Genomic DNA, 70788 nt, shown 5'->3' on the forward strand with positions numbered 1-70788 from the left:
CTTTCTCGTTCAGGGATGTTCCTCTCCTCAACTGCATTCCCAATAAATACACTCACATGAGCAACGCCTGTGTTTAACACTTCGTTTCAAATGCTTTAGGAAAGCTCGTGCCTTCCCTGCTGAGACTCTTCTGCTTTGCATATGCCCTGGTAGGTACTTTGTGATTTGTTGTCTCCCCTGTTAGACTGAACTCCTTGAAGGCAGGAAGCCTGTTTTTGTCTCTCTCTGCTTAACCCCGTGCCTGGCATAGAGTAAGGACTTAATATATGCTCGTTGACTTGTTGATGTGATGTGACAGACTTCCTTGGGCTTCCATGAGGGAATCATTTATTATAGCACAATCATTTTCATTTGCATTCACATACCATAATTTGTTTAGCCATTGCCCAAGTGATGGAATCTGCTGTGCGGTTCTGTGCTGCCAAAAAAGCTGATATAAATATTTTGGGGGTATGTGGAGACTTATCAATGGTCCCCTTGGGGTGTATGCCTTTATGGAGGTATCTCTGGATTAAAGGGAACAGGCATTTTAAATCACCTTATTTGGAAAATTCTAAATTGCTTTCCAGATTGGTAGTATGGACTTGCAGCTCCACCAATAATGCACCAATACACCTATTTTCCTAAAAACCCCTCCAGCACTGACCATCTTTGCCAATTTGTTGGGTGTGAAGTGAAACATTAGTTGTCTTGATTTGCCTTTCTCTTATTATTAGTGATTTAGAGCATTCTTTCATGTAATTATTAATAGTTGGCAGTTCTTTTGAGAATTCCTATCATTTTATCACTTTTCTATCAGGGAGTGGTCTATACAGGCTGTCCCACAAATCTTAGTGCAGTTTTAAGTTTTAATATCTCAGTATTTAGGGTTAGAAGCTTTAACAGCTTAATGTGTATGTGTATTGTCTAAATATCTTAGATACTGACAATCCTTTCAGATTATTTGAATCCCAATAAGATCCAAAGCCTGAATTAATCATCTGAATTGCTTTGCTCTGCTCTAAAAATGCCCTTTCCTGTGTCAGCAACTTCAAAGACTAGATAAGATTAAGGGGTATCTTTCCTGTTGGTGATCGGATGTCTGCAACCAGAACAGTGGAATTTCTCTTATCTTGATATTCTAGGGACATTAGCATCTTGGGATCGCAATCTCTAAGTGACACTACCTTGTCAATTGTCTTGTCTTACTGTATTTATAGACTCATTCAACTAAGAAACTTCCTCTCTTATGATATGGAGACCATAAACTGGAGTTGGAACTGTTCTAAAGTGTACTTAAATCTTGTCATTTTTTTTGTCATTCAATCAGAATTTTGCTTCTATTCCATGATCATGTATTTGCTAGCTTTAAGGGAATAAACTATATGAATTTATGTATCACCTAGCCTGTTTGCCTCCTTTAACCAAACTTTCAGGTTGACAATACAGAACCCTTATATGAGAAATTTTATATATATATTTTTTCATTTGGCCACTTCTTTATTGGTTTTTTTGACTGCTTCTCTTAGATGTATTATTTTGTTTGTGCAGAAGTTTTTCAATTTCATGTTGTATTAATGTTTTTAATTCCTTCTGTCCCTCGATTGAGAAAACATTTATCCATAGCTGGAAAAGGTATATGATCTGCTTTCCTTCTAATTTCTTTCTGATATGATCTTTAATATTAAAGTCACACTTCCACTTTGAATTTATGAAATATGGTATGCTGGTCTAAGTTTATGCTCAATGGTTTTACAGTTTTTGTCAGATAGAGAATTTTTTCCTAAGTAATTAATATTTTCCAGTTTATTGAACTCTGTGTTCTTGAGTTCTATTGTTTCTGATTGTCCTTTGTCTAGAGACTGTTCCATTATCTTTCTATTTTTTCATCAATACCAGATGGTTTTGATGACTGTTGCTTTATAAAATAGTTTGGCCCTTCATCCTTAACTCTTTTATTTACTTCCTTTGATATTATAGATTGTTATTTTCATCAGGTTCTGTAAAATAACCTTTTGATAATTCGATTATCATTAAAGGTATAAAATAATTTTGGTGGTATTGTTATTTTTATCATATTGACACGGTCCAGCCATGAACATTGAATATTCCTCTAGCTATTTAAGTTTTTATTTCTTTAAGGAGCACTTTGTAATTGAAGCTAGCTATACCAAGTCTTTTGTGTGCTTTGGCAAAGTGATGCCTAAATATGCTGTGCATTTCGCAGCCTTCTGTGGTTGTCATGGAACTGGAGTTCCCCTTCTATTGATAGACTGTGTGTGTGTGTGTGTGTGTGTGTAAAGAGCTAGATGGTGCAGTAGATAGCGAACCAGCCCTGAAATCAGGACCTGAGTTCAAACTTGGCCTCAGACACTTGACATTAGCTGTGTGACCCTGAGCAAGTCACTTAACCCTGATTGCTTCAAAGAAAAAAAAAAGACTTAATGAGGCTAGCTGATAAACCCGTGAGGTGTATTTAGTCACCTTTATGGCCTTGAACTTTTTTGCAAGAGGAAGGGTCCTTTACCTAGCTGTATTATTTTATTCAGTCAGGCTGGAACGTGGGTCCCTCTGAATGGGGCTAGAAGATATGGCTCCAGAGTCAGGGAATGCCTCCAGTTGGGGTCACCGAAGGAGATGCCCACTGTCGCTCCATCACCCCACCTGGCAGAGGCAGGTTTTAGAGTTTAGTCGTGATGCCAGGCATCAAAAGGGAGAGCTACAACTTTCCAAATTAAAAGAGAACCACCATCACGGCATTTGTACTGCCCTTTTAAGTAAGAAGGGAGGACAGAAGGCAGGCCCGGAAGCCGGTGCAAAGGCATCGAGGTGGGAGACACGTTCCTTCTGCGAGAGAAACAGCCAGGAGGCCACTTCCAGCTCTGAACCCTGTGACTCAGGATGCGGGCGGTGGGAAGGCTCGTTTTTATGAGTGAGGCCGGGGGCAAGCGACTTGTTCAAGGTCACAAGGCAGGGCAGCGGCGGGCCCCAGGGCAGTTTCAGGGCTTGGGTCAGCAACAGCACTACCCGGAGGTGCAGAGCACAGGCTAGCCCCGGGCTAGAGCCCGCTGGACCCGGATGCTCCCGCCCCAGACAGGTCGGGGCAGCGGACCAGCAAACTGCAATCTATTCCTACGCAGCTGACCGCCGGGGCGCGCACGCGTGTCAGAGGAGCAGCCCGGCCTCGGGCGCCAGGATACACCTGCCGCAGCACGCGCCCTGCGCAGACATAGGGACCACTAGGTAAACCGCCCTTGTCCTTCCCAAGATGGCGCCAGACTCGGCACGGCCCGCCCCCTGCGGCGTCTTGACCTCCTCTATGGCCCCCACTTCCGGTCCAGAGGACCCTGGAAGCCTGCCCCTCATCGCGCCTGCACAGACGCAGCTAGCAGGGGTCCGTCCTCGCCCGAGAAGAGGCTGGCTGAGAGGAGAGCCTCCTAAGGCCGCACGGCGCCCCCGCAGCCTTCCCGCCACCGACACGCCCCCGGCAGCTTCACAGGCCGGCGCGGCAGGATTGTGATCCGGCGCGGCCCGGGCAGCCTCGGCCTCAGCGCTGACGTCACAGCGGCGTCGGCGTCGGGCTCGCGGGGAAGAGACGCGGGCGGCGCAAGATGGCGGCGGCAGCAGCAGCGGCGGCCGCTTCTGGGCCCCGGGCGAAGGCGCCGGCGGCGGAGGAGACGGAGGACGAGGAGACGGCGGGGGCCCTGGCCGTGACGGCGGCGCGCGGGCGCCCCGAGCTCGAGGTGCAGTCGGAGGACTCGGGCGGGGGCGGCGACGGCGGCGACGAGGACGAAGATGAGGACGAGGACCTCGGCTGCTCCTCGGCGGAGGAAGACGACGACGACGACGAGGAGAAGGAGAACGAGGCGGAGATTCAGCGGTTGGAGGAGCAGGTGGGCCGCGGGGGAGGGGCGGGGGCCGGGGGAGGGGCGGGGGAGGGGGCGGTGCGGCGGCCGTTGCTGGGACCGTTGCCCCGGAGGCTCGCGCACGCGCAGTCAGCCCCGCGGAGTTGCGCGCTCTAGTCCCACGTGCGGCGGCGAAGCGAAGGACGTGGGGAGGGGCGGCCTGCCAGCAAGCGAGAGGGGCTCAAACCGGATACGCATAGGACCGGGGGCGTGGGGGGGGGGCGGCGCGGAGAAGGCCCCAGCGTGAAGGGCCTCGGGAGGGGGAATTTATCAGAGATGGGTTGGAAGAAGGCCGGGAGGCCTCGAGGAGGAGGGGGAGGGCGGGCCTGGCAGGGGGCACGGCCAGAGAAAACGCTCAGAGTCCCGATGAGGGTCTTGCTCGAGGAAGACCGGATAGGTAGGAAGGGGCCTAAGGGTCAGTAGAGTCTGAGGTTCAAATCCCGCCAGCCACCCGCTCTGGCTCATGGTGGATCTATAACTTCGGCTTAGCAGAGGTGTGGGAAGGTCCTCGAGGCTTGTTTCTTTTCAGCCAGTCCTGTCCGGGGGCTCCCTGGGTTCAGATCCCGCCCCCAGAAGCTGCCCCGGGGGACCTCTGCATTCACACCTGCCATCTGCAAGGGGGCGGGGCTGTTCTCTTCCTCCCTGCACCTGGACAGAGCCAGGGATCCCCTGGGCCAGGGTCTCCCCACGGGTTCCCAGGTCTGCATGGCCGGGCCTAGTGTCTGCTGAGCTGGACGCCCCCAATCCGAGCTGGCCGTCTTGCAGACCCCGTTTGCACCCTTGCCATCTCCCCGTTCTCTCGTGCCTCAGCCAGATCCCGTCAGCCCAGTCACCCCTGTGCCCTGCTCACACCCTTGAATCCTGCGGCTCCCGCACACCCCCGTGCCTAGAGACCTTGGGTCCTTACTCACCCCTGGAGAGGCCAGGGCGGCTGTTGGAGGTCTTTGAGTGTCTGTACTTGGGGGTGAACGCCCCTACCCCTTCTCATCCATTCCTTGGTGCCTTGTTCTCTGGTGAGAGGGGTCTCTGTGCTTAACTACTCTGTCACACAGTAAGCATTTATGAGGTGCCGATTGCATACCAGACAGTGCTCAATGCTGGGGATATGAAAAAAGCGGGGGCACCCCTCCCCCAGTCCATCATCTGAAGGCGCTTACCTTCTGATGGGGGAGACAACCTAGAAGTATTTCAGTATCTACAGGATGTGGGCCATGTAGATGAAGGTCTCCTGCTGGAAGGCCGGGAAAGGGTGCAGAAGGTGGGCTAGAGGTCAGAGGTCAGTGGGCGGATCAGTGAAGGCTTCTGGATGGCCCTTGAAGCCTTTCTGCCTCCACAGGACCTGCCACACCTAACGCTCCATTGGCATCTCCTTCCGGATCTGGGTGAACACAGGACAGAGTGGAGCGGAAGGGAGGCACTGGGCTGGGGTCAGAAGACCTCATTTAAAGACCATCGGGGGAGGCAAGCTGCTTTTATCCAAGCCGATGGTTTTGTTCCTCTGACGATTGTCTCTAAGACGTCTTCAGCTCCAGCGTTGTCTGAGGAGGCCTCGCATCGTTTGCTAAGAATATTTAGTCGTGATCTCTGAGCCTCCTTTTTTTCTTTTTAAAATACTTGTTCTCAAAATCGTTGCTAGGGAATTGCAAATCATGCTATTAAAAATATTTAAAAGACTGGGTCTCTGCCCTCAGGTAGCTTATGATATATATAGTAAGAGGCAGTTAGGAAAATGCTGAATACAGATTAAAATGGAAACAGTGTGAAGGGGCACTTGGAACAGAGTGGTGGTCTGAGAAAATCAAGAAGCAGGAAATAGCTTCCATTGAGAGAATCAGGGAGGGCTCCTTGTAGGGAATGGCACCTGAGCAGGGCCTTAGAGTGGGGGGCAGAGTTGCACCAGCAGAGATGGGCTGGAGACAAGGATCCTGGGAAACGGGATCAGTCTCATCTAGTCTGAGACATGTAGGGAGTGGGGTGGGGATGAAGGGTGAAGGTTATGAGAGAGAGCTTGGCTTGGAGTTAGATGATGGGAAGCTTTATGGCCAGCTTGTTCATCTTTGCTCCCGTTTTTGAAGGGTTTTGATTGAGGGAGTGGTGAGGTGGGAGCTGTATATTGTGGATTTCGGTGCTTCTAGCTTACCCCACCCCGTGAAGCCACAAGCCACTGGAAGGCATCTGCTACATATCCCCTTCAGCATCTGTCATTGGGTCTTTTGAAACATTTTTTGCTTGTTTGTTTTTTGGCTATTTTATCCCATTTGTTTCTGAACACATCCCTCCCCTCCGCTCAGTGAGCTGTCTCTCATAATGCAGACTAAAAAGTAATGAGGGAAGAAAGCAGCTCCGTGAAACCAGCGATACACGTTGGCAGTGTCTGGCAGCAGTGCCAGACGGCACCTCGCGAAGGGAGGGGTGGTGCACTTTCTTAGCTCTTTTCCAGGGCCAAGCTTGGTCATTATAATTACTTACAACCTTTGGATTACTGGTCTCGGACCAGTAGATTTACATTACAAATTTATTGGTTTGAATTGATTTAAGTTGATCAGTACTTGGCCCTGAATGGAAACTACTTCACATCAGAGGACAATGACCCATGGAGGGTTCTCCTGGTGTCCCAGGCCTGTCGGGCCTCTAGTTTCTGCCTGTTTGAACGGGGGCTTTGCCTCAGGGGAAGGCATTCCTTTATAGTTCCTTCCTCTTGTGGTTGTTTCCTAAAGATGCTGTGCTCTTTCTCATGAAAACTAGGCAGTGATGAGGAGCTTTCGGACAGGCTTTCTGACGGACTGATGGAGCTGGATTTTCAAGTTCCAGTTCTCATTGCAGAGTATACGTGATGAGACCTCATAATTCTCATTTGTTACATATTACAGAAGAAAGGATGATTTTGTACTTGAACACATACGTATTTGTGGACAGTGGCATCCCAGACACATGAGATTCCCAGCCGAGGTCACTTAGCATCCTTATTTCCTTTGGCTGTTGGGCCTCTCTGCCCTTTCCGTGAGGTGATTAGGCCAATGAAGCGTTTACTTCCTAGAGTCCCAGGGTACTGTCCCTCTCCTCTCAGGCTTGACATGATAGTCTCCTCCAGGTAATTGTGCCACAGTTTTGGGGTTGAGCAGGAACTAGCTTGGTCAGAATTCTCTCGGTTCATGAATTTAACCCATTTGGCTAATTCTTACCTTCCGATGGAGCTTTAGTTTGGCTGTTGACATTGCACAGGGAGGTCCAGGGAGAGTGCATGTGTGCTTACTAGTTAGACATTGATGTGTGTATGGTGCTAATAGTACCTCATTTTAATGAATTTCAAGATGTGACTCTCTCACATCACACAGCTTCCCAGATGTAGACCTGGCGGGAACTCCAAGGGAATGTGGGCCAACCAACCCTCTCATTTTACAGATGAAGGAACAGGTTCAGGGGAAGAGGGTCACAGGGAAGAAAGAGCAGAGCTGGGGTGTGGCCACTGAACCACACTGTTACTTGTCATGTCCATCTATGCTTGGGTACTTTTCTTATTCTAAAATAACCACAGATCTTGTACTTTAAAGACACTTGTAATTTTGGGGATGAGAAAAATTGAGTCCAGATTGGTGATGTTCCTAAGGCCATACGTATATACCTACTTCCATACATAGCGAAGTGGTGATAGATCCAGGGACCTCCCCAGTCATGCAGGAGTGGGCCTTATACACCGAAACAAAAATTAGTGTGGACTAGAAGACATTTAATTCTGGCTCAGCACTGAGCTGATGAGTCTTCTCTCTGTAGCACTTACCGCCGGAGTTTGCCATGATGCAAAATGGATCCTGCAGAAAATCAGAATTTTTGAGCCTGAACATCTGGACTCAGATCCCAGCTCTGCTCTGAGTATCTGTGCAGTCATGGCGAAGGCATTTGACTGCTCTGCAAAATGAGAAGATTGCGCTAAATGACCTGAGAGGACTCTGATTGTAACTGGCCCTGAAGTTTTATTTTAAATTTTATTTCTAATTTATGTATCACATCAGGAGAAAATTGAGTAGAGGTATGATAAAAAAAATTATTGCTCTATAAAAACACTTGCAGTTTTTTCCTTATCATTTATATTTGTATAGTACTTTTAAAAACCCTGTCGTACTTTTATCCCTCTAGAATGGAGGAGCCTTAAATACTGAGAGGTTCCGTAATCTGACACGTGGCGCAAAGTCAGGCCAAGATGGTCTTAACCCTCCTGCTGCAGCCTCCCTGACAGCCAGGCTGCTTTTTTAGGTTCAACCAGCTCAGGCTGGGTAAGGCTCATTCTTTGTTAATATTATCATATGGTCATTATAGTGGTACCATGATGTGTTGATTTTTTTCCCCCGGCTGCAAAGTGCTTTTTTATTATAATGATGACAATATGATTCTTAATTTGAAGTTAAAGGTTCTTCCCCAGCTGTTATCCCTGAAGCTTGTTACTCTGAAAACCTCTACTTTTATCCTTTGTAAGGGAAGTCTGGTTAGTTCTAGGCCAGTTCTTTTCACTGTTTTTTTTTTTAAGTTTTATTAATAGAACTTGTACTGTCACTTGTGGATGGAAATTGGTTGTTGAGATGGATTGGCAGATGGTAGAGGCCTTGATAACTTGGTCTTTGGGTCAGTGAATCTTGTGAGATAGGCACGGTCAGTGTGTGGATCAGAGACCACTACTCACGTTGAAAATAGAGACTGTTCTTGAGAAAAGGCAAAAAGGAATTTATTACTTTCTCATGTGAAAGGACACACTTACCACACTGAGGGGGCTTCACTATTTCAGTATTCCACTCATGTTTATAGACGGTATTTCCCCTGGCCTCCACGCCTTCCTTTTCCTTGAAGGACAGTGTTGAAAAATGTTGCATTCCCCCTTTTAAAATATCCTATTGATGCTTTTTATTTTTTAACATCTCTGTTATTGTCCAAAGCACCTGCTATCCGGTAGAACTGTCCCTCACAACGAGTAAGTGCAGTTCAGTAAAGCCTCAGCGTCCTGGTCACGTGGCCGTTGTGAGTCCTTGGAAGAGAGGGCGCCGCAGTGCTCAGAGGATGGATGCTTCTTAGGGCTGCTCTCCTTCGCATTATGTGCTTGTAGACATTGTTCTCCTGGTTCTTCCTCAGTTTATGCAAATCTGATTTATTTTGCTTGCACATAAAGAGGAGCTCTTTAAAATACAGTGGTGGAGGCCAGTTGGTTTCTAACTTTTTTTTCAGATTGCATTTAAATTAACTTTTAAAATCTCTTCCTGTTAAAGCTTTCCATCAATGCCTTTGACTACAATTGTCATGTGGACCTGATAAAGCTGCTTCGGCAAGAAGGTGAACTTATCAAGCTGAGACGGGCTCGCCAGAAGATGAGTGAACTTTTTCCTCTCACTGAAGGTAAAACTGGGACTGTTTCTACTGACACCTGTTCCTCACACAATTTAAACTGAGAATGTGTTTTAGGCCTCCAGAGTCCTTTTTCAGTTTCAGGGCAGATCAGCCAGAAAGTTAAGGAAGCTCTCAGTTCTGGCTCAAAGGGAACGTGTGCTGTGAGTGGTCAGTTAAGTGCTTTATTCTATGAAGAATTTGTCCGGTATAAAAGTTTAATGGTCAAATTTTTCAGCTTTTGGGCTGAGTGTCTTGTGAAAACAGATGTCTCCTTAATGGAGGGACCTTCCCTCTGCTGATTGTCTACAGGCTGTGTTTTGTTTGTCCCAAATTGTTTGCATGTCCCCCTTGTTAGACTGGGAGCTTCTTGAGAGCAGGGACTGCCTTTTGCTTCTCTTTGTATCCCCTGTGCTTGGCATGTAATAGGCCCTTAATAAGTGCTGGCATAGTAGTGATGATAATGCTCAGTAATAAGACACATTTAAAATACTAATTGCATTGGAAAAAAAAAAGAACCTCTTAATGTGTGTGCATGTCTTTGTACGCTACAAACAGCGATCACTACCAGCATCATTGTTCTATACAAAAGACATTAATGTCCGGATACCATCAGAAGTTGTGTAATGGTCCAGCTTCTGGTCTGCTAGCCTCTGAATCATTGGCAGTACTCTAATGTGGAATTCAGTAAAAATAAAAATGGTTCCTTGGAATAGCTTTAATGAAGTTTCCCATCTGTGTGAGGGATTATCCTGTGGACTTTGGTGACCCCTCCTAGGCTGCGGCACTAGTTTGGGGAGGCTCTTATTTGCAGATGCCTCTTTTCTTTTTCTCTTTTTGGTTTCCTTGAATTTTACATCAATCTGTATAAGTAATGGATCATTTTTCTCTTAAATTTTCCATTTATATTAAGCGTCCTGGGTATGGTCATTCTTATTTGTTTTTCCTCTCTAATCCCCCCTCCCCACCAGCCTTTCCATTCCCTGCCTCCTGTTCTATTTGCTGCTTGTTAAGCTGCTTTACCACTTTGATGAACTTCTTCTGAATAGTAGCTTGAAATATCTGAATTATCTTCTTATTTGAGCATTTTAGAGTATTACAGGGCTGGCAAGGGGTAGCCTGTGGGCTCTGTAACATGACATAAATTGCTGGTCTGTTTTTGATCATTAGTTTTAAATGTCCCTTATTCTTTGAGAGGGAGCGATCTTTAGGTATCGAGAGACCTGAACTAGACCCCACCCATCTCCACTTTAGTGACTGAGCCGTGGGGCTTGGGACAATGTAACTGGACCTCTCTAATCCATTATTTTAAAAATATTTTTTCCACAAAATTTCTGCATGAGAAGGTGTGCAAATGTGCTTCATCATAGGTTCCCTGGAGATAGGGTTGGTCGTTGCATTGATTGAAACTAAGCCTTTATTCTTTATCATTAAATGGAGAATTCTGATGGTTAGTCTGCCATGTTAGAATTAAGAGAAATGGATGCTAAAGTATTTACCAAAATATAAAAATGCTTTGTGTGTTTGAGGCATTATTATTTTTAAATGATTTGTTTTTCAGATGTATAAAGCTATAAATGGATTTAGCTTAGTAATTTAAAAAAAGTTTTAAATCCTATGAGATTGTTATAGATCAGAAATATTTTCTTTAGGTCCCATTGCAAAATTTTGCGGTGTTTGTTTAGCATCTTTACATTTTATCTTTGGTAGTGATCCCCCCATCCTGAAAAAAACTCTCACTTGATCTTTCCATCCCAGCTAACTGTCATCCTGTATCTGTTCTGGGCAGCTGGGTGGCACACTGGATGCAGCACGGGGCTTGGAAGACTTATCTTGCTGAGTTCAAATCCTGCCTCAAACACTTCCTAGCTGCGTGACCCTGGACAAGTCACTTCACCCTGTTTACCCCAGTTTCCTCATTTGTAAAATGAGCTGGAGAAGGAAATGGCAAAACAGTCCAGTGTCTCTGCCAAGAAAACCCTAAATGGGGTCACAGAGAGTTGGATATGACTGAAACAACTCAAAAACAACAAAATATCTCTTCTGCTCTTTAAGGCTAATTTTCTTTGAAAAGGCTGTCTACTGTAGGTGCCTCCATTTTCTCTTACTCTCTTCTTAATCCCTCACAACCTGACTTCTGACCTTACGTCACCAAAACTGCTCTCTCCAGTTATCAGTTCTCTCTTAATTGCCAGATCTAATGACCTTTTCTTAATCCATATTCTCCTTGACCTCTTTGCATCCTTTGACACTGTTGATTACTCTCTCCTCGATAGTCTCTTCTCTAGGTTTTCATGACACATCTCTCCCTCTCCCTCTCTCTCTGTCTCTCCTCCTCTATGTCTCCTTTACTGGATCCTTGTCCAGATCATGCTCTTTAACCCTCAGAGTTCTGTCCTGTACCCTCTTCTCTATACTGCTTCACTTTGGTGATCGTGTCCACTCCCATGGATTTAGTTACCATCTTCTATGCTGATGGTTCTCAAATCTACCTATCATGCTCTAACCACTTTGCTGATTTTCAGTCTTGCATCTTCAACTACCTTTCACACATCTTGAATTTGATGTCTAATAGACACATTAAACTCAACATATCCAAAAAAGAAATTCATTGTTTTCCCCCAACCCCTCCCTCCTTCCAAATTTCCCTATTCCATTTGAAGGCATCACCACCCTCCCAGTCTCTCAGGTGTACAACTTAGATGTCATCCTGGACTCCTCATTATCTCTCACCCCCTCCCCCCCCATGTCCCATCTTTTGCCAAGGTCTGTCAACCTCATCTCTGCAGCCTCTTTTGAAATGCACTCCCCTTTCTCCTCTGACGCTGCACCTACCCTGGTGCACCCCTCACCACCTCACACCTGGACTATCGCAGTAGCTACTGATGGAGCTGCCTGCTTCAGGTCTCTCCCCACTCCAGTCCATCCTTCATTCAGCCACTAAAGGGAACTTCTTAAAGCACAGCTCTGATCATGTCACACCACCCCCACACCCATTGCTTCCAGGATCAAATGCGCAGTTATCTGCTTGGTGTTCAAAGCCTCCTTCTGCCTCTCCAGTCTTTTTATAGCTCATTCCCTACCACATAATCTTTCATGTAGTGACACTGATCCTGGCCTCCTGTCTGTTCTATCTCCTCACTCTAGATATTCTCTCTGGCAGTCCTCCACATCTGGAATGATCTTTTTCCTTGTGGCTTTCCTGGCTTCCTTCAGGTCCCAACTAAAATCCTGTCTTCTACACGAAGCCTTCTGCCACCCCTCTTTATTCTAGTACCTAGCGCCTTCCCTTGTTTAATTATTTTTTATCCTTGTTTGTATATATTTATGTACTTGCCTCTTTAGATTATGAACTCCTCGAAAGCGTGGATTGTCTTTTGTTTCTTTTTTTATCCTCAGGGCTTAGCACAGTGCCTAGCATACAGTAGGTACTTAATAAATGTTGCTTGAAGATGATTCAAAGAGAGTCTTTTCTTTCAGAAATCTGGCTGGATTGGTTGAAGGATGAGATCAAGATTGCATCAGATGGCTCAGATCGGGAGAAAGTATATGAACTCTTTGAGCGAGCTGTAAAAGACTATATTTGTAAGTTTCTAAACCTTCTTTCTGTATACGTTTGAAAATCCTTGTAAGACAGTATAGTAAAACACTGTCTCTTTTCTTGAGCTTTACCTTTTTAGTCCTGTGAAAACAGCTACTGCAGTTGAGATACCAGATCAACAGTGTTAGACTTGAATTCAGTGTCTGGGTTTATACTATTGCTCTGGCCTTGACTGGAGAAGGAATTTTAAAATAAAAAGAGAGGAAACTAACATAGTAGGACTTGAAACTTTGTGTTTTGATCTTCATGTCATTTTTCAAGGAGTGAATTTTCCAGGTAATTAAGGCACATTTAAATGGCAGCCTTTTAAAAAAAGTTGCTTTAGATGAAGAACTTTCTGAAGTGTGCTTTCGTGTTTTCTTAGGGTGCACGGAATAGATCAGTAACTTTTTGTATGATTCTGTCTCATCATTTTGAGTAACAAGGCTTCCCTTCATGTTTTTGCTCTGCCCTGTGGTGGCGTGGCAATGGCCTGTGCTTGCTGAGCTGGGTAGTCCCCCAGGATGGGCCGGGCAACAGCTTGTCTCCCTTCTGAGCTCAGTTTGCAGAGGTCTGGTTGGTGAGACTTTTTGTTTTTTTGATTACTTCAACTCAGGAAGAGCTAAGGCACAGAGCAGCAGTGAAGAATTGATGCTGATGAAGAACTCTTAGCACTCTGGAATTATTCAGTTATTCAGTATGCTCCCTGTCCCTGGGTCCGTTAGGTGTGTGTAAGGAGGTTCTTTGCCTCCTGTGTTCAGTCCCCAGACTGATGCGCTTCTCCACTCAGATTGGTGATTGGCACTGCTTTCTTTTGTCATTGTGCATGTTCTTTCTTTTATTTGTTGTGTCTACTCTGCTGTTTGCTGGGGGATAGGGACCTCAGCTGTAAGCATGTTTAGAGGAGGGCTTGTCTCCTGAGATGCAGAGTGTGGGCCTTGACTACTCCTCTCCTAAATCCTTTTCCAGTGTCTGACTGTGGAAGCAATCCTGGGCCTTGAAGGCTGTTCCAGGGTAGAGCTTCTTTACCATTATGGTGTCACAGTCTCTGTCCGTCTAGTGTGACCTATGGAGACCCCTGCTTAGAATAATGTTTTTAAATACCTAAAAAGAATACATAGGATTACAAGGGAGCTTACTTTCTTGAAATAGTTATTTAAAATGCTTTTAAAAGCCCAGTTCATGAATTCAGGTGAAGAGAGTCTGTTCCAGGGCAGGCCCATTAAGCTGGAAAAGTTGGAAGGATGGGCCTAGGTGCCTCTCATCCAAGGACTTCTCACTTGGGGAGAGCCAGACTCCCATTCCACCCCTGCCAAGTAGACCAGGTAGCAGATGTTGATTTGGGGATGGAATAGCAGCCTTCGAATGATTTGGGCTAGGTGCCCTGAAATATATTTCCCAATTAAAACTTTGTTTCTTAAAATGTCTTTTCCTTTTTTAAATCAAATAAAAACTTTTGTTTTTGGATGAGGGAAGGCAAGGCAGTTGGGGTTAAGTGACTTTCCCAAGGTCAGCTAGTAAGTTGTCAAGTGGCTGAGGCTGGATTTGAACTCGGGACCAGTGCTCTGTTCACTGCACCACCTAGCTGCCCCATGTCTTTTCTTTTTCAAGGTTTAGTTACTAAGTTTTAGAAATTATTTTCCATGGCTGTAGGCAGAGAAAAGGGGAAGGGGAGGCCCAAGAGAGCCAAAGCAGAAACATTCTGAGGCAGTGGCATGTGCGTGGGCTGAGAAGGAAAGGAACAGTGTTTTGTCAAGACTTTCATCTCTTAACATTGCTACTGTGGAAGCAAAGGTAAAACGAATTTCACAGGAAAGGTGGGGAGAAAGACATCACAAGGAAAAAACAGATTTAAAAAGGACATGATTCTAAATTTTCAAAGAAGGTTCTGAGTGAGGGTGATGAAGGAAGTGGCCCTAAATTCAGCTCCAAGAAGTTTGAGAAAAGTAACGTAAAGCCTGGAAAACTGGGCTGAAACAGTTCAGGAATAAAGAAGAAGAGAATGTGTTAGAGATGAAAAGAAAGCTCCAGCCTGAGGGCAAGAGTGAAGAGACAGCAGCTGACAGACCCAAGGGATGACTCGGAAGAGAAAGAGCCAAGGCAGAGCAGACAGCTGAGTGATAAAAGCAACTGTGACACGTTCTCAAGGCAAAAGCAGATTTGAGAATACTTAACAAGAAAAAGTTGTGACCAAAAAAAGAGAACAAAGTAGATGAGTGAAGTACTGAAGTTGATTCGAGATAAGATTAAAGGTATTGCATTTGCCCATGATTCAACCCATATTACCCAGTGTTCCATTCAGTATGGTAATGAGGAACAGAGGGAAGATGCATTTAAAGAGTTAAAAGAGAAATGGATTGATGAATCGAGTAAGCCCAAATATTCCAGAAACATTGTTAAGAAATTTCTCACATGCAGTAAATAAATCACAAATTGTAGAAATGATAAAAAGTTTTAAAAGCCAGATGTGGAAGATGTTATGCCATGTGGAAGCATTGGCAGTGGTGGCATGTGTTTGCAAATGACAAAGTGATTTTGGAACAGCAGAACATGCTGATAGAATTGCTCTGTGGGAATACATTCCAGCTTTGTAAGCCTGCAGTTCACCCAGCTCTGGAAAAAGTGTTAGAGATAAAGCCTAATAAACAAGAGGCAATTACGGATGAAATGAAACAGATTCTTTACACCAATGGCTCAGAAAGAAACTGCAATTAATCATTCATTGGTATATTCTTGGACTTTTTCACCTACGTACCACCAAAACTAAGATCAGAAATGATTGAAGCAATCAGAGAAGCTGTAATATACCTTGCAATACACATGACAGATAGCATACTAAAGAAGAAAAATGTTATTATTAAAACAATGAAGACAGTGTTTAAAAAGTAGCCAATGGCAAACATTATCATTTAGTTTTGCTGGAAGCATTTGATTATATTGGTGATTGTTGTTCGTCTTTCGTTTCTAAGAGGACCAGTGACTTCACGGGGTGATGCCTCGACTTGTGGGTGAATTGGTTTTAAATGAGGAAGAGCTGCTTGAAGTCATCAGCTTCAATCTCTGTTCCAGAGTCTTCAGAATCCATTGTGTTGATGATACTAAGCTTGTGAAGCAAATACTCATGTTGGAGATCATCAGTTCCCTGCCCAATATAGTGAATGATAAAGTTCTTGTTGTATTTACTAAGCCCTAAAAATCCTGTACACCTTGTACCTGAACTCATTGAAGTTATGCAGAAGGGTGTTGGAAACGCACATGGTGAGAAAGACATATAATCCACCCTAGGAGCTTTTGGGAGTCTCTGGTAAGTAATATGCAGGAGCATGTCCAGAAATTGGTGACAGACAAGTTGACATGGAGATTTGTGGGTGATCCTATTCCCCAAATGATTTCTGGTGGCAAGGATGGAGAGCTCCATGTGGCAGATCATCCCACTGGACATCCAGTTCTGAAATAGTTATTAGAGCAAGATGAAAAGAAATGAAAGAAAGTAGAAAAGGAGTCTCCTCCAAAGCCCTGATACAGAAGTGGCAAAGTTAGCTTTGAACTGAAAAGCCTCACTCCCCATGTTGAAAAAAGAAGAAAACACCAGCAAAGGCATTGCTGCTTTACTTGAGGAACTAAGATCTGAGGTGGAAAATGATAATGGAGAGTGAGAGCAAATCACTTCTGGTGATTCTGGTGAAGGGGAGCTTCGAGGTGGTCTTTGGGGGGAGCCTTTTATATAATAAATAGATTGTACACACAAATATATAATCTATATATTATGTAATAAGTAATTATGTATGTAAATGTTTTGTGTAGAACTGGATTTCTAATATAGTTTCAAAAAAAGGATTGTTTTTCTACTTCTGTGGGATGACATTTCTATTCAGTCCCTTATGCTCTACCTCAGCCAGCAAAACCTTTTCACTGTGAGAGTCAGATTCCTGAAAGTAACTGTTCTTTCTTAAAATGTCTTATAACATTCATTAACCAGCTTATTCCATAGTTCACTTTGTTGCTGGAAGTGGGTAGGGGGAGTGCAAGGTGGGTACATTGAAGGTTAAAATGCTTGGTGAATAGTAGTAATGAGCCTCAAGCAGCTCTTTCTGGTAAGTCATTAAATCAGAAACTCTTGCTTTTAAAAGCCCTTTGTGACTGTTCAAAGAATTGTTAGGCTCTTTCTCCTCCTGTATTGCTCAGTGGATTCTCTTGTTCTAGCCTATCTTGAAATTAACTGTAGGATCAGCAGAATTCTTGAGATGAGTCAGCACTTTCCAAGGATGAAAATTGCCAGGCTTCTCTCATTCAGTGGTACATTTTTTTAAAAGTTGAACTTGAGAATTTTATGTGTTGACTTGGAAATTTTTCAGGCTCAGTGACCTTTAGTCTCAAATGAGATGGTGTGCGTGAAAGTGTTCTGAAAGCCATAAATGTTGCATTTATGACAGTCGGGTTAGTATTACATGTCTATAGCACTTGGATCAGGTTCTGGTCCTCCGCCTGCCATTACAATCAATGGTCTGTGTGGCTTTAGTCAGAAATCTTTCTATCAGGGTGATCATCATAAGAGTAATGTTTTATAGGTAGAAGAACACTTTCAAACACATCAGCTCAATCCTTGGAACAAATCTGTGAGCGCTTGTCACCTGTTGGACTGAATGACCTTTTAGAGTCCTTTGAAACAGTATGAATCTGTGTTTGTTCTGTAGTCCTAATACAATGTCTTATGCCTCAAGAATATTAGCTGATGGAAATTTTGTTCATTTTCCTTTAAAAGGTACACTTTCTAGATTGGGCTATCATGAAATGATTGAATTTGAGTGTTAGGAATGGATGGATGTGTTCTGATCTTTTTCTCAAGAACTGGTCTTGGTGATGTTGCTTCGGTTGTTCCCTACTTTGTGAATTAGGTGTTTTGTAGGGAGAAGGAAGAAGTGAATTTTTTTTTATTAGGATTAACATCATCTTTAACTTCTTTACTTTGAGCACTTTTTGTCCAGAACTAAGTAAAATTTTCTTTATTTTAGGTCCTGAAATTTGGCTGGAGTATGCTCAGTATTCAATTGGTGGGATTGGTCAGGAAGGTGGTATTGAGAAGGTTCGTTCCATATTTGAAAGAGCTCTTACCGCTGTTGGTTTGCATGTGACCAAAGGCGCAGCCATGTGGGAGGCATATCGGGAGTTTGAAAACGCGATTCTGAAAACAACCCAGGTGAGCACTGGTGTCCTCTGGCCTTCCCTGGCTCTCTTCAGGTGGAGGCAATCTTTTGGTTTTTCTTTCAGACAAACGACCTTAGTTTGGTCTTGTTGACCACACAGATCACAATGTTATATTTGTTCATGTGCAGCATAAGGAGATGCAGGGTCAGGTGAAGGCCTCCGAGTCGGGGCCACGGTGCGGATCTTCAGCCTCCTGCGCTGGCAGGCACCCACGGGCCCCACTATCACTAAATTGTTTGGAGCCTTGATTAGGTGAATAGTTTGAACTAGGTCACCCTTCAGCTCTTAAGTGTGTGACCCTGTCGTCTAGCATCTTTGTCAGCCTAGGAGAGGTGCTTGACTCAAGGCCTTGACACCATCTTCTCTAGGTTCCTGTAACACTTTCTGAAGCTCGAGAGTAATGCTGTTTGGGTAAGGTTTTCTTTTGAGAAGGAAGTAAATTCATCACCATTTCCTTGTATCTTTACATATTCCTTGTGTTGTGTTGTTATGTTATATTGTATTATATTATAGTCCACATATTCCTTGCTGTTAAAGAGTGTGTTGACTTGGGGTTTACAACAAAAGGGGATGGCAGTAATGGTTGATAATTGTATAGCTGCTTAAGATTTAGAAAACATTTACATCCATCATCTCATTTGAGCTTTACAATAGTCTTTTCCCCCATTTTGCTACCGAGAAAATTGAGGCCTTCAGGGGGGGACTGATGTGTTTGAGGTTGCCCCGCTCGTGAGGAGCAGAGCTGGAAGTGTCCTTGGGTTTCCGACTCCAAATCCAGTGCCTTCTCCACCCTTCTGACTAGGTGGTTGGGTTGAAGCTTGGTTTTCAGCATTTCTCTTCTTGGGTGGGGGAGGAGATAAAATTTGTGTGGAATTAGGTTGAGATGGACTCTGTGTGTAGGGGTGAAAACAGGAATCCCTGTTAGAAATAATGAGAGGAATTAAAGTATGTTGGTCCTGCTCTGCTCTTGCAGCCCCCTCCTGGCAGCATCCCAACACCCGAACAGCAGCAGGCCCTGGCTCTGCAGCTCGAGAGAATCCACACGCTCTTCCGCCGCCAGCTGGGGGTCCCACTTCTAGGTGAGGTGTCTGGGATTAACATAGTGCCCTGGCTTTCAGAAGCTCCTAGGTGTCCTGTGTTCTAGCAGTAAAGGTGTCCACTTTAGAGATGAGATACCTTGCCCCACTCGTGGCTAGTGAGTGTAAAAGCTGAGTCTTAGAATTCTACCCATGGTTTCTAAATGCCTGATTCATAGAAAGGGGGGCGGGGGCAAGCTCACCCGGAATGGGCGATGAGGTGAAAGGCAGGCATTTCCATGTCATAAATAACTAGAAAGAGTTTATTTGTGCTTTCACTAGGGGAGGGAGGAGAGGGAGGAGAAAGAGACTGAGCAATTTTTAATTGGATGTATTTTCGTTAGGGAGTATTGAAATTGATACTCTAGACTTGGGGTTGGGAGGGGAGGGTTGGGTTTTTTTTTTTTCATTTTGCAAAGTTATGGCAAGTAATAGATTATATGAAAGACAGAATCTGCAGTGGTGAAGGGAATTCTTAAAAAATAGCTCTTAGTTTGGGGAATTTGGACTCTTCTTTCTGCTTTTTTAAAAATAGAATTAGAGATCAGAGCTAGAAAGACCCTAGAGATTATCTAGTCAGCTTCAGTATTTTATAGATAGAGAAACTGAGGCTTGGAGGGATGAGGTTTGTTCTTTGGACCTGGGCTCATGTTGTCCCTCTCTGCCTTTGGTTCTTGTGCCTGGCCTTTATGGAAACTTTCCAGGGGCCCACAGTTCGAGGTGGAGAGTGCCCAGGGATGTGGAGAGCAAGATGTGGGAGAGGCCCTGCCATGTGGCAGTGAGAACACCAGCACTGGGACTGAGAGCTTTCCCACTGCCCCTCTCTGCCTTGGTTCTTCGTGGTCCTCTCCCAGAGCTCTGAACTCTCCTTGTTTTCTTGTCCCGAGTTGATTTCAATGCCATGCAGAGGCAGTGAGGTTCAGTGGAAGGAGCTTGGGATTTGGGAGGTGGGGATCCAGGTATGGATTCTGGCTTAACTGCTTTTTCTTGTGTAACTTTAGATAAGTGACCTTACTTCTCTGATGCCTCAGTTTCCTCATCGCTAAAATGAGGGAGTTGGTCTAGATGACCTCTCGATCCTTCTAGCTCTAATGCTTTGATCTCCGTGACTCACTTCTCAGTTTGTGATATGTACATAAGCACGATGAGTTCAGTTTTCAGTTAAGGCTGAGAGCGTAAGTGGAGTCCTTAGCAGGTTGGAAACTAGCAAGCAGAGTCTTGGAACTGAATTTATCCATCCTAGATATGGAAGCCACCTATGCCGAATATGAGGAGTGGTCAGAAGACCCCGTACCAGAGGCCGTCATCCAGAGCTATAAAAAAGCATTACAGCAGATGGAGAAGTGTAAACCCTACGAGGAGGCCCTGGTGAGTGCTCACCTCCTCTTGGCCCCAGAGGGGAAGGATGGTCCTGGAAGTTTTGTCCTCTCCCCATGATTGCTTGAGGAAGTTGGTGCTTGAAAGTATGAACCTGTCCTACAGAGGATGAGATTGAAGGTCAGAGGTCAAGGGGCTTGTCCCTATTTCCACAGTAGAACAAACTGAGGTTATGGCATGGTTGGGCAGAGCGTGAGAAGTATTGGAAAATAGAAAGGAAAGGCAGATGAAGAATGGGGTCCCTGAAGCATTTTGATGATCTAAAAAGATGCATTTGTCCCTACTAGTACAGAAAAAGGGGCTCACGCTTCAGATTTTCAGTGAAGATAAAATATGAAAGATTTTATGCGTAATTTCCAGTTAACCAGAAAATTAAACTAAACAAAACATTCTGGTCACTCAACTTTGTATGAGGCATATACATACTTATATATATCTGTGTGTATGTAAATACACACACACGCACACACACACACACACAAACACACACATACACACACATATACACATATATATGTGGGACCACATACTTAAAAATTATTCTAAACTTAGTAACCATTAACAAGAATATTCTAATTCACAAGCCAAAAATGATCTTTAAATAAAACTAAAATCCTACTTTTTTGAAGCGCGAATTTTAAAAATGTGTATGTTAGCTTTAACAAAATAAAACAAAAGCTTCTTGTTGAGTGCCATGTCCCCTTTTGGTCTCTTACTTTGATGTTGTTGGATTTGCAAAATTATCTGATGCAGAAAAATCCTAAAATTGTAGAAGTTTTGAGCTAGAAGAGGTCCAGGATGAAAGCCCAGCTTCACCTCCTCCCACTCCCTGAAAGAGGAGAAATCAGAGCCCAGGGAGGGCAGGGACATGCTGACAAATCACTGTAGCATATATTTCATTGAACTTTTTATTTTATATTTCATTTCAGTAGATTTCTTCTGTTGGCTTGTGTACTTCTTCCTCTTGATAAGATTTTAGCTAAATATCCTTGAGTTTAATTTTTCACAGTAAAGGTGATTACTAACTACTGAGGGCTGTTAGTTTTGATTCAAGAATCCAGAGTCCGTTCTTGATCATTTTTGGCAAAAAGGCCCGTAATACTGTCAGACTTAATATTTCTGTCTGTCAAGCATGCAGTGGGGTGCTCTTTGTATTCCCACATGGCAAGACTTCGTAATAAATTTGCAGCAGACTGGGCACAAGGCTAGCTGACAGTCCCTTGTTGGGTCTGTGTCAGCCGAGGTAGCTTTAGACATGTCATTGTGTGTCTGATTCAGGCCACTGTTAGTGTTTAAAGTTCTGATTTGATGTCAGGGTGGATTGTTTTCCTTAACCATATTGAGGAACCTGTTTTAATTTTTGTTCTAAATGTTTCTGTATTAGTTGGTAGCAGAGACACCAAAACTAGCCGAGTATCAAGCGTATATTGATTTTGAGTTGAAAGCTGGAGATCCTGCTCGCATTCAGTTAATCTTTGAGCGTGCGCTGGCTGAGAACTGCCTCGTGCCAGACTTGTGGGCCCGTTACAATCAGTATCTGGTAAGCACGGCGATCCGGTGTCGCTTCCTTTCACTTTGTAATTATAAAAGTTTTATCGAAAGAAAGTACTGAAGAGAATACTGAGGAAGTGCTGCATTCATTTTCCCCCTGCTCATCCTTTTTTCTGGCCCAGTTCCTATATTCTAAAAATCTTTCTGAGAATACTGAATTGATTAGTTTTTTCCCCTAGACCGACTTTGGAAGCCAAACATTTATTCATCTGCTTGAAATGCATCAATATGAGTGATGATTTCAAAATGCTGTAGTAGTGTTAGACCTTTGTAAAGAATCTTAATGAGGTAATTCGCCATCCTTAGAAGAAACGATTTGACAGTAATTAAGCACTGGTAGCATTTTATATATTTTATATGTGTGCGTGTATGTGTTTTTGTATGTATCTATATATCTGTATCTGTACACTTTTTTTTTTTTTTTACTTACACACACACACATCATATAGAATGCCCACTTGGACACTATCCCATCCCACCATGGAATTATTTGTTTTAGGATCGGCAGCTGAAAATGAAGGATCTGGTGCTATCTGCCCATGATCGTGCTGTTAGAAACTGCCCCTGGACGGTCGGACTGTGGAACCGGTACCTCTTAGCCATGGAGAGACATGGAGTTGATCATCAGATAGTGTCTGGTGAGGATGTTTTTGTGGGAACTCTCTACTTGTATGACTGACACTTGCACGATTCTTACCTCCAGCTAGCTTTTGAATGCTAGAGAAATGCTGAAGGTGGCCATTTCAGTGAGTTTATGAAGAGAATGTATTTATTGATGTGCTTTCTTTTTAAATCTTAATTTCCCACAAGATCCTTCCCTCTCTGTTCCTTCTAACTAAGAATAAAAAGAAGGGGAAAACGATTCAACAAAAGTGGATATGGCCTGTCCACACCCACACTCCCTGACGGGAGCTGCATTTTCCTGTCTCTTCCCCAAGTCCAAGCTTGGTCATTTATCTTTTCGCAGTGTTCAGTTGTGATTTTTTGAGAGGGATGGATTTTTGGAGCTGCCTTGTTGTCATCTGATGGGTCTTCTTGTTTCTGCTTCCCTTTGTCTGAGTTACACAAGTCTTCCCATTCTTGGCGCCCCCCCCCCCCCCCCCCCCCCCCCCCCCCGCCGGAGACTGAGCCATCCTCAATCTCCAGCCTCTGCCTCATTCCCAGGTCTTTGCCACCTCAGAAGGGGCTGCTGTTGATGTCCTGGTGTGTACAGCAGCGCTTTGCTCTTGCCTTTGGTTTTATTAGAGAATGGGCTGTGGGCCATGGGGTCCCTGGGGCTCAGGGCGTGGGTTCAGCAGAAGGAGCAGGTCACTTTGTGGCTTCCTCAGCTGCTCTCCCAGGGACTCTTGCTGTTTATTTGAGCAGGACAGAGCTTACTTTTGTTTTCTAAGCAGTTTAGTGGAGGGTATAGATATTGCAGCCCTTTATTTCAATGTGAAAACTTACTTTGCTTTTTTGTTCTGACCACAGACAACTTTGAGAAAGCGTTAAATGCTGGCTTTATTCAGGCCACAGATTATGTGGAGATTTGGCAGGCATACCTTGATTACCTGAGGAGAAGAGTGGATTTTAAACAAGGTATTGTACACTTCCCACATATTCAGCTCGCCAAACATTTACCAAATGCCCACGATGTACAAAACATTTGTTAGGTCACTTGGACAGAGCTAAGATAATCAAATGGGTCTCTTCTCTCAAGGGTAGAGTGATGGGGTAGCTCAAGTATCTTTATTTTATATCAAGTCCTGCTTGGGCATCTTTGTGTCGTGTTGTGTGTGTGGGGGTCACCCAGGGCCCTTCTCTTGGGTATTGTCACGCTGGCAGAATTTGTGGCCTGAGGCTGTGGAAAGGCCCATTACCGGGCTGGCCACTAGGTATGAGGAGCTGTGGAGCCGTGATAACCCATGAAACCATCATCATGAGAAGAATTCTAACTCAAATTTCTTGAGCCCTTTAATTAAGGCTTGCCACATGCTTTACATCTGTCATCTTAAGGGGGTCCTCACAAAAGCCCTGGGAAATAGGGGCTCTTCTTATTGATCCCAGAGGGGTGAGGGGATTTCAGGGTCACGGCTATCTAGGACGTGTCCGAGGCTGGCATTGGCCTCAAGTCTCCATTACTGCAAATCTAGAGCCATACCGATGGTATCCCCAAGTGGCCTCTAAAAAGCGGGGTCCTGTTTGGCGCTCTCAGAGCGATGGTAGAAGAGAGGCTGAAAAGAAGCAGGAATCACCAAGAATCATAGTCTAGTTTGTCTGTCAACTGCATGAGCACTAATGGACGGTTGGTGCTCTTAGCTGGTTTTCTCGTCTGATGGTGAAGTTGACCTGCTGTTTGAGGACTCAGTTTATATCAATGTTGACATACTTAAAAGTCAAGTTAGAGTGAGGGGGAAGTTGTGGTTGAATGCATGGATGAGCCCTAGGCTTCTCGGAGACCTCAGAGAGTGTGTGAAGAGTGTTTTGTAAGTCCTTAAGCACCCCCTCCCTCCCCTTTTCTCTCCCCTGTCTCTTGTCTCTCCCATTCCACCTTCTCTCGTCTCCACCCCTGCCCTCCATCTTTCTATCTGTAGCTAGTATTATCATCTAGTCCATGTTGTATAAGAATTCTTTCTGGACAACATCCCAGACAAGTGGTTGCTCGTTCACCTTTTGTTTGCAGACCCAAAAAGGGGGAACCGACCTCTTAAAGACTCTCAGGTGCTCTTTGCACAGCTCTTAATTTTTAGGAAGTTTTTCCTTTTAGCAAGACTAAATAAGTGTCTTGGCAATTTCCACCTATTGCTTTGTCCTAGTTCTGCTTTGTGGGGGCCAAGCAGAGGCAGTCTGTTCCCTTTTCCATATATAGTCCTTCAGATATCTGGAGTGCTGCATCCTGTCCTGCCCCCCCTTGCAGCCCAAGATCTCATTAGGTTTTTCATCTGCCCTATCTTGGCCCCTGTTGAAGTGGCAGTTCAGTCAATCTACTGGGTCTTTGCCATTGTCATGCAGAGTCTCAGTGCAAGGATGCCATCGGTGAGCCCCTCCAAATGCTCCTCTTGTCCCAGATCTTGTTCTGATGGATAGCGTCAAACTTGGACTATGCCTTAGCCTCCTAAAGGCAACTCACATCCATACAGAAAGAAACAAGTGGATGAAAAATGCCTATTAAAAGACTGTGATGGGCAGTTGGAGAGAGAGACTGTCAGGCTGGACTATTGTTACATAGAAGTGGGACAGACTGTCGGCTGGGCCTAGAAGGAATGGGTAGACGAGAGTAGTTCAGATTGGTTTCCAGTAACTGAAGTGCATTTGGTGATCAGGGGCTGCTCCCATCATGGAACAAAATCATCTTGATGCGGTGTTCTTTTGGTGCTGTGATGATTGCTGAAAATTGGAAATTGTAGTGTTATACCAGGTGCTGTGAATCTGGCAGCAAGTATTTATTGAGCACTTACTGTGTGCCCTCAAGTGGTGCTGGTACTAACACGGGCAGGCCAACATCACCCCTGTCCTGAAAGGGTTTACGTTTTAGTGGTGGAGACTTGGAAGGAACTAAGCACCTCTGAGAGAGATGCCAGGCAGACAGGAAGGCAGCTCAGAGGGGAAGTCCCTCCGAGCTGGGAGTATTGGAAAGGCCCTCTGTAGAAGGTGAGGTCTGAACTGAGTCTCGGAGGAAGCCAGGGTGGCCAGGGTGGAGATGAGGGGCAGAACCTTGTAGGCATGGGGAGCAGCCCAGGCATTGGCCCACAATTTCAAGCAAAGTAGAACTACAACACAATGTAGATAATTTCAGTTTGTGGTTTTCTTAGGATGCAGCCTGAAGGGGTTTCTATCCAGGTTTGACACCACTGGTTGTAGGGCATGACCAGGAGGCCCACTTGTGTGAAGATCTGTCCTACTCCTCATTCTTCTGTGGCAGGGAGTGGGGCAAGAGCAGGAGCAGGCGTTCCTAAGGGAAGTTTGTTCCAGTTTGTCCCAAAGCGTTAGGTTGGCAGCAGGAGGTGGAAGCTGCCTTGTGCTGGTATAGTTGGCAGTCAACTCTGGCAGCCTCTGGCAGTCTTCCCTTAGTGGACACATGCAGCAGCAGGAGGAGAGAGAAGGCACTGGTTAGAGGAAGGTCCTCTTCTCACTCGAGTACAGTAGGAAGCGGGAGTCTATTGGGGTAGATGAGGTGACTGCTCCAGGCTGCTTGTGGCCTTCCCTCAGGGCACGTGCACAGCAAGAGATAGAAGTTGTGTAGGTCTGAGGAAGTCATACTCCCTTTCTCACCTGAGGCCCGAGGTCACTGGGTAGGAAGTGACAAAGAGCTTAGGAAAGTTTCTTGGGTGGCCAGAGAATCGCTTGGAAAGGCCCCTGTGGTAGGGGCCAGTGTAGTAGGCCATTGTGGTGGTCCAGGTGAGAAGTGATGAGGGCCTATCCCAGGGTCGTGGCTGTGTTAATGGACATGCAAAGAAATGAGAGAAATGTCTTACAGGTAAAAACAATGAGGTGAGTCAGAGTGAGGAGAGGAGAGGAGAACACTAAGGCCATGAGCCGTGGGTGACCAGCAAGTTGGTGCTCTCACCCTAATAAGAGCGCTGGGAATATGGGGGGTTTGGGGGAAAGAGAATGATGGTTGTTTTGAACATTGGGACTTCACTGTTGAGAAAGCAATTGGTGATGTGTGGGCCAAGTGATCAGGAGAGAAAGAGGGTTTGATCTGTTGTTCTGCCTAGACATAAGAGTTGGCCAACCCCTTGGGAGCTGATGCTGAGCAAAAAGAGGAGTGAAGGGAGCCAAGTGGCGTGGCTGGAGGGATAGAGAAGTCCTGCCTCTGAGCCATCATGGCTGTGTGACCTGGGGTAAATCACTTTACAGGGCAACTCCAAAGACTCTGGAGTTGTGCACATGGAATTGGCACAGTGTGAGTTTTCTGCACTGATTAAGTATTTCTCCAGGGAGAATATTTCAAAGCTCTTGTAGGATGGTCAGCTTTTGCATCAGAGTCTAAGAAAAGTAAATTGTAATTTCACATAGTAACTTGGACATTCCTTCGGAGCTCCTTGTCATTCTTTTTGCCGTATGGTAGAATGTTCCTGCTTCTAGAACTGAGTTCTGTGGGTGTTGGGTAATTAACCAGGCATGAAAGATAGTTGGAGGAGGAGAAAGACATTTGGAACTCTACTTCATTCCAAGACCTCCTTTCATGTTTCCCACTTGTCTTCCAGATTCAAGTAAAGAGCTAGAGGAGCTGAGAGCTGCCTTTGCTCGAGCGCTGGAGTATTTGAAACAAGAAGTGGAGGAGCGTAAGACACTTCCTGCCTTAGCCCTGGGGCATTGGGGTTGGTACTTTTTCTCTTGGAGGTGTTTTGTTCATTTTTTCAATCATTTTCTTCTAAGGTTTCAGCGAGAGTGGAGATCCATCCTGTACCATCATGCAGAATTGGGCCAGAGTGGAGGTAGGTTTTGTTGAAAGTTTGGCGGTTTTCTCCATTCTTTAGGGTCTTGGTCTGGTTACTAGCAGTTGGAATAATTAGTCTCTGGTTAAGATCTACTCCTCTGAGTAGTCGCATTATAAAATATGAGGGCGCTTAAGCTTTTTTTTTCATTTGTAAAAGATAAAATAAGCTACCAGATAGATAAGTGAATGAACCTTCATTAGTTAAAAGATAGAATCAAAAAGTCTTGTTGATGTCTTAAATTAAACACTTGCATATGAAGCATATAGTGAAAGTGAAAAGCAAAATTCAGTCACCGATGGTGAAGTCTTTGAAGTTCTTGGATTAAAAATACTTGAATTTTCTGTGCTTCTGTAGAATTGGCACCAGTGTTGGCATTCATATTTAGTTGGAGTGTTAGCCAGGTAATATCTGTTGGTTCTCATCGGGTTGGACTAGAACTGTTTGTGAACTTCTGCCCTTAGTGTGACTTCTTGCTGAGCACATTCAAACCAAAGTACTCTGACATTTTAATTGCTCCTTCTATCTTGTAGGCACGCCTTTGTAACAATATGCAGAAAGCTCGAGAACTCTGGGATAGCATTATGACAAAAGGAAATGCCAAATATGCCAACATGTGGCTGGAATACTACAACCTGGAACGGTAACTGAGCGTACTGTGGGCATCTTTGGACTTGTAAAGTAACTGATGTAGGAGAATTAAAGCTTAGTGGGTACGGGAACCTCAAATGATGATGGGAAGGCAGGAAGCCACATCTCCAGGGCCATGGACGGCAGAAAGGCATTTTCTAAAATTTGTAAGTTGACGTGCTATAACTATAAAGTTGTTATTGGATGGACAAAATCAGTTAACAGGCTGACTTGTTATGTGCCAGGCACTGTGCCACGTGCTGTGGGCGTGGAAAAAACCAAACAAACCTAATGGGGGAGGCAACATTTTGTGCATCAGAATAGACAAGATAAATATAAGACTCTCCAGAAGGTTATCTTATTGCGGGGGTTGGGGGGGGCAGGGTGCTCACAGCTGGCAGGACCAGACAAGGCCTCCTGAAGCCGGTGGTGCTTGAGTTGAGGCTTAAAAAAGTACCAGGTATTCTGAGAGTTAGAGGCTGGGGGTGAGAGTGTGTGGGATGGTGGATGATCCCATTGTGGAGGGGAGTAAAGTGTAGGCCTAGTAGAAAGGACCTTGGCTATCAAAGCAAGGACTTGTTGGCTGATCGGGGGAGTAATAGGGAGTATTGGACGCAGGAGTGGTGTGATCAGATGTGTGCTTGGGCAGCTTATTGGACAACAGGTAGTAGATGAGGGTGAGAACCAGAGCTGCTCCTTTAGTTCCAGTGTGGGCATCTCCCTGAGACCAGGGCACTGTGTGGTCTGGATCTTCCTGACAGCACCTTGGGCATGGTGCGCCAGCCCTTGGGGAGATGGAAAGAGAACGCACCTGGGACAAAGTTTCCTCAGGGAGACACGGCCCACCTGATGACTTGCTGGGGCAAGACTTGTTCTGGAAAGTCAGTGTTTTTGCCTCCACAAAGTTATCAGAGGAGTAAGGACAGTAGAACTGTGATGCCCAATCCTTTCAGAAAGTTAGAATCATTTCACTGGAGCTAGGATCTCTCCGTTTTTTCTGGGGCGGATAGTCTTCCCTGATGTAGCTCAGTATCTCTCTGTGGGAGATGATCTTTAAGATGGTGAACAAAAAAGATCCTTAGCAACTGAGCCTTTCTGAATTTAGTCTAGTGTAGCTAAAGTCAGGGGAAGCTGAGCGGCATAGTGGATAGAGAACCGGGCCTGGAGTCAGGAAGACCCAAGTTCAAATCTGGTCCCAGGCACTTACTAGCTGGGTGACCCTAGACAAGTCACCTAACTTTTGTGTGCCTTAGTTTCTTCATCTGTATGGCAGTAATGATAGCTCACCTACCTCCCAGGGTTGTTGTGAGGACCAAATTAGATTATAATGCGAGGCTCATAGGACGGTGCCTGGCCCATAGTAATCACTTATGTGAAGGTAAGCTCTCGTCATCATCATCTACAGTAGTCTTTGGTAAAAACCGACCTGCCTGCAGCCATCCCTGGGCACCCTCCTGTCAGGTGCTGGGTCGGGGCCACTCTGGTCACTGGACACCAGAGATGCAGCAAACCAAGGAGGCCGTCCAGGCTTGGCTCATCAGTTCATGCGGTCTTCTCTCCTGCTGACCTCCAGACTTAATTGAGAATGTGTCTTACCTGCATCTGGCATGGGTTTGCATAGTTGAAAGCTGCAGCGGTGTGGGTCATCACATCAGGCCCTCTCAGGGAAGATGGCTGAATAGTTAGGATTTCGGCAGATACTGACTGGGGATGGGGTGTTTGCTTTTGTCTGTTTTCTGCTTTGCTTCCTGGAGGCACCAGCTCTTTGTTGTTGTGCTCTAGGGCACACGGGGATACCCAGCACTGTCGGAAGGCTCTACATCGGGCCGTTCAGTGTACCAGTGACTACCCGGAGCATGTCTGCGAGGTGCTGCTCACGCTCGAGAGGATTGAAGGTGAGGACGTGTGTCTGTGTGGCGCTCTTAGGTGCACACTGACCTATTGGTCGCCAGTCCCAAGGATGGATTTATCATCTTTTCTGGTCTTTGTAAGATGAAACGAGACTGCAGCTCTGAATATCGGATTTTTTTTTTTTTTTTTGGTATTAGTGTGTTCTTCTGTAACCTCGTTCAAGTCTGACTTCTGAAGTTGTGAGTAATTCTCATGGCTTGTCCACACGTTAGAATCTTGCCCATGTTGTCAGTGAAGAAACTAAATTATTTGAGGAAACAGAGGCCGACAGATGTGTATCAACTTGAGTTAGTCTGCCGTTGAGATGACATACCAGAGGGATCCTCCCATCAAGCTAGGTTACAGTTGTTACTATTCAGTAGTAATTAACGGTAACTGCCTACGATAGGAAGACTAGGGAAGATCAAACGCTGTTTTGTAACAGTGGTAAGGCAGCGCAGGAAGTCACTTTGCTCTCCAGTTTTGCCTTTTCCAAAATGCTTTGAGATAGGTAGAGGTAGTAAAAGTCTGGCGGAGAGGGGCATCCCTTTTACAACGGAAGAGAAAGGCTGTTGTAGGAAAAGTCTCATCTCAGGTGTAGTGGGCAGTCCCAGCTAAGTCCTGTGTTGGGTCTTTCTCTAATCTGTATGTTAGCTCGTCTGACCTGTGAAGGACAGACAGATAGACTGTCAGTAGGAGGTCTTTGTCTATACTCTCTAGAAACCTTGCAGGTTGTCATGGGGGCCGTGGTTAGCCACTTGTGAACCCTGTGTGACCGATTTCTGGATTCTGTGGCAAAGGGCCTTACTGACCATAGGAGATACATTTCTCTTTGTACCCACTGCTCTCTTTTGTGTAGGCTCATTTCAGATGTAGGGAAGAAAGAAAACCTTTTACCAACATATAGTAAAAACTGCAATGAAAGGTATTTTCTTGATACAAAAAGTATTTTCCATATTTTATAGATATGGAACTGAGGTTCTTAGAGCTTGTGATTTAGCCATAGTAACTTTATACAGTGAAAATTTTATTTAGCCGGTACCTTTCTCTAATTAAAGAGCTCTGATTATTGAGCTCTTTAGGAAGTTTTTTTTTAATGTTGATACCATAATTTTGAAAGATGTTAAATTATGAAAGTGCGACTTGATTAGAGACATTTTCTGTACTTTGAGTTGTGGAGCCAGCTCTTGTATGTTTCAAAAAACAAACAAACAAAAAAAAAAAACCAAAAAACCAAAAAACAAAAAAAACAAAAATATTTCTATCTTTCCTTTAAATATTACCTTTGTTTCCAAATTTATCTTTCCCCTTTCTAGTGTGCCATCCCTTGCTTTTAAATTTTCAAAGTCACCTCTCAGACAAAACCTTCTTGTAACCTGTAACTTCCCCTCCCCCCAAAAATTCTGGCTCTATTTTTCAACATAAATTATTGAGAACAATATACAATCCATCCCTTGCAAGAAGAGAATAAATGAATTAAAAAAAAAATTTCAGCACAACCAACATATATATCACCTGAGTCTGATGGTATATGCAGCATCTCGTACTGTGGTCTTCTTCCTCTGCAAAGAACTCCTTTGTGCAATAGAAAAGAATAGTAGTCACTTTGAGCGAGAAATCTTTTTCTCCTTGAACACTTGATTACCAACTAAATTAATCACAGATATCCTGTGTGAATGGCTGTTAATAGCATTTACTTGCTGCCTGTCTTGGGCATTGAAGCCATATGTTTTGCATTCTGGCATTTCAGGTATTGGTTATGCCAGTTTTCCAGTGGGGAGATTTTTAACTACTATTTGTGATTCCAACTTAAAGCTTAAACTGGTTGAGTGTTGGTTCTTGAGGTGTTTAAATATAGAAAAGATCAGAGATCCTTTAGGACTTACCTGGTCCCAACCCCTTATTTTGTAGCTGAAGAGACTTAGACTCAGATTGGTTAAGCCATACAAGGTAGTAAGCTGAAGGCCTTCGGATTTGACTCATTCCCCTCCACCTTTTCTTTTTTTGGTAATGGGGGCAGATCTGTTTCAGGAGACATTACCTAATAGTCAGGGGTATCAAAAAATGGCTGCCTCAGTGTGTGATGGTCTCCTTCCTAAGAATGAACTGTTGGCTGGATGGACAGTTGGGGCAAGTGTGGGTTAGACTTGAGTTCCTCTGATGCTGTTGCTGGTTCTCTTCTAGGGAGTGTGAAGGGGTGGCTGAGATTTAATTTCCTCTATTAAGTTTTTAGAAATCCCAGGAAATCAAAGCTTGCTTACTGCTTTTCTCATTTAGGTACCCTGGAAGATTGGGATTCGGCAGTTCAGAAGACTGAAAATCGATTAGCTCGAGTTAATGAGCAGAGAGTCAAGGTAGTGATATTCTGTGAATTGCTGAGGAATTGAGGATAATGGCCTTTATCTAAGCAAGATGTTTTACTTGAATGTTCGTCAGACTCTGCAGAGAACTTCTTTTGAAATGTACTTCTCAGGGAGGAAAAATTGGCCAATTTTCATGTTAAAAAATTGAGGTGACATTCAATTCCTCTGTTGTAGCAGTCTGACAGATATTCTTGGAAGTTGAGGTCTACCTGTAGGGAATTGTAAAAATAACCGAGTGTCTTTTTAGTGGGTGATTTTTGGTAGTAACGTTCATTGGGACAGACCTTGCTGCTACTGCACACAGGGATCGCCTGGAGCACCCACGCCAAGTCTTGGGGTGCCTTAAAGTGGGAGCTTTGGATTTGTGCCAGCAGTTGTGAAGCAGGTTTTGTCGACCCCCTCTTCTTTCCTCATTTTCCCCTTTAGATAGTAGTGTTAAGAGAACGTGCTGCCTGTTAAATGTGGGTAACTGAGGCTCTGCCCCTTCTCTTCTCTGTAGCTGAAAGCCAGAGCTGTGGATTTTGTAGCCTTCCCACTAATTCATCTCTTATGTTTGCAGGCTGCTGAGAAGGAAGCTGCCCTCGCCCAGCAAGAAGAAGAAAAGACTGAGCAGCGGAAGAGGGCCCGGGCTGAGAAGAGAGCCTTTAAGAAGATGAAGAAAACCAAGGCAGGGGACAAGCGCAGAGCAGATGAAGATGACGATGATGAGTGGGGGGATGAAGAAGAAGGTAGAGCTGGTCACACTTGTTAGCTTGGGCAGGGAGCAGAGGTGCTGCCTCCATCCCATGGCACTCTTAGTGCAGATTTGTCAGCAGCAAGAAAGCAGGACTGAATTGATTTGCTAATCAGTACAACGTTCTTTTAACCACTGAGTCAGTCATAGCTGGTATTTACATGGCAGATGTAAAGTAGACCTGGCTTGGATGTTTTCAAAGATGCAGGAGTAGAGATCAGGAGGACGTGGGCTGTGACTCGGGAGCGCCTTCATCAGGATCTTCTCTAGTGGGCGCTGGCAGGGCTGGGGTACACGTGGGCATTGCTCCACGTCCTGTAGCTGCTGTGGTCCTGATGGCAGGGGTGGGGCTGGCTCCTCCTGGAGGAAGAGGGCTTTACAGCTGCTACCTTTTTGTTTTGGAAATCTGTAGAGCAGCCCAGCAAGCGGCCGAGAGCTGGGAGCAGCCTTCCTTTGGCTGGAGAGGGGGAGTACATGGGCATGGAGCTGGGGCTCTTTGGGAGGACCGCCCTGACAGAAGACCCCCCTTCCAAACAGAAGGAGAAAGCAGCTGCAATCAAGAAGGAGCTGCCCAAAGTGTTTCATGATAGCAATAAAGACAACATTACTGTGTTTGTCAGCAACTTGCCCTATAGCCTGGCAGAGCCTGATGTGAAGCTCAGGCCCCTCTTTGAGACCTGCGGGGAAGTCACTGAGATCCGTCCCATATTCAGCAACCGTGGGGACTTCCGGGGCTACTGCTATGTCGAATTTAAGGAGGAGAAGGCGGCCCTGCAAGCCCTGAGCTTGGACCGTAAGACTGTGGACGGAAGGCCCATGTTTGTCTCACCTTGTGTGGACAAGAACAAGAATCCAGACTTTAAGGTACACTTTTGGGGAAGTGTGCATGGTGGGTGATTGAGGGAGAGCTGGCTCCTCAGCCTCCCTCTGGAGGTTTGTCTGGAAGTCATGACGTTGTTTGGGCAACTTTGACCTATGAGAAGCCCCTGCTGTCCCCAGGCTGGGTGCGTGAGGCTGTGAAGCCGCCCGCATCCTGTCTCTTGTCTTTTTTGCTCCACAGGTGTTCAGGTATAGCACGGCCCTGGAAAAGCACAAGCTGTTCATCTCTGGTTTGCCATTCTCCTGCACGAAGGAAGAACTAGAAGACATCTGCAAAGTGCACGGCAGTGTGAAAGACCTCCGGCTGGTCACCAACCGTGCTGGGAAGCCCAAGGTACGCGAGGCACAGGGCTCTCTGATGGGCAAGAGCCTGAGCCTGCACTGTGTTGGGAGCGGCCATCTCTGTCACGCTTTCTTGGGGTGGAGCCTGTGCCCCGTGGTCTGCAGCCTGGTGCAAAGACCCTGCGTGGGGTCCCGACTGGGGGTGCATGAGGGCTCTTCAGAGGGCACCATGACTGACCATCTATGGCTTTGTTCCGTGTGAGGCCTGCCTTTCCTTGAAGTCTTTGAGGACAATTCATTTTCTTTGAAATCAGGGAGAGAGCGCAGGAGGTTTGGCGTGCCTCAGGAGGACGGGGTCTGGACCCACTTCTGCTGTAGTCCTGTTCCCCTTCTGGGCCTCAGTTTAGTCCTTTGTGAGATAAGGGCATTGCATGTGGTGATTTCTCACTTCCTTTTCAGTGCCTTCTGTGATTCTCTGAAACTAGTCCTTGCAGCAGGAAAAAGAGCAAAAAGTATGGTGAAGAGAGATGGAGAAGTAGTAATAGAAACCCCTTGAGAGGTTTCTGTGGAGGATGTTTGCACTGACAGGCTCCCTGAGCTGTCTCTGGTCTTTCAGTGTTTGTTTGGCTCTCTTGTCAGTTCAGATGAGTCTTGCCACGTTTCTTTGAGATTGTCTCCTCCGTCATGTCCTAGAGCCCAGTGGGATTGTGTTCCATTTCTCAGATGTTGGGCACTCCTGATCTGATATCAGGTCACACAGACTTAGAGGGTTTGCTCAGCTTAGTCACTCTGGACGTGGTTCTAAGCAGCCTTCGACTGGCAGGACCAAGGCCCAGCACTGCAGACAGCGCACTGATGGACAGGGACACTTGGCAGCCCGATGAAGTGGAACCTCTGTATTGCTTTAATGTGCTCTTTCCTGGTTATGTGGAGCATTCTTTCTTCTGGCTTTTGGTAGCTTGGATGTGAGAACTGCCCACTCATATTCTTTGACTCTTTGTCGATTGGGGAATGGATCTTATTCTTCTATGTTTAAATCGGTTTCTTCTGTTTCATGGAAATGAGACCTTTATTGGAGAAACGTGCTGCGCAGGTGTTTTCCCTCGGTTGCCCATTTCTTTTTCAATCTTAGCTGCCACGGGGTGTTTGTACAAAGTTTTTTAATTTTGTACAATCAAAATTTATCTTCTGTGGTCTTCTTTTCCTTGGTTATGAATGCTTCACACTCTGTAGATCTCAGAGGTCAGTTCTTCCTTTGTTTATGGTCTGTTTAGCCTGTGTCTAACATCTAACTCACGTACCCATTTGGAGTTTTTTTTTTTGAGGGGGGAAGGCAGGGCAATTGGGGTTAAGTGACTTGCCCAAGGTCACACAGCTAGTAAGTGTGTCAAGTGTCTGAGGCCGGATTTGAACTCAGGTCCTTCTGACTCCAGGGCTGGTACTCTACTCACTGTGCCACCCAGCTGCCCCATTGGGAGCTTTTCTTGGTGGATGGGGTGAGATAGCGGTCTCAGCCAGGTTTCTGCAGGCTGCTGTCCAGGTTTCCCAGTGTTTTTTCCAATAATGAGTCCTCACCTCAGTAGCTGGATCTTTGGGTTTATTAAATGAGGCTGCATGTTTCATTTTCTTAGGTGTGTTATGTACTTATTCATTTTTTCTAACTGATACAAATTATTTTGAAGACACTGTTTGGCAGCATAGGTGGAGGTCTGGTACTGCTCGGTGCCCTCTTCCTTCCCACTTTTTTTCACCATTTCCCTTGAGATTCCTTGACACGTTATTCTTCCAGATGAATTCTGTTATTTTTTCTAGTCCTGTAGAGTCATCCTTCGGTAGTTTGGCACGGCACCATGTAAGTAAACTAATCGAGGTCGAATGATCGTTTTTATTACATTGTGATTGTTCTTTCTTTAGGGTCTTGCCTACGTAGAATATGAGAATGAGGCGCAGGCTTCTCAGGCTGTGTTGAAAATGGATGGTATGACAATTAAAGAGAACGTCATTAAAGTGGCCATCAGCAACCCTCCTCAAAGGAAGCTTCCCGACAGGCCCGAGGCAGGGAGAGCGGCAGGGGCCCTGGTGCCGCGGCAGGTGTACGGCGCGTAAGTGCTCATCTCTGAGGGGGGCCTGGGTCTCTGCAGCGGGGAAGTGAAGGGGTCACCCCCTGAGGGGACAGCTCCCCAGAAGGCAGAGTCAGAACAAGCTAAACTAGGCTGATGGGTAGAGGGGGAGAAGACTGGGGCTGAAGGGCTCTGCAGAATTCACCTGCCCAAAACATGCCCTGTGAGGTTAGGCTGTCTCCTTTTCCCAGTTTTCCTCATTTATGTATCATAAGACCCTGACGCTCTTTCTGTCTACTTTGAGTTACAGCTTTCAGTCTGCACATAAAGATGTTTCCCTTTCTAGGCGGGGGAAGGGGAGGACCCAGCTCTCGCTCTTGCCTCGAGCGTTGCAGCGCCCCACCATTACTGGACCTAAGACTGAGAATGGGACACTCCAGACCCCACCTGGACCCTCTTCAACCCCCACAGAGGCGCCCAAGATGTCCAATGCCGACTTTGCCAAGATGCTCCTGAAAAAGTGAAGCATGGACTCTATGGGAAATGTGAAAATGCCTTTTAGGAAGCCATTTTGTGTCCTTATTTCTGCTGGCAAGGGGACCCCCCCGTCATCCTCTGTAAATATTCCTTTGTCCTGTTAGGTCATCACAGTACAGGTTGGGGCTGCACCGAGCCACAGGGTTCTTTTGTTCTGACTAAGACAGAGAAGGCTGGTGTTGGGTTTAAGTGGCTTTAAATGATCCCTCATATTGAGGGTAGGCAGCATGAGGGAAGTGTTCACTTTAGAGGTGGGCCCCAGGCCCCGGGGGCGTGCAAGTGGAGCACCATCCTGCAGTGTTCTGCTCCTCCGGGCAGCTGCTCAGGCGGCCTTCTGCCATTGACATTTGGCACCCGGTGGAGCAGACGGCCCATCATTCTTGGCAAAGACAGAATGGCAGATGCTCGGAATTCACCACAATGGCCTATTTTAGTAGGGGGAGGGGAAGGGAAGTTAGAAGTGGATCGGATCGATGTTCTGTTCGGAGTGGTCTCTGTTTTTATATTGTGTATTTGTAAATGACATGTCAAACCCTTATTTTTAAGTTTCCTGAGGGTGGGAGACTGGATATGTTTGTTTTGTATTCAGAATTGTGTGTGCTGCCACTGTGGGTCACGTCCACTTTGTTTGCCCAAGGAATTGTACTCCCCCTTGTTGAGACCCTCAGCTCCTTGGTTTTGTTTATATATGATGTCAAATGCAAACTCAACGTTCTCCATTTAACTTCACTTATTAAACTGAAGTTATCTTTAAAAGGTTTTTTTGCACAGTCTCCTCTCTTCTCCTCTTCAATCCAACACAGATGGTGCACCTTGCTTTATTTACCTCCTAGTCCTGGCCTGGAGAGACTTATTCTAGGCCTACAATCCCGTTTTCCCAGACTTAGGTAATTTAAAAAAAGGTCTCTTTAAAAACTTACCTTCAGTTGGTTCTTTTGCTTTGAGATACCTTCTTCAGTTGGTTCTTTTGCTTTGAGATACCTTCTTCCTCCAACTTTGGCTGATCCTAAGTCAGTTCTTTAGTTCACTGCATGAAATTTAGTTCAAAGAATTCTGGGGAAAAGCAGAATATCAGAATCACCCCCTAATTTATCTTTTTTAAAGTTGGACTGTTAAAAATGTAGCTAGGAATTGTGGTACTCCAGTGTTTCCGAATTAAATGAGTGACTGTCGTTTAGACATCTCAGAAAGACAGTAACTTATAATGCATATTACATATGGACACACACAAAACTGCTCATTTGCAAAATGCTTTCCTCCTCATGAGGTGAGCAGGCAGGTTTTATGCTCTCCCTCTTACAGATGAAGCCACGTAGGCAGGCAGAGGTTCAGACCAGCCCTGGATCCCAGAGGCCAGACTGGAGTCCCAGGGCTGGCTGTTTCCAGCCCAACGTTTTGTCCATATACGTGTGTAAAAGAGCCTGGAAAGCCAGGCTGCGCAGTGGGAGATACTGGACCAGAATCAAGGCTCTGGCTCTTTTTGGAGCCTTAGTGTTTCCATACGTTAAAATGGGGGTAATGATGCTTATATAGGCTTCTTAACCGATCTCGTAGACTTGTTCATCTTACTTTGCTATAAAAATGTGAAATGACTATATTGCGGGTCCTTAAAAAGGATCTTTTTTTTGGAGTAGGTGTGTTTATCTAGGGACTAGGTGGGTTAGCAGCAGTTTTTTTGTGTTTTGGGTTGTTTCACATTGACTCTCTTTGCTTGTTTGAGGCTTCCTGATAATCTCATAATTTACTTTTGGCCCTGGCCTGCAGCTCTTATTCATTCACATGCCTGGTCTGTTTTAGGGGGGTTATTGAGCACATGCCCCAAATTGGAAAATAACAGCATGAATGCCCTGGGTTTCAACAGCAAACCCTAATTATAATTAGCATCATAAACCAGGAGGTGGGTAGGTGCCACCACTATGCACTTGCTACCAGGTGTCATGCTTCCTGTATGCTGGGCATGGTTCTCTGCCCTGGGGATACAAAAGCAAAAGAAATTAGACACTTCCTATTCCCAAGTAGCTTATTTTCTATTGGGATCTAATTGAAGAGGCTTGGATCAGTTATTAATGATTAAAAAATGCTTATGGTCTGCACTTGATTTTAAATCATGTGTTCCACTGCTAAAAAACTTGTTCCTGGTTAAGCACTTTGCAGGCCTGTATTGCATTTTAAACAAGTGCCTTCACTGAAATCTGAGAAAAGATTTTAGGTTGTAAATGAACTAGGGCTGTGGGGAGATAATTTTGATTAAAGGATTGATTTGGAAAAGTGACAGGTTAAAACAGGCAACTACAATGGGGACACGGGCTGACAAGAGAATGTCCCATCTCTAGGCCTCGGTCTTCTTTCTTGTGAAATGAGTGACCTGAACTTTTCCATCTGTCACATGGTGGAGAGAGGAGGCAGACGGCATGGCATCCAATCAAAAGCATGCTGTGGCTTTCTGAGGCCAAGGCCGCCTCTCTGGGCTTTGAAGGGGTTTTAACCGTCATGTTCCAGCTAATCTGCTTATTAGGTCAACCATGCAACAGCACCTTTTCACATGATGAGGCTAACTGTATTTAATAAAATACTTTATTAAAGTAAGTAGTTTGTTAGAGTAACATCTGTCACATAGAGCTAAAGTGCAAATTCATTCATTTTGTAGTACAAAAACAAGTGCTTTTGTCTAGTGGTTCAGCTAACCTTGGGGTCTGTTCACGAGAACCAAATCCACTGTATAGTTAGGGTTTAAGAAATTCGACAATTTGTGGCAGTGGTCTTCAAAAAATCCTGGAGTTGTGAACCTCTGGATTTTGTCTGCTGGGACCGTACTAGCCTTTCAGAAAGCTAGAAGAGAGGCGTTAAGTAGTGCTGGCTTCCACCATCTGTCTGTCTGTACCAGTGCTTACGTGGTTCAAAAGGCAGAAGCTTGACTTGGGTGCCAGCACTGCTAAGATGGAGTCATAGTGACAAAGCAGAAAGGTCACCGAGGGCAGAAAGGACTCTGGTTATCTTCTGGCCGACAAATGCTCTGCTACCGCAGCAGGACCCCCTTCGACGTGGCCTTGGGGCCTAGAACAAAGTCTGTCTCCTTCCAAGTAGCTTGGAAGGCCTCGGCCCATCCTTGAGGGCCCGCTGCCAGCGCTGAGCATGAGGTATCTCTGAAGATGAATGGGGTGATTATGGGGTGGCATGGTCATGAGTAGTCATGATGAAAAAGGCTCGGGAGAAGACATTGCACAGAAAAGCTAAGATACTGGCCAAGGCGAGGAAGGTTCCAAACGTTCATGCCCCAGAGGCGTGAAAGCTTCCATCGAGGACTGTGATACTGCTGGTTACATCCCATCCACCTCTTGTGTCAGAGATCCAGGTGTGTATTTTCTCAGCATCATATCTGTGGGGAATCTGTTTCCAGACAATGTTTAGGAGTGACCTGTCAGGGAAGACATTCTTAAGACTGATGGTCCTGGGTTCACAGCTTGATGGCGAGATGATGGAGTGGTCTGGTATCCAAACAACTTCTGCCCTAACAGAGAGGTTTTCTTCCCAAGAAGGGGGACTGGGAAGAACAGAGAGGGAACCAGTCTCAATTACAAAAATAACCCACTGTAGAAAAACACTTGATCCCTGGCACCAAAATTAAGGGAAGGAAGTACAGCTCAGAGCGGCTTCTTGAAAAAAGGCCAGTTGAGGCATACAAGGTCCCACTGTTAAAACTGACCCAAATTTATTATCTCAGTAGTTTGCTTTCCAGGTGGAAGTTGGTTACCAAGTCAGTCTGGGCAGATAAACCTGTGCCTTCCAAAAGAAAGCTGCCCATCTGCAAAAATAACCCTCAGAGCAGTACCCTCAGAAGTCACTGAACTCTTAGACGGCTCCCCTGCATCCTGTCCTGACTTGGCAGAATGGTCCCCTTTCCTCCCAGACACTTTTGGTACACATTTTGTCCCAGAGACTTAGTTGCTTAACCCAGAGAAAATTTATAGGGACCCGTAGGACACATGCCCACAATGCAGCTTCCCTGTATACCCTGGAAAAAGCCTAGAGGCTCTTAATGCCCGGGCCAGAATCTGGCTACAACATCTTGCATTTTTTTAGCCTGCTTTAAAACAAACCCAAAATAAATAATTTGGCTTAGTTGGCTTATAAATTATTTTCATAGAGACGAAGCTTAATTTAACTTATTTTCTTAAAGAAAAAAAAACCCAAAAACTAAAACTAGAAACATTCTGAGGTCAAGAACGCTTAGCTCTCTAGTCTTCTTTGTGAGAAGACTCGTTTCCCAGGAGGAACGCTCAAGGCTTCTGTGAGATTTCGCCAAAATAATCCCTGTTGTGCTTTCCAAGACAAACATTTAGGTTTTTACAGGAATAGTCTGTTTGCATCCAGAATGGTTGGGATTTGCTTCTGGCAAACCCACAGCATGTTCTGTGGTTGCAATTAGCAGCATGTCTAAGGTGGTCTCGGTACACTTGGCAATGAAACGGATGAAAGGTCTCACGTCCCCTTCGTTGGCGACTTCCAACACGTGGTAATACTCCGACCTCTGCTCCTTGCGGATGGTAATGGGAGGGTAGCCTGCCTGCATCAAAATGAGGTTCATCAGCAGGCGGGAGGTCCTACCATTACCATCGATAAAGGGGTGGATGTAGACCAGTTTGTAATGGGCCAGTGCAGCAAATTCCACAGGGTGTAGATTCATGGCGTCCTCCGAGTTCAGCCACTGTATGAACTCTTCCATCTGTTTCTCCACATCTTGAGGATGGGGAGGAATGTGATGACCCACAAACACCTGCGTAGTCCTAAATCTCCCGGCTTCCACGGGATCCACATAACCCAGCACCCGCCTGTGAATCTCTAGCATGTCGCTGATGGTGACAGACCCGATCCTGGAGACAAGCGTGGTGTTGATGTATTTCATGGCCGCGTGCATGCCGATGACCTCATTCTGTTCCTCCAGGCTCTTCCCTGGCACAGCATAGCGGGTCTCGATGATGTGCCTTATTTCAGAGAGGGTGAGGGTGTTGCCTTCGATGGCGACGGTGTGGTAAATGTGATGGTAGTAGGACTCCTCCATGACCCGCCGCAGCGCTGAGTTCCCCTTGGGAATGGACATCACCTTTTTAACTTTGCTGTCAATGATGCTGAAGTACCTCTGGTCGATCTCCTCCACCAGAGGCAACGTCCGGTCCCTATTGATCAGAGCTTTCTCGTTGTAGGGGGAGATGGTCAGCGCTTTGGTATATAAGTAATCAGCCTGCAGAATGTCTTTCTCCTCTTCAGAAAAGATGCCCAACTCATTGAGTGCGTCCACATAATCAGGGTCCATTTTGAGGGCATGCAAGAAGAGTCTGTGGGCCTTCTGTCGCTTCCCCTGCCGCTTCATTTCCAGGGCCTGGTTCAAGGCTGCTCGGGCTTCTAGCTTCACATCTGGAAGACACCAAAAGTAGGACCGTCAAAGAAGGACACAGACGTCCCCTGGGAACAAAGCTTTACAAGGGAGGACAGATAATCTGAGCTCACCTTGCCCAAACGACACCTCACCGACTGCCCCCCCCGGCCCCCCACCGAAAGAAATCCACTGTTCCCCAAAGCAGCCATTCCACTTTGCAATAGCTCTCATCACATCAGGCCCAAGTCAGCCTCTTTGAACCCTTGATCCAGTGCCTTGAGTTCTGTGCTCTGGGGCCACGCAGAAGGACTGGCCTTTGGCTACCTGAAGTCAGCTCCTGCATCCTGTCCCCAGGCCTTCTGTCGATGCCTGGCATGTGGCTGGCGCTCTCTGTACCCTCCTCAAAGTCTTGTGAACTCCCACCTTGTCTCCCTGTCCCCCTGGGCAAACACTGCCAGTGGTTTCTGCATCTCCTGCCCACAGCATGCAGTAAGGAAAGGTGTTGGAAAGTCACGGTTGGACCAGATGGTCACCGTGCGCCCGCCCTTTTCTACCAAGCTCAGCTCGTTCACATCCTTCCTAAACTGAAACCAGCCCTGAGCGCCGGGTACTCCAGGCAGGGTGTGGCCAGGGCAGATGGGAGCCTCCCCTCTCTCCTTCTTCATCCCACATCTTTAAGCCTGGCCTGCACTGAGACCCCCAGGTACTTCTCAAGAAGGCACGGTCCCTCACCTGCAGATGCTTTGGGTTTGACCACCAGCAGATGGATCCCCCCCGTTGTGACGCTGAGCCCAGTGCTGGGAGTGCCCTGCCCGTTACTGCCCCGATGTCCTCCCTCCAGCTTGCTCCTCAGCAAGGAGAGGCCTTTCCATAGCGCGGAGCACTGCTCCTCCACGGCCCCCAGGGGGAGCAGGAGCACCAGCAGGGACCCCAGCAGCAGGCCCAGCAGGGCCAGCGCCCACAGCCAGCGGCCCCACACCGGGGAGACCCATTTCGGCTCTGCCACCGCCACCACTGTGGCCATCGACATGAAGGTCATCTGGTCTTGGGAGTCAGCCTGCGAACATGGCCACCGTTGGCGGGGGAGTTGAGCATCTGCAAAGAGAATCCGGGAGTGGTCAGAAAGTGTGCGGAGGACCCTGGCACGCTTGGGTAAAGGGCCCCTGGGCAGGCCAAGTGACCTAGAAGGGGAGCACCTCAGGCCCACTTCAATACAGGAGACACTGACCCGCCCCCTTCTTTCCTGACCTCCTGACCTTGCCATCCTTCCTCTTTCCTCCCTCCCTCCCCCCTCATAAGTGGCAGAGCACTGGGTCTGGAGTCGGCAATACTCAAGTTCAAATCCAGCCTCAGACATCTCCTAGCTGTGTGGCCCCAGGCCAGTCACCTCACCTCTGAGGCCTGCCTCAGTTTCCTTATCTGTAAGGAAAATGGGGATCATCATAGCACTGACCTCCCAGGACCGTTACGAAGAGCAAATGAAATATCTGTAAAGCACTTAGCACAGTGTCCAGCACACAGCGGATGCTATGTACCCGGAAGCTCTGCAGCCCCTTCCTCCCCAAAGAGCACCAGCTCTGCAGGGGCTGAGAGCCTAGAACCAAGAACATGAGAGAGGCATGGGTCAGATGTGGGCCCTGCACCAGCCAGGGGGCCTCTGGAGCACTGAATGTCACAGCCAGAGGGACCCTCAAAGCACTGAATGTCACAGCCAGGAGGGTCGCAGGAGCACCGAGTGTCACAGCCAGGGGGACCCTCAGAGCACTGAATGTCACAGCCAGGAGGGCCACTGGAGCACTGAATGTCACAGCCAAGGGGGTCCCAGGAACACTGACTGTCACATCCAGGGGAACCCTCAGAGCACTGGATGTCACAGCCAGGAGGGCCTCTGGAGCATTGACTGTCATGGCCACGGGGGTCCTGGAGCACTGAATGTCACAGCCCGGGGGACCCTCAGAGCACTGAATGTCACATCCAGGGGGCCCCAAACACTGAGTGTCACATCCCGGGTCCCCCGGAGCACTGTGCCCCGCCCCCCAACCTCTGGTCCGTCCCCCGCCCCCACCCCGGCCTCGGCCCCCGCCCTTCCCTGGCCTTCCCCCCACTCACCTGTGGCTCCCTCCGTCCCCGCCCGCGCCGGGCTCCTCAGGGTCGCAGCCGCCTCTACCGGTTTTGGCTCCGCAGGCCCAGTCAGCCCCGTTCTGGTCCCGCCCCGCGGTCTCCATCCTCGCTCCTGGTTGGCCGCCTCCACCGGTCCGTCGCTTCCCTTTCCGGTTTCACTCTCCAGGCTCAGCTTCCCCGGGAAAAACCTCTCCGTGGGGCGCTTCTATTGGCTGTTTCCTTAGTCCATCTTCCGTCAGCGGCAGCCAATAGTCACAGCGGAGGCGGGTGCTCTGTTGGGGCCCGAAGACTGTCATAGGAGAAAGGCGGGGCCTAGAAGGGGGCGTGGTCTTCGCACCTTCCCATTGGTCAAAGAAGGGGCTGGAGGTGTCAGGGGCGGTGCTAAGGCCGCAGCCGACCACGCCCCTGAGTGTTTAGGCGGAGATGTTTCTCTGGGCTTCCCACGCCCCCCACCCACGCTCCTCCTCCTGGACGCAGAGCCCAGATCCCGGCTCCTTGCTGGCCGAGGGCTCTCCGTCCATCTGTCCGGCCCTCCCACCTGCCCACCACTCCATCATTCAATAAACTGGAATCTAGTAAGCGCCTACTGTGCGCCCTGAGCTGCTCGAAGTCCAGGGATTTAAATATTCTCAGAGAGCTCACGTTTTCTTGGATAAACTACAGGGATACGTGCAGCTCCTTACCTGCATACAGTAGGTGTTTAATAAATGTGCACGGGCGTTCTCTCCCCTTCCCTGTCTCTCTTTTCTCTCAGTCTCTCTCTTCCTCTTGGTCCTTTCCCTTCCTTTCTCTCCCCCTCTCTTCCTCTCACGATCGGTCCATCCATCCACCCATCCATCCATCCATCCATGTCCTATTTACCTATTTAATTTATTCCCTCTCTGTCTCTGTCTCTGTCTCTGTCTCTCTCTCTCTCTGTCTCTCTCTCTCTCTCGGTCCTTTTCTGTGTTTCTTCCTGAGTGTATACAAAATAGTTATATTTTTGGAAGGAGGAACTAAGTGCCTACTATGTACATGGCACTATGCTCCGTGTTGGGGACACAAAGTCAGACACCAAAAAGCCCATGCACATTCTACTGGGCAACAAGGAAAAAAACCCCACCATTTTAAGAGATAAATAAAAAATATTTTGTCAAAACAAATTATGAGAGGCACCTAGGTGGTGCAGTGGATAGAGCCCTGGGCAGGGGAGTCAGGAAGGGTTCAAATCTGGTCTTGCACGGTTTGTTATCTGTGTGACCTTGGGCAAGTCACTTAACCTCTTCCTCAGTCTCCTTATTTGTAAGATGGAGGTAATGATAGCACCTACCTCCCAGGGTTATTGTGAAGCTCTCTGCAAATCTTCAAGTGCCACATAGTGCTAGCTGTCATTACTGTGGTTTTTAAAAATTAACAATGAGAATGCTGGCTCTGGAGTCCAAGAACATGGGGGAGGGAAGTGCACGAGGGTGTTGCCTTCAGGCATGGTGTGGTCTCTTGACTTCGATGGTTAAGGGTTGTTGAGCCATGAATTTAGTCTTTAACTCCTGATGATACAGGGAATGCCAGGGTGAGCACAGCCGATGGGAAGATGGGGAGGTTCAACATCCTCTGGATCCTTCTGAGCTGGCAAAGTCCTTCTCTGGTCAAAGAAGAGCTGGGGAGATCTGCACAAGACTAAAGACAAGGCCCCTCCTTCCCCCCTAGGTGCTTCAGCTCAACTCCACATGTTTCCAGTTTCTGGAATACCCCCTTCTCAACTCACCTGATAATTTATCAAAGATAGGGCATGGCCAAGTTTCTTGCTCTCCTCTTACATTGGCAGTTAAGATGGGCTTTTAGCGGCTTATTCAGTCAAGTGCCCTTGAAGAGTTTGGCCTTTGTTTCCTTGATTAAATTAGGAGCCCTTGATGACCTCCTTGCCTCAAGGGAAAGCCTAGTTTACATGGGTTTGAGTGACATGTTTGTGACATCAGAGGCTTTTAGACCACGTGGGTTTAAGTCGCATTTTTTTGTGATGATTTTAGGTCACATGGTGAGTCATATGTGTGACTCACCTTTGCCCCTGAACAAGATATATAAACCCAGAGGTTGGCATTCTCCCTTGAGGCTCTCACTCTTGGAGGAGTGTTGGCGCGGGACTCTGGGCAGCTGCTCTAAAAGCCTCCCAGCTCACCCAGATGTTGACGGTTTCTTGGTAACTATGAATTGTATTTGGTCTGTTTATAAGGTATGTTTGTAATTTGTTTGTATTTGCTCTGAAGTTCAGGGTGCTGGCTTTTTCCCCTGAACTAAATGAATGATATTTATATGTTGGACTGAAATAAGATTGTTAACCCCTTAATGTTGCTTTCCTTAGTAAAGCAGATCAAAGAACCTGTGCTGGCAGCGTTCTTATTGTTGGGCTTGTGTTGGTCTGTCGCCCCCATAGAAGCTGCTAGCTGAATTGTTGCAACACCTCTTCTTAGAAAGGCCCTTTCAGCTTAGTCTAAAGGCTTTCGATGGATTGACTGAGACTTCATCTCACCTAGTTGAGGCACCCTAAGCTAAAATTCAGTATGGTGGTTTCACTTCCCTAGTAGGACTGAAAGACAGGGTGGCAGAATAGATAGTGTTCTGGACTCAGAATCAGTAAGGCCAGTAAGTCACATACTTACCAGCTGTGGGACCCTTCACCTTTCTTAACCTCAGTTTCCTTATTTGTATAATGCAAGGGTTGGACTAGGCAGCCTCTCAAGTCTCTTCTAGTTCCAAATCCGGGGTCCTAGGATCTTGGCTTACTACAAAGTCAGTCATTTTCAGAAACATGTAGGAGGCAAAATCTGTAGGAAAATACTTTTCAAGAAAAATTCTAAGGATTCAGAAAAAAACAATGATTCACACAAAGAGGCGACTTTGGCTGGGGGCAAAATGAGATTAGTGGAGAGTAACACTTTGTGATCCGTGTAAGGCTACAATTTGGGGTTCTGGGTCATGGGTTATACAATGATCCAATGGAAATGAGATGAATACACAGGAAAGGGGGGGCAAAACGTGAATGACATTTAGAGGAGTCAGGGATCATTTTCATGTGTGAGTTGGTGTAATGGCAATTTAGATTTGAAGATCTTTCCTGCCCGTTAAGAGGCCATGTGACCTGGTTACATCACAGGAAGCCTAAGTCACATGTGGTAGGAGGAGCTTGCTGAGAGGAAAAGGAAAGTATGTCACAGGAGAGAGAGAGCAGTAAGAGCTGAGGGCAAGAGCAGACATGTGCTGTGCTGTGAGTGATTGTGGGTGGCAAGGCCCCAGCACGGGGCGGAAGGTTATGGGATGGAGTGGTTCTCTGCTGTCATATTGTGTTTTCAGTTCTTTGCTGCTGTGATGGATTGGGCTTACTGGTTTTGGGATCTGGTTCTCTGGTGTTTGAATAAATGGTTTACTTCTTCTACCTTCCATATGGAAAGTCATCTTATATTTTGCGATACAGAACCACATAGGCATTTTGACAGTTATCCTCTATATTGTGATTATTGCCTTGGGGCCATCCTGGAAAGACTTTTAGGACTAATTGGCAGGGTCATTAGACACTGAGGTCCTCGAGAACAGGGACTGGTTTTTGCCTTTCTTTGCCTTTTCAGCCCATGGTAGGTGTTTAATAAATGCTTGTTGGCTTGACATCTGAGCTGTTGTTGTTGTTTGTCCTTCGTTCTCGAGGAGGACCATGACATCAGGGAGGTGACGCCATGATATGCAAGTGAGCTAGACCTTGAAGTAAAGAAGGGACTTCAATAGACTGATATGGGCATGCGAGGCATAGAAGATGATAGAAGCGCTGGTGTGGAGCTGGTAGTCTACTTTGGATAGAATGTAGAATACACAATGTCCCACTGCTAGGAGGCACAGTGGATAGAACACTGTGTCTGGACTCAGGAAGACCTGAGTTCAGATGGAGCCCTCAAACACTTACTAGCTGTGTACACTTAATCCTGTTTACCTTGGTTCCCTCATCTATAAAATGAGCTGGAGAAGGAAATGGCAAACCACTCCAGTATCTTTGCCAAGAAAACCCCCAATGGGATCACAAAGAGTCTGACACAACTGAAAATGAGGACTACCTAAGTCTTTAAAATGTTTTCCAGATTTACCTTAGTGGTTAAGATAATTGAATCAACTTTGAGGCTGATCAGTCTTCAGCTTCTTACCTCTTCTTATTATCTTTGCAAATGTTCTTGGAATAATTCTGCCTTGTGAACCAGCAATGCCAACAAGCACCACTCTTTTATTGAGCTTATCATGACAGAATGTCAGGTCTCTCGGCCAGAATTTGTTAGTCTGCCGTTGAGGCTCATTCCCAATACATCTGCCAGTGGCTCTCCTCCAGCTCATTCTTGGCTTCCTGCTGGGAGTGCAGTGTCCCTTGTTTCATGCAGTAGCTGTGTTTTGGGAAAGTTTTGTGTGAATTCAGGTTTTGTGACTGAATTCTTGATTTCTTCCATGGAAATATCCTTTTTGGGGTGCTCCCGCATCTCCTATTCCAACTAACAGTTTGAATATTCAAAGGACGACTAACTACTCTCGGTTCTAGGGGGTATCTTGTCATAATTCTAATACTGTAGCTTCTGAGCCCCCACCAATGTGCTTCCCATTAACAATCAGCCAGTATATTTCAGTGAAGGCATTTGCCAAGATAGTGTGACAAGAACAGTTGGTATAAAATATTACCCCCAAATCTAGGAATGCATCTCCCAGAAATAAACAGAGGTCCATGGGAAGAGTGGGCTCCAAATTAGAGTGTAATGGTAATGAGGAACACATGTAGTATGAATTGCCACATATTATGTCAGTACTAGTACTAGAACTGCCATAGTACTTTCTCCCTTAGGTGTAGCTCTGTGCTGGTTAGGCCACTCAGCTGAGCTCCAAGGACCAGTCAGATTCATGAATCTAGCTGGCAGCTTCTCTCCTCCAAGCTAAGTGCTAGTTTCGGTGACTGACTCTATCCACATCTCTCTGTCCTTGATGCATCTTTCTATTCTTGATGCAGACATTTCTCCTGCCATTGGCCATCAGCCTGATGTATTGTCATCTACTGGTCCAGTCTCTCTGATGGTATGGTCAGTGGAGAAGGAGAAGAAGTCCCTTTTAGGGGCCTCTTTTTTCTCTTTCATTTCTGGTTCCAACTCCCAAACTAGTACTCTTCTACTAGTACTATCACTGCACTCTAAATTTGAGCCTAGTCTTCCCATGGACCTTTGTTTATTTCTGGGAGATGCATTCCTTCATTTAGGGGTAATATTTTATACTAACAGTTTTTACTGTACTACTTTGGTAAATGCATTTGCTAAAATGACTGACTACTGGCTGATTGTTAGTGGAAAGCATGTTGGTGGGGGCTCAGAAGCTACAGTGTTAGAAGTATACAACAACATTGTCCTTGTACTTTGTGAGTAGTCAGCTGCTCTCTGAATAATTAAATTATCAGTTAGAATGGGAGTCGTGAGAGCACCATGGAGAGGGTGCTATAATTCCATGGAAGAAATTAAGAAATAAATCACAAATCCTGGATCCATATAAAACTCTTCCGCTGGCTCACTGACTTGCTATTTATATACATAGGCCTGAAAGCATGCCTGATTCAGGCACTCTCAAAGTATTTCCTGTGTCTTTTATCCAGTGGCAAAAGCACTGTAATCTTCTGGAGTTGTTTAAGGACTCATTCATACATTGTAGGGTTATAGGGAAATTTCTTAACACTTACTATTAACTGATTCATTTCTTGTGCCTGGGCCTTTTGCCATTACATTATTTGAGATGGGAGGGGCACACCACCTTTTCTCCCTTTTTAGCTTTTATAGCATGGGAGTGATCCTGGGTTTTACAAAGCTATATTATCGAGCACAAGGTCAGGTGGGTCCAGCTACTTAGGAAGGGCTCTGAGCACAGGCCGATGATGGGCTGTGTGTCTGCTGTCCATAGACCGGCTCAACCAACTTTAAAGAAGGGTATTGTGGGACACTAATGTACTGTTGGTGGTACTGTGAATTGGTCCAACCATTCTGGAAAGCAATCTGGAATGATGCCCAAAGAGTTATAAAACAGTTTCTGCCTTTTGATCCAGCAACACCACGATTAGGTCTGTTTCACAAGGTGATCAGAGAAGAACTTAGGTGTTCTAAAATATTTATAGCAGCTCTCTCTGTGGTGGCAAAGAACTGGACATCGAGGGGGATGTCTATCAATTGGGGAATGGCTGAACAAGTTGTGGTAAATGATTGTGATGGAACACTACAGGGCTATGAGAAATGAGGAGCCGGTAGATTTTAGAAAAAAAAAAAAACATGGAAAGACTTGCACGAAATAACGAAGAATGAAATGAACAGAGCCAAGAGAACGCTGTATGCAGTAACGGCAGTATTGTTTGAAAAATAACTGAACGGCTAAGTTATTTTGAGTGTTATAAATACCCAAATCAGCTACAAAGGACCCATGAAGGAGAATGTCATCCACCTCTAGAGAAAGAACTGATAAATAGAAATATGCATAGTATGTATATATGCATACATATATGTGCATATATATGCATAGTGTTTATGTACATATATGTATAGTATGTATGTATATATAGTGTATATATAGGGGTAGTGCATGTATATATGTGTGTAATATGTGTATGTTTCTATGTGTATAGTATGCTCATGTGTACATATGTATAATAGTGTGTGTATGTGTGTGAAATGGTGGCCTTTTCTAGTGTGGTCTGGTGTGGTGTGGGAGACAGTTGGGAACTTAAAATGTAACAAAAAAGGGCACCATCTATTCTGAAGGGTAGTGCACAGAGCACCTGGATGCACTCAGGAAGACTCCTCTCCCTGAGTTCAAATCTGGCCTCAGATACTCAAGTGACCCTGGACAAGTCACTTCACCAAGTTTGCCTCAGTTTCCTCATCTCTAAAATGAGCTGGAGAAGGAAATGGCAAACCACTGCAGCATCTTTGCCAAGAAAACCCCAAATGGGGTCACCAAGAGCTCGGTATGACTGAAAACTACTGAACAACAAGGGGTGGCCCAGATGGACACTTGCATGCTGCGGGCACTAGATGGCAGCCTTTACCTGGGTTTTGCTCCCCTCCACCTGCCCGTCCTCTGTCACAAATCAATTACCCTCTGATTTTCCTCCCTGGCTTTATCTGCATCCTTAGAAGTGTGGAAGGTGGAAGAGAAGACCTGGGAGCAACATTGAAAAGCTGCCTTTTATCCCTCAGACTCTCTGGATTGGCAGGAAATTGCTTCCCTGGGGTCTTCAGAGGAGGGATTTCCCAGTCTCCTTTGATGCCACCAAGAAATGTGCCTATTACTGGGCACACTTGGAGCATCTTTAAGGATCTCTCCTATCCCCAGCCTTTTCCCAAGGAGAGCTGACTTACTTTTCTTACCCTATATAGAAAGAACAGTCTGATTTATCCCCACTGCCTTGTCAAGTCTCTAGGGCTTGGTGAAAATCCATATTTAAAATAAACTAAATCGTTTCCCTGTACTCTCTGGCATTCACAGGAAACTTCAGAGATCAGGCAGTGCAACTCTCATTTTTAAAGATGCTGGAAACTGAGGCACAGAGAGTGACTTGCCCTAGGTCACCCAGGCTAAGTGGCAAAGCTGGGATTCAAATCCCAGGCTTCTGACCCCCCAAATCCAGTTCTATTTCTTCTGTCTCATGATGCCTCTTCTTGAGGGGAAGTGGCAAGGTACAATGGGAGTCAGGAAGACTTGAATTCAAATCTCGAGTCAGATGCACTTACTCCTCTGTTCCAGGAGTCAGGGGGGAAGACAAGGCAGAGACAAAGGCTGCAGTATTGTTGGCCATCCCTGGTCCAGGAAAACTGGTCTTCTTGCTGTTCTTCACACACCTCCCATTTCTCATCTCCATGTCTTTGCATAGATTGTCTCCCATGCCTGGAATGCTCTCCTTCCTCCCTTTCACTTCTTAGATGGAATCAATCCTTTCCTTCAAAGTTCACCTCAAATACCCCGGCTTTTGGTGCTTTCCCCCAAATGACCTTGTATTAATTGTTGTATATTGACATATGTACATGTTGTTCCCCCAATAGAATGTAAGCACCTGGAGGGCAGGCTTTCCTTTTGCCTTGTTATCTCCATTACCTAGTACAGCACCTAGAAGTTTAAGGAATCCTTCTTGCACTTCTAGGTCCATATCTCAAAGAGATCATAAAAAGGGAAGCGGACCCACACGCACAAAAATATTCATAGCAGCTCTTTTTGTGGTGGCAAAGAATTGGAAATCGAGGGGATGCCTATCAACTGGGGGATGGCTGAGCAAGTTGTGGTATATGAATGTAATGGAATACTATTGTGCTATAAGAAATGAGGAGCAGACGGACTTCAGAAAAACCTGGAGAGACTTACGTGAACTGATGCTGAGTGAAGTGAGCAGAACTGGGAGAACACTGTATACAGCAACAGAAACATTGTGCAATGAGCGACTATGATTGACTGAGCTCTTCTCAGCAATACAGTGTTCCAAGACAATTCCAAAAGACTCATGACAGAAAATTCTATCCACATTCAGAGAAAGAATTGATGGAATCTGAATGCAGATTAAAGCATGCTATTTTCACTTTATTTGTTTTTGTGATCTTTTCCCCTCTTGTTCTGTTTCTTCTTTCACAACAGGAGTAATATGGAAATATGTTTTACATGATTATTCAATGTCAAATCTTAGGGAAGGGGAGGGCAGGGAGGGAGAAAATTTGGAAATCAAAATTTTATAAAAAATGAATGTCAAAAACTGTCTTACATGTATTTGGGAAAAATAAAATACTATTAAAATGCAAAAATAAACAGATTGTAAAAAAGAAATGCTGGTTGCTTGATAATTAGCTGTGTGACATTGGGCAAGTTGCTTTGGCCTTAGTTTCCTCATCCGTATAAGGAGGATAATGATACCCACATTACACAGGTGTGATATGAGGCTCAGTGGAGATGGGGTAAGTGCGATACACTTAAGTGCGATACAGAAAAAGGAGTTTTGTGGAACAGCAGAAAGAGAATCGGCTCTGGAGTCCAGTGATCAGAGTTCGAACCTCAGCTTTGCTGTTTGTTAGCTGTTTGTTACTTTGGGCAAGTCTATTAATTTCCCTGGGCCTCAATTTCCCCTTCTGTAAGATGAGGGGCTTGGTTTGGATGGCCTCTGAGTTCCTCTCCTCTTCTTGTGACTTGAGCTTTAATCCCAGCCCTGGTACATACAATCCTCTGTGCGATCTCAAGCAAGTTACTCGGTTCCTCTGGGTATCACTTTCTTCAATTCTAAAATGGCGGAATTGGGTTCAGTAGTTCCTACCTTCCAGCTGTGATCCTGGAGACCTCCCCTCCCCCCTTTCATTCTTGTCATCACCCGCCGATGGGACTAAGAGGCTTTTGCAAATGAATCAAGGCTTAAACAAATTGCCCCTTCTGGTCTTTAAGGGAAGGTTATGTGACTTAACTAGAGACTCTCAAAAGAAGGGTCATAGGGCAATACAATGGTTCCCTTTCAGTAGGACAAAGGCAATTCGCCCAAACTAGGGAAGTCCACTAGTGAGTCAGTAAATAAGCATTTATGAAGCACCTACTGCATGCCAGGCACTGTGCCAAACCCTGAGGAAATAAAGAAAGGCCAGAGGTGGTCCCTGCCCTTAGGGAGCTAACAGTCTAATAGGAGAAACACCATATAAATAACTGTGTACAAATAAGATATAGGCAGGAAAAAGTGGATATAATCTGGAGAGAAGACTCTATGATTGAGGATGACTGGGAAAGATTTCTTGCAGAAGGCAGGTGTCCTTCACAGGGCAGACCAGGGCTGATGCCTCTGAATGGGACTGGAAAAGTGTAGGGCATGGATGCCACCATGGATCATAGAATCATGGACAAACAGCTGGGTGGCACCTCTTTTGTTGGTCAGTCATTTCACTTGTGACCCCATTTTTGGGTTTTCTTGGCAGTGATACTGGAGTGGTTTGCCATTTCCTTCTCTAGCTCATTTCACACATGAGAAAACTGAGGCAAACAGGGTGAAATGACTTGCCCAGGGTCACACAGCTAGGACATGTCTGAGGCTGGATTTGAACTCAGGTCTTCCTTGACTCCAGGCCTAGCACTCTATCCACTGCTCCACCTAGCTGTATCTCAGGGGCTCTCTAGCTAAACTCTCTTATTTTACAGATGAGGAAACCGAGGTACAGACTGGGGAAGGGATTTGCCCAAGGTTGTACAATTGTAAGCACCAGAAGGAAGAAAAATACATTGGACAATGACTCCCTCCTATCCCTGCTTTTATTCCCTAGATACCTGTCATGGTGAATGGTCTCGAGATCAGCATCCCACAACAAGTTTTTATATTAAAAGGTTTATATTAAGGTTGCAAAATGCTTTACAGACATTGTCTTATTTTATATTCACAACAACTCTGGGAGAGAAGTGCTATTATTATCACTCCTTTTTCAGATGGAGAAGCTGAGGCAGACAGAGGTTAAGAGACTTGTCCAGGGTCACACAGTTAGTGTCTGAGGCAGGATTCGAGCTCAGGGCTTCTTGACTCTGGGCCCAACACTCTATGGACTGTGCCATAGACTAGACATAGATTCAAGCCTTTATACAGAACCCAGAAGAACAAACTACATCATCTCCCAGGAAAACATGATTTTTTTCTTTTAAATTAATTTTTTTGTCAATTAATAAGTATTTTTTTCCTTCCTCCCACAACAAAGTCCCCTCACCATGAGAAGGAAAAAACCCTTCTAACAAATATGCCTAGTTAAGTAAAACAAATCCTTACATCGGTCATCTCATTCTATGTACCGGGTCTATTTCTTCTCCCTCAGGAGGTGGGCGTCCTTTCTCATCTTTGCTGGATGGGATTTTTAAAAAATCAGCCACAAGTTGCTCAGAATCAGTTCTGGAGGAGAAGGCGGGTAATGGGTCCAGCTGGGGAACCCCAATGTTGGTTAAAATTAAAAGTGACGAGATGGAGCTCTGTGAGTATCTCAGAGGATGATGGGAAGTTTGAGTTTTTCAAAACATTCACTTCATCCCCACCTGCTATCTCATGGCAAGTCCCTTGGAGCTGTTTCTGATCTGCTTGGCACAGTGCCTGGCACATAGTAGGCGCTTAATAAATGTTTCTTGATTGATTGATTGATCATGTCACACCCTCACTCAATAAATGCTCATGGGTCCCTATTACCTTGAGGACTAAATACAGAAGTTTTTGTTTGTCATTTATAACCTTTCTGAATCCAGTTACAGTTTCACTTTCTAGGGTGATTACACATTCATGTTTCATTCATTCTATAGTCTGGCCAAACTGACTTCCTTGCCCATCCAACCCATCTCCCTTATTTCCTTCAAGTTATAGTTCAAATGCCATCTTTCCTGGGCAGCCCTTCCTCCCCAGTTGCTAGTACATGTTACCCCCCCAAATTACATTTAATATATATTATAATATCTATATGTCTGTCCATCCATCCATCCATCTCTGTCTCTCTCTGTCTCTCTGTCTCTGTCTCTGTCTGTCTCTCTCATTCTCAGAGAAATTCTGGCTTCTGGCTCTGAATCTTTGCCTCTGGTATTTCCCTGTCACTCATCAGACCATCCCAAGAACTGGACAGATGTTTGTCCAAGGACCATCTGCCTGCTCCTTGGCTGAGGGGGCATAGCGGCTGCATCCTGAGCACCTTGGTCTTCTGGCCTGGCATCACTGGCAGCTCGTCCAGCCCTGCCTTCATCTGGCTGGCTTCAAACAGATCTGTCCGGAGCTGGTGGCTTCAGGAAAGGGTTTCCTGTTTCTGTGGCCCCTCCCCTGCCCTCACCTTGGCACTGGCTGCCTGGTCTCCCTGGCTGTGCCACTGATCTGATTGGCCGAGTCATTGCAGAGACTCAGAGGATGATGGGGCTGATGGGAACCTTATAGATCTTCAAGGGGAACTGCCTCCTTTCACAGAGGAGGCCCCTGAGGCCTGAGAGGGATCCCAGAGCCAGAAGGAGGATGGCAGGTCAGAGCTGGGGGGAGGGAGGGACCTTAGAACAGAGGATGGCAGAGCTGGGAGGGGCCTTAGAACAGGGGATGTAAGAGCTGGGAGGGCCCTTAGAGATCATTTTATATTTCAGGGAACTGAGAAGCAGAGAGATTTAGGCATTTAGCCAAGATCACAGAGTTAATAGGCACAAGAACTGGGAGAGGTTAACTTCTTTGTCTCTGATTTTTGTTTAAATCAATTGAACTCAACCCACCTTCATTAAATTCCTACTTAGTTCCAGCCCCTAGGTAGGGGCTGGGAATACAAAGACAGACCCCAAATAACTGCACTCCTGGAGGATCTACCAGAATCAATAGAGGGGAAAGAACCATGAGAGCCCTAAGTGCCACCTGCGTAGGTGGGCACCAGTGTGTGGACAAAGGAAAAAATGAAAATGGGTGCCCTGAAGGAGCTTGCAATAATCACAACCCAGCAGCTGGTCAATAAGCAATTGTTAAGTGCCTACTATGTGCCAAGCACTATGCTAGGCACTGGTGATATAAAGAGAACAATAGTGATGCAGGTCCTCAGAGAACACCGAGTCATCAGAGCCTTCTTCCCCTCAGGTGTAGTCTTTGATTCCTCTTGGCTTTCTGCCTTGCGCCCCTCTCCTTTGCTCTAGTCTGGGAGGAAGATCGGATCTTCTGCTTGGCCAAAGCCAAGTCTGTGCCCTGCACAGGCCCTGCAACTCCGCCTCTCCCATTTCCTCTAGAAACATCCCTCTGGATCACCCCCTCTTCCATCCCTTCTTACCCATTGGGTCCCTCCCTGATGCCTACAAACACGCCTAGGTGTCCTTCATCCTTAAGAAAGGAAATGCTCCACTAATTCATTGTTGGTGGAGTTGTGAACTGATCCAACCATTCTGGAGAGCAATTTGGAATTGTAAAGGGAGAAATGAACCCAGGGATGCAGAAATCCCAAACCAAAATTCCCAAGGCAAGGCCGCCTGGAATGAATTCGCGGACCCAAGCGTTCTTTAAGTCAAGGAGGCAAAGATTTATTACGCTTTAAGTAAAGCGGACAAGAGTTCTTAGGGAACCTGCAACCATACAGGGCTGCAGGGAAAGTTTAAGTACAAGATTTAGGGATGAAACCTGTCAATCAGGTGTGTTGGGGTGGGATTAGGGAGTGGTCAGGGCATGATTAGAGGTTGGTCAGTTCTTAAAGGAACATGCACGTTTTGTATCTACTGGGCAGGAAATAGCCCACAGCGGGGCCAGGAGGAGGTGTGGTTTTGCCTGTGAAATGTCACTAAGTCACCAGAAGTTCAGGGCTAGCTGGAGATACTGGCTAGGTTCCATCAAGTGCCTTGTTAGTCAAGATTAATGTAAGGGAGTATACATTTGAACTATGTCTAGGATACATGTTAAACTCAGTATATGGTCAGTTATCAACACCTGAATCAATCTGTAGTTGGGCATAGCTGCTTACTGAAGAAGAAGTAGAGATAATTTTGGGGCACACTGCCCTTTAGCTAGAGAAACTGCCTGGGAAAGAATATGTTTGAGAACTAGATGTGTTCTGAAATTGGAATTCTGCCACAGGCACAGGCACCCAGGCAGAGGCTAAGGGGAAATATTATGTTAGAATTAGGGTCCAAGCATAAGCACCCCATCAGAACTATGCCCAATGGGTGATAAAATGTGCATGCCCTTTGACCCACCAATACCACTCCTAGGGCTATATCCCAAAGAGATCTTAAAAATGGGAAAAGGACCCACATATACAAAAAAATTTATACCAGCTCTTTTTGTGGTGGCAAAAAATTGGAAATTGAAGGGATGCCCATCATTTGGGGAATGGCTGAATGATTTGTGGTATATGAATGTAATGGAATACTATTGTTCCATAAGAAATGACAAGCAGGCAGATTTCAGAAAAACCTGGAAAGACTTACATGAACTGAAGCTGAGTGAAATAAACAGAACCAGGAGAACACTGTGCACAGTAATAGCCACAGCGTGAGATGATGGACTTTGATAGACTTAGTCCTTCTCAGCAATGCAAGGACCTAAAACAATTCCAGAAGACTCATGATGGAAAATGCTATCCATATCCAGAGAAAAAATTGTGAAGTCGGAATACAGAGCAAAGCAGACCATTTGCTCTCTTTTTTTGTTTTGTTTTTTCTTTTTAATGGCTCCTCCCATTCATTCTAATTCTTCTATAGAATATGACTAATGTGAAAATATGTTTAATGAGAATGCTTACGTAGAGCCTATATCAGATTGCATTCCGTCTTGGGGTGGGAGGAGGGAGGAAGGTGGAGAAAATTTAAAACTTATGGTAGTAAATGTTGAAAACTAAAAATAAATAAATTAATTTATAAAAACAAAACAAAATACTCACTTAACCCTGGCATCCCCTCAAGCAACGTCTTCCCTTCCACAGTCTTGGAAGAGCTGTCTACACACATTGCCTTCATTCTGCACATCCCCATTATTCCTAACTTCCTGCCTCTGATGGCTCCTCTTGCCTGAATCTGATCTCTCCAAAGCTACCAATGTTCTTTTTTTTTTTAAAAAAAAATCCCTCATCTTGTCTCGGTATCACATTCATTTCCACATATATATGTATTTATATATATAGACATATACATTGACAACCATAACTCTATATCCCCCCTCCCATAGTGCCATCCTCTATAACAAAGAATAAGAGAAAAAAACCCATCAAACCCAATCAACACATTAGCACAGCAAAGACAAAGTTTCATAAACCTAGAACCCACCAGTGATCTCTTAACAGATAAACCTGACAAGCTTTTCTCGATCCTCACCCTTCTTGATCTCTCTGCATGCAGTCTTTGACACGTATTGATCATACTCTTGTCCTGGATTCTCTGTTTCCTGGTTTTTGGGACAACTCTCTCCTGGTTCTCCTCCTACCTGTCTGACCTCTCCTTCTTTGTCTCTTTTGTTGAATCATTGGCGGTATCCCACCTCTCTGTGGGTGTTCTCCAGGGCTCTGCCCTGGATCCCCCTTTCTCATCTCTCGATGATCTCTCTATGCTTTCTCTCTGTTTCTGTTTCTCTCCATTACACACATACTCTCTCTGTCTCTCCATCTTTCTCTCTGTCTGCTTCTCTCTCCATCTCTCTCTCTTTCTCTGTTTCTGTCTGTGTCACTGTTTCTCTCTGTTTCTCTCCATTTTTCTTTCTTTGTTTCTTTCTGTCTCTATGTCTCTGTCCATCTTTCTCTCTTCCTTAGTCTCTCTGTCTCTGTTGGTCTGCCTTTCTGTATCTCTCTCTATTTCTCTCTCCATCTGTCTCTCTATCATTCTGTCTCTGTGTCTTTCTCTGTCCCTCTCATCACATTGACTCCCATGGATTCAGTTATTCTCTATGCAGAAGACTCCCCGTCTCCATCTAGCCTTCATATCAAGGTACAGAGGAAAGAAAGAACACCAGATTTGAAGTCAGAGAACTTGGTCCCTGACTTTGCCACTTACCACCTCCATCACCTTGGACAAGTCATGTAACCTCTTTTGGCCTCAGTTTCCCCACCTATAACCCAAGAGGATTGGACAAACCAATCTTCAAGGTCTCTTCTGGGTGTAGACCTCTAACCCCATGATTTCTCTGCTGTTCTCCAATTCTGCTGTATATTTCCACCTGGAAGTCCCATTGACGTTACAAACTCAAATGTTGAAAACAGAGATCATTATTTTGACCCCCTAGACTTGACTCTCCTGCAAACTTCCCTCCTTCTGCCCAGGATATCCCCACCCTTCCACTGGATCAAGTTTGTACCTTATTCTTCATTCTTGACTCTTTCCCCTTCCTCATCGCCCACATCCACTCCATTGCTAAGTCCCATCCACTCTTCTTCTTGAGCGTGTCTTATGTTCCATCTTCTTCCCTCACTCACACAGCTCTGCTTGCCTCTTGCCTGGATGATTGCAACAACCACCTATGCCCTATTTCCAGCTTCCCGTTTCCTTTCTAATCCATCCTCTGCTTAGCTGTTCCTAAAGTGGCCAGGTCATTCCTCTAAAAAAAATCTTCAGTGGTTCCCTATGGCCTAGGATAAAATATAAACTCTGACATTCAAAGTCTCTTGCAAGCTGGCTCCAATCTAACTATCTAGATTGATTTCACATTGCTTCTTCTCATGCGCTCTGTGCTCCAGCTGAGTGGGCTTACCTGCTGTCTGCTGGACGTGCCATTCCATCTGCTTAGAGGAAGCTGGGTGCTCAGTGGCTAGAGTACTGGGCCTGGAGTCAGCAAGACCTGAGTACAAATCCAGCCTCAGATACTTCCTACCTATGTGACCCTGGGCAAGTCACTTAACCTTCCTGCCTCAGTTTCCTCAACTCTAAAATGGTGATGATAATAATAGCACCTACCTCCCAATGTCGTTGTGAGAATCAAATGAAATATTTGTGTAGTGCTTAGCACAGTGTCTGGCACATATTTAAATATTAGTTATCATTGTTATTGGTATTATAATTATCAGTAGTAGTAGAGTAGTAGACAGGAAGACCCAATCCTTCAAATCTACCCTCAGACACTTCCTAGCTGTGTGACCCTGGGCAAGTTTCTTAACCTTGTTTGCCTCAGTTTCCTCAACTGTGAGATGGGCACCTTCCAGGGTGCTTGCGAGGATCAAGTCAGGTGGTGATTGTAAAGTGCTTGGTGCACACAGTAGGTGCTTAATAAATGCTTTCCCCCTTCCCTTTCCCCATGGCTGTCTCCACTCCTAGAATGCTTTCTCCACTTTCATCCCTCACAATCTCTCCAGCTGCCTCCAAGGCTCAGCCTGAAGCCTGCCCCTCTGGGAAGCCTTTCTTGGTCCCCAGCTGTGAGCACTCTCTGTCTCTCTCCTCTTGAAATTGCTTTATGTTGATTTTCCACGCATTTGCTTAGCTACATACAGGTTGTTTCATCCAGGATGAGTAAGCTCCTTGAGGACAAGGATGGATTCCTTTTTGACTTCAGTAGGCTCAGTCCTAGGCACAAAATAGATGCCTGAAGCTGCCTTGAGTAACGAATAGAATGCTGGACTCGGGCTCAGAAGGACCTCACTTTGAAGGCTGCCTTTGACACTTACTAGCTTTATGACCCTGGACAAATCACTTGATTGATCTGGGCCTCAGTTTCCTAATATGTAAAATGAGGGGGCAGGGTTGGAATTGATGAGCTTTTAAGCCCCTTCTGGCCATAAGTCTAAGATCTTACGAATTTCATTAAGGAGCTTAGGTTCTTGGTGGGGGTGGGAGTGGTAGTGGAGGATGGAAGAAAACAGAGAAGCTAATTTGGAGTGGGAGAGAGCATTAACCACTGGGGTGATGAGGTAATGTTTTATGGAAAAAGCACTAGCTGCTCTCTGTGCCTGGAAGGAAAGATGCAGATTCTGAGAGGCCAGAATGATGAGCCGTGTATAACACTGTGCACTAGGCAGGGGGGACAGCTTGTGGCAATGCTCGGAGGCCAGAGATGGTGCATCCAGTTTATAATTTGGCTGCAAATTGTAACCAGGGAGGAAGGAGGAGGTAGCTTTGAGTCTATAACCTAGTAATACTGGCCCAGAAAGATATGATTTACACTGTCTCTCCCCACTCTCTTCCAAGGGGAAGCTGAGCAAAAGGGCTTGATATGGTCACCTTGGACCAGTGTATTTACCCAGTGACCATCCTGGCTTTGTCTGGTCCACACCTGTGGGTCAGGCAGCTCAGCCTCTGGCCTGGGGCCATAGAGGCCCCACTGTCCCCCCTCTCTTCCAAGGGGAAGCTAAGAAAAGGGGCTTGATATGGTTACCTTGGACCAGTGTGTTTACCCAGTGACCATCCTGGCTGTGTCTGGTCCACACCTGTGGGTCAGGCAGCTTAGCCTCTGGCCTGGGGCCATAGAGGCTGCTGGGAATGGAAAAGAGGTGGGTAGAGGTAGAGATCAGAGTTGAGGCCAGATTTTAAAATGCATTTATAGCCTTAAAAATATGTTAGTCAAAGTGCTCTGTCACCATGGTAACACAGAGAGATGGAAAGGAACATGAGTGTCGAGAAGCATGGAGAAAAGAGCTCTCTATAGCCATCCTTTATGTAAATGGACAAAATCCCCAAGTGGCTTTGGACAGACATCAGAGGCTCTGTCTCAGATATTCAGGAAACGCTTAAAACAAAACCCAGACCAAATCCCAATAACAATCGACATTTATAGAGAACTTTAATGTTTACAAGTCAGTCAACAGGATTTATCAGCACCTACGATGTGCCAAGCACTGTGCTAAATGCTGGGGATACAAAAAAAAAAAAAACCAAACACAACCCCTGTCCTCAAGGAGTTTGCAACCTAACTGGGGAGACAACCGGCAGACAAGTGAGCACAGATAAGCTAAAGATGGGTAAATTGGAGGTAATCGATAGAGGCAAGGCATTAGCATGAAGAAGGAATAATACACATTATCTTTTCTTTTCTTTCTTTTTTTAAAAAAATAATTTATTTTCAGTTTTCAACATTCACTTCCACAAGATTTTGAGTTCCAAATTTTCTCTCTATCTCTCCTCTCTGCCCATCCAATACACATTATCTTGTTTGACCCTATTAAGATAGGGGCTGAGGGCATACTGATCTATTTTACAAATGAGGAAACTGAGGCAGACTGCAGTTATCACACAGTAGATGAGGAAGGATTTAAACCTAGATCTTCCTGGTTCCTAGTCCAGGGCTACATGCGGTCTGCCACATTGCTTCCCATTAGGAAGTTATAATCAGAGAGAGGTTTTAGGGGCTTTGGGTGGCATTGAGACCAGCTCTCTCTCCCAGAGAAATAATCTTGGCAGTGGAACCACTAGGGATTTCTGCTCTCTCTCCAATTTTCTTTCTCTCTTTCTGGACTTTTTCCCAAAACCTCTGGTCCTTCCTCATTAGGGCTTTCATGGGGTGATAAATGTATTTGCCTAATGACAAAAGTCAAAACAAAACAAAACAAAAAAATTTCCTCTTCCAACAGCAACGAGGTCAGAATTTTTTTGAGGGGAGTGCCTTGATAATCACCAATATTGGCATAGCCTTTGTATCTCAGTTAAGCCTCAGAGGAATTCTGGGATATAAATAAAAATTATTAACCCTGTTTTTGTTGTTGTTTGGTCATTGTTCAGTTGTGTCTGACTCTCCGTGACCCCATTTGGGGTTTTCTTGGCAGAGATAATGGAGTGGTTTGCCATTTCCTTTATTTTACAGACGAGGAAACTGAGGCAAACAGCACGAAGTGACTTGCCCAGGGTCATACATATGAGGAAACCAAGGCACTGAGAGGTGATTTTATTGTGGATAGAATGCCGGATTTGCAACTAGAAAGACACAGGTTCATACCCTCCCTCGGAAATGTACTGAAGTGGGGGAGGGGAATGAGCATTTCTATAGCATTGCTATGTGCCAGTCACTTCACAAATACTATCTTGTTTGATCCTCATAACAACCCTATGAGGTAGGTGTTGTTACTATCCCCATTTTACAGTTGAAGAAACTGAGACAGGCAGAGGTTAAGTGACTCATCTAGGGTCAAACATGCGCTAAGCGTTTGAGGGAGGCTTTGAATTCAGGTCTTCCTGATTCCAGATCCAGTGTGTCACCTAGCTGTCTCGTAGCTGCATGAATAAGTCACTTCTACTTTCTGACCCTCAGTTTTCCCATCTGTAAAATGCAGATAATAGCACCCGCCTTGCAGGGCTGTTATAAGCCATAACTTATGTTTTGTTCCCTCGGGCTACCCTCCCACCTTGTGTACCAGGCTGGGTACCCTGTTTGATGCCTATCCCAGGTTCAAGGTATTCTAAGGTGTAATGGTAATCAGGGCAGGATTTTTTGCTGTTCTTCTTTTTTGGGATGCTAAGGCTATCAAGTGCCTTTAATGAGTCTGGCCTTTCTTTGAATGGGGCAGGTAAAGTGGGATCTTTCTTGTCTTGGAGTGTTAGCACTAAGACAATTGGGAGTCATAGATATGTATATAATGTGGCATTAGTGACTGGAGAGCTTTCTCAGACCCTGGTGTTAGAGTAGTTGGCTCCAGCCCTCAGGGCCCTAAGCAGAGTATATGTATTGCAAGGTTAGTGTTTCATTTTTAGGAGTACATTCCTTGAGAGTGACAAGACTCTGGGCAAGCCGTTGCAACAGCCCTCCAGCTTTGATAACCCAGATGGTGGTGCTTCACTGGTAACTATGTATTGCTGTGGATAGAATGGTTTGTGTTATTTGCTCTGTTTATAAAGTATACTTGTAATTTCTGCTTGTATTTGCCCTGAAGACCTTTTCCCCCTTAACTAAGTGAATGATATATGTATATTTAATTAAACTGAGATTGTTAACCCCTTAAAGTTGCTTTTCTTTGAAAAGCAGATCAAAGAACCTGCGCTGGCAGCCCTTCTGTGTACTCTTGTTTTTGATCTTACCCAGCCACACTAGTTAGCAACATTGTTGTTACATATGGGTCCATACTCCTAAAATCATAATCCATGAGTTCCCACCGAAATGTTCACTTTTCAGTGATTAGCCAGAGGACACAATCAGCTGAGAGCACAGACATTTACAGGAATTATGTAATCACAATGGCAGAAACAAAATCTTTCTCCTTCAACCCGAGCCATATTCTCTCACCGACCAAGATAGATGGGTAGGAAGAATGGACATCTGTAGAGTTTACAAATGGAGAGGAATGTTCCAAGCAATATGTAGTCAAGGAAAGTTACATTTCTGGCACCGTTGCGCCGCCCTCCCCCTGCCTCTGTCCCCTACCCCACATTGTCTCATAATGTCTCTTAGCTGCTTTTAACAGAGTGTAGGCTGGTCACTCTACTGACCCCACCTTGGCCAGTACCTGGGCTGGGTTCACCACTCCAATGCTTGGCTGTGGTCTTAGCTGAAATCCTAGCCTTGGTGGTATTGTGAACACTCCCTGGTGTCACTATCTCAAATCTGGATACAATACTACCCTGGGGTCCTAGGGGTGCTCCTGAGAGGTTGGAGTATCTTTACTGCCTTCAGCTTGAACCTCCATTCCATTCTGGTGTGGACTCCCCACTATTAGCCACCAGTGACTAATGCTCCAGTTCAATTTAAACAATTAACATCAGTTAGCTTTTTAGAGGAGGCAGCTAGATAGCATCGGACCTAGGATCAGGAAGACTCATCTTTAGACATTTACTAGCTGGGTGACCTTGGGCAAGTCACTTCACCCTTTTTGTCTCAGTTTCCTCATCTGTAAAAGGAGTTGGAGAAGGAAATGACAAAGCCACTCTAGAATCTTTGCCAAGAAAACCCCAAATGGTTATGAAGAGTCAGACACAACAGGCTTTTGTAAACAGATGTTTATTTACAAGATACAGCAAGAACAGAGGTACAAATATTTCTCCTCAACAGCCTGAGGTTGGACACACTCTCCCCTATTCCACTTCAGTTTGAGGGGTGACTTGGCAAGTCTGTACAGATCATGGGTCCCACCAACTTCATATCTAAATTTGGCATCGATGTCTGATGCAGCCTTGTCTCAGGTACTGGTGGGCTGAATCTCAGAAGGTCACTTCTCCATCTTTAGGGCATAGATGCTAAGCTGGCTGCAAAAACCCGGCATGGATTATGACTCTTGGGACCTCTGGTAGCTCAAGCTTCTGAACTTTTAATATCCACAAAGTTGTAGCCTCCTTCACCTAAAGTGAAAGGACAAATAAAGGACGAGAGCTGAGAACCGAGGCCCGTAATCACTGGGCTGCAGATGGGGAGAGGGCAGCCTTATCTCTCACTGTGTGCCATCTGCCAGGAAGAAATCAGCGAAAGAGATGAAGTCAAAACCCAGAGAGGGGAGGAGGCCGATAAGCGCCTTGTGAATGCTTCCCATTTCCAGCTGCTTAGCCACAACCAATCAAAGGGGCTCCTATGTGCCAGGTGGTTATCAGAACAGTTACAGACCATCTAGACATACTTCAAAGTCTCTCAAATGCCCTTCCATTACATGCTATCATAAATCTCCTGGAAACAGGCTCCCCAGACTCTTCCGCACGGGGAATTGAATCCGTGGCACTTTGGGCATACTCGTAAGGACTGGGCTCAGTGGCCAAATGCCCATTACACTTGCCATGCTCTTTGGAAAGAACAGGATTCTAGGACCAGCAGGAAGACTAGTTCTGAGCCTGCCGCTTACTCCTCAGATCATTCTTCACCCTTCTTGCTAACTGGATTTGACTCAGTCACTGAATTCTACTCCAGATTCCAAGTTCTCTTTTCTCAAACTTCTCTCTATATTCAGGAAGCAATGTCTTTGAATTGCCCTTTCAGGCTGTCCCTTCTGCTTCTGCTCCGAGTTATTGTTGGTAGATCAATCAGTCAATAAATGTTCTTGTCATTGAATCATTCCAATTGTGTCTGATTCTTTGTGACCGCATTTGGGGTTTTCTTGGCAGAGATATGGAGTGGTTTGCTATTTCCTCCTCCAGCTCATTTTACAGTAGAGGAAACTGAGGCAAACAGGGTGAAGTGACTTGCCCAGGGTCACACAGCTAGTGGTTTGTCATTTCCTTCTCCAGATCATTTTACAGATGAGGAAACTGAGGCAAACAGTGTTAAGTGACTTGCCCAGGGTCACGTGTGCAAGGCCAGACCTGAACTCAGGGAGATGATCCTTCCTGACTCCAGGCCTGGTACTCTATCCACTGTGCCATCTACCTGCAAACATTTATTAAGTGCCTAGTAGGGTCCAGGCACTGTGCTAGATAGAGGATGGAGGGGAGAGAAATCTCTTCCCCCATTGATTTCCCTTTCCTAAAAGCACTCCTAGGAGATGATTGGTTGTTTTGACTTATTCCATCAGAGACTTATCCCTGGTTTTCAAATGACTCCTGCCAAAGGGCACATAGGAGCCCCTGCCAATTCTCAGTTGCATTTCCTGACCATTTCACGTGCAGATGTGCAGACTCAAAGTCTGTTGCCCACTCAGAATCCAAAACTGGCCCTTCCTTTACAGGACTCTGACCTGAATTTCTGCAGCAAGATGCTATTGCTGGGGGAGGGAGGGGAGTGGGATGGAGAGGGAGGAGAGTGAAATTCTCTCCTCAACCTTGCTTTGCACAAGGGAAGAGGTCAAGAGATCCATTTAAAAATTCTCACTGTGGCCATCCCAGGGATGTGTCTATTGTCTCTCTCAAGCCCTAGATGAACTTCCTTGCCCTTTCATGTGCAAATGCACATTCAAGTCTCAAGCTCTTTAGGGCAAGCAAATTTTACCACTCAATGTCTGAAAGGGGGGTATCTTTTCATCTCTTGTTACCTTAGCCTTATATCTGGCAAATGGGGCCCCCGAAAAGTCCACTGTAATTTCGTCAAGTGCATTTGGGGACTCAATTGAGCTAGGATTCCTACTACACCTGTGAAATGCTTTTCAAACTTGAAGACTCTATAGAAATGTCAGTTATTTTGATGTGACTTGCCCAGGATCACACAACCATTCCGTATCTGTGTCAGGATTAAAACCCATGCCTCTGAAATCTATCCACCACACTACATGGTTATAATAATAATAATAATGTTTATATATTATTATTTATATATTAAAATTCTATTATATGGCTTACTATATGCCAGATACTGTGGTAAGTGCTTTAAAATTATTATCTTATTTGATTCATACAATAAATTTCAGATCTGGAAGAGACCTTAGAAAATTAAGTATCAGAACTGTCAGGTACCATAGAGAATAGAATGCCAGAGCTGGAAGGAACTTAGAGGCCATCTAGGCCAATTCCCTTTTCCTTTAGAGGAGGAAACTGAAGTCTGAAGAGAAGTGAAGGGATTTACTTAATGTTACACAATAAAATTATGTTAATGACTGACCTAGAGTCCAAGTCTTTTGATTCTCACTACAGTGGTTTTCCAATATACTCTACAGCCTTTCCTTCAGATTTCTCATTTTACAGCTGAAGAAAATGAGTGTCAGAGGAGAAATGACTTGCCCAGGGTGACTGAGTTAATGGTGTAGTCAGGCCCAGAGTTTCAGGTGGGGATATTATAGATTGTGTCAACACAGTCTCTTTTCTATCATTGGGAACATTGAAATAAAAAATAAGAAAACTGTCCGGTATTAGGATACATTAGTGAAAGGCAAATATGATCCTGATAACTAAATCAGGAGGAGACAAAGCAAATATGAGTCTGATACCTAAACCAGGAAGAGACAAAGAAGAGAAAGAACTCTAGACCAATCTCACTACTGAATACTGTGCAAAATTTTTAAATAAAATTTTAAATGGGGCTATTAGCAATATATCCATAAAATAATTCACTAGTGGGATACAAGAATGGTTCAATATTTTGGAAATATTATTGTAATTAATTGCATGAAAATAAAGATTAAATTATCATTTCAAAAGATGTACGAAAAGTATTTGACAATATGACAATCATTTGTGTTAAAAATAATTTTAAAAGCATAAGTATAGAAAAATCCTTCATTTAAAATGATCAAAAGCATTTATTTTAAACCAAGAGGTGGCATTGTTTGTATAGTTCATGCTCTGGGGCTCACTCTCCCAGCCCCGACTTGAGCTGATTGGTTGGGTCTCTAGAGTTCAGCTACTACATCCCCTCAGTGTTTTATGGTTAGCCTGGAGGAACTGGGGCTCACTTTCTAATGCTACAATTCATGAGCCCTGCCAGTATGTTTCTTTTTCATAATTATTGTATCAATTAGCCAGACTTAATCAGCTATTAGAAATAGATATTTACTGCAGTAGTATGGTTGGTATAAAACACTCCCCACAAAAGTCTGTGGCACACAAACTGTCTATGACATTTGATTGATGGGTAAAGTGGGCATAAAAATCCCTGGATTGCCTTCCTTACAGGGCTATCATAAACCTTTAAGCACTATAGAAATGTGAGTTATTATTAAGAAAGTATTTAGATATGTAAGGGTGGCGGAGTGTGAGTGAGTAAATCAAATCACCGTACTGCATTTTAGGGAAGTGATACATCAATGAGGTGAGAATATGTCTCTATCAATCAAGGCCTTTAAATGGGATAAAGTCCTTGATAAACTGGAATTATGTTTCATAGGAAGTATTTTTATATTGGCTGAGGAAAGTTGGTCACACCCTAGAGGATGTCTATAAAATGTTAAGCAAATTCAGATTCAGAATGTTTTGTGCATGGAGGCAAGGGGGGGGCGGGGAGAGAGAGAGAGAGAGAGAGAGAGAGAGAGAGAGAGAGAGAGAGAGAGAGAGAGAGATGGAGACAGACAGACACTGAGAGGGACAGAGAGAGAAACAAAGAGATCGAGACAGAGAGAGAGACAACAGAAACAGAGACAGAGGCAGAGAGAGACAGAGAGAAAGAGAAACAGAGACTGAGAGACATAGAGACAGAGAGACAGAGAGTGAGGGAGAGACAGAGAGAGACAGAGAGAGAGACGGAGAGAGAGAGAGAGAGAGGATGTATATGCTTGGCAAAGGAGGTGGACTACTCATGTAGAGAGAATGAGGAACGCCAGATGGACAGTCTGAGGGCTATGTTGCTGCCCATGCTGTCCCAAAAGGACCATCCACACTGAGTGCATCGCAGTATTTATGGTTGCGCAGGGATAGGAAGTGCGCGGGATAAGAACGCTTGGCTCGGCTGGGACCTGTACCAGTGGAAGGCGGGCTAGCGCCCAGGAGATCTCCAGTCCACTGAAATGGTGAAGGATTGTCGTAGTAGACACGCTAGTTTTTTATGAAAGGTACTACCCTCCCTCAGTAGCCTTAGGTTGTCACCAACTACCCACTCCCCCAGTTTTTCCAAGTGGATAGAAATAACTAAACCCAGAGAAGCTTAAGGAGCCGAGAGAGCGGTCCCCGGGGCTCTTCCAGCCACAGCCATTCTATTGCCATGCTGGCACGAACCCCTCCAATATTCACCATTTCACCCTGTACGGCTGGGAAAGGGAATGCTAAATCTCTCGCTCAGGCTTTTGTAGTCACCAATCAGAATAGAGCAGAGGGACTTGGCTGGAGTCACAGCTCGAGCTGGAGGCATATAATAGTTTTATGTTTCTATGTTGGGAAGGAACCATGGGCAGTCTGAGAAGTCAAAAGATAAAACCCACTTATCTCATCCCTCACTTTGTCCATAGGGAAGTAGTTAGAGACAGCAAGGACCTAGAAGTCTGAGGGCCAGAGACTATTAATCAGCCTCTCTGAGAGCCGGGAGAGGGCATGGTAGATAGATGGTTTGGATGCAGCACAGAAGCAGAACGATTTATCCGTAGGGGAAGGCAGAAGGGGATCCCTGCCATATCCCACCTGGGTGCCTCCAACGTAGCAGAGCTGGGCATGCTTAATAAAAACCAGAAACAGCGTTATAGAGTCAAACATCTTCGAAAGACTTAAGAATAATCCTGATCTGTATAATGACCAGCTACAATTCCAGAGGATCCATGATGATTAAGCACGGAGGAGCCACC

General features: G+C 45.4%; 2 protein-coding genes and 1 pseudogene across 2 annotated transcripts; 2 read left to right on the forward strand and 1 right to left on the reverse strand.

The window, feature by feature from the left end:
- The first annotated feature begins 3584 nt into the window (after window positions 1-3584).
- SART3 (spliceosome associated factor 3, U4/U6 recycling protein) lies at window positions 3585-37592 on the forward strand. The gene is made up of 19 exons (XM_036761929.1): window positions 3585-3872; window positions 9137-9263; window positions 12732-12836; window positions 17844-18028; window positions 19010-19115; window positions 20356-20480; window positions 21874-22029; window positions 22540-22678; window positions 23511-23618; window positions 27230-27307; window positions 27402-27460; window positions 27994-28103; window positions 29873-29985; window positions 32258-32334; window positions 32903-33071; window positions 33489-33940; window positions 34137-34289; window positions 36152-36339; window positions 36644-37592. Exons 1-19 carry the CDS (start codon window positions 3591-3593, stop codon window positions 36819-36821), a joined length of 2910 nt encoding a protein of 969 aa, XP_036617824.1. The 5' UTR covers window positions 3585-3590; the 3' UTR covers window positions 36822-37592.
- LOC118853514 lies at window positions 13356-16487 on the forward strand (annotated as a pseudogene).
- Window positions 37593-39390: 1798 nt separating the features above from the next.
- Window positions 39391-44514, reverse strand: FICD (FIC domain protein adenylyltransferase). Its single transcript, XM_036743902.1, has 3 exons — window positions 44318-44514; window positions 42941-43303; window positions 39391-42246 (listed from the first exon to the last, which is right to left on the reverse strand). The coding sequence occupies exons 2-3, from the start codon at window positions 43245-43247 to the stop codon at window positions 41171-41173; spliced, it is 1383 nt and encodes a 460-aa protein (XP_036599797.1). The 5' UTR covers window positions 43248-43303; window positions 44318-44514; the 3' UTR covers window positions 39391-41170.
- Window positions 44515-70788: the final 26274 nt, after the last annotated feature.

Source organism: Trichosurus vulpecula, chromosome 1 (assembly GCF_011100635.1).
Source record: "Trichosurus vulpecula isolate mTriVul1 chromosome 1, mTriVul1.pri, whole genome shotgun sequence".
NCBI lineage: Eukaryota > Metazoa > Chordata > Mammalia > Diprotodontia > Phalangeridae > Trichosurus > Trichosurus vulpecula.

Bases quoted from the DNA above. Each gene is read 5' to 3' on its own strand.
- SART3 (XM_036761929.1), top strand. From the start codon at position 3,591: ATGGCGGCGGCAGCAGCAGCGGCGGCCGCTTCTGGGCCCCGGGCGAAG. The intron at 9,264-12,731 runs GTAAAACTGGGA...CTTTTCTTTCAG, and splicing joins ACTTTTTCCTCTCACTGAAG to AAATCTGGCTGGATTGGTTG. The intron at 19,116-20,355 runs GTGAGGTGTCTG...TATCCATCCTAG, and splicing joins GCTGGGGGTCCCACTTCTAG to ATATGGAAGCCACCTATGCC.
- FICD (XM_036743902.1), bottom strand. From the start codon at position 43,247: ATGACCTTCATGTCGATGGCCACAGTGGTGGCGGTGGCAGAGCCGAAA. The intron at 42,247-42,940 runs GTGAGGGACCGT...GGTGTCTTCCAG, and splicing joins CAAACCCAAAGCATCTGCAG to ATGTGAAGCTAGAAGCCCGA.